Raw genomic sequence first — 72,089 nt, forward strand, 5'->3', positions numbered from 1 at the left:
GCTTATTTCTTGTGGCCAAGCCTTTACTGAAGGTGACGCACAAGAATGTGCCTGATCTGCTTCCATGGGACAATGATTGCTTGAAAGCAATCCTGCAGCTGAGAAAAAGTCTCTGTTGTGCCCCAGTAAAGGGAATGCCTGATTGCAGTAAAATGTTCATTTTGTTTTGCAGTGCGAGGTAGGGCTGTGGCCTCTCAGTGCTTACTCAATTACATGGAAAATCCTGAAGTCCTGTGGCATAGTTTTCAACTACACTTGACCATATAGCCGCAGGACTGCCTGGCTGCCTTAAATCGGTTGCAGCAGTTGGTGTCAGTATTAGGAGGAGTGAGAGCACACTGATGGCACACCGTCTTATAGTGACGGTGCCTCACTCTGTAGAGATATTGCTCACTTGTATTAATTACAGTATTTTACAGACAGCAGACTTACGAAATATGAACAATTGATTTTCGCAGCTGAGAATGTGATTCTAAAAGAGAGTTGAACACACAATCTAGCTACATTGTTAACATTGCCTGAAAATTAAATAGATGGAGTTGAGATTGCACATGGCTGCCTTGATGTTACGGATTTATGCACTAAGCCAAGACCAGACATTGGAAATGAATCTCTCAGTGAGTCCGAATATGTATTTTTGTGGACAGGTCATATTCAAGTGACAATAAAGAGACTTTGAGAGCAGCTTATGCTGTTTGTAAAATTCATGAAATAGTGGAAGCTTCCTGGCTTCGAGCTGTTACCTCTGCATGAGTGGCAGAATTGATAATTCTTACGCAAGCCTGCAATCTTTCTACTCAATTGTGAGTGACTATATTTGCAGATAGTCAGTATGACATTGGTGTGGTCCATGACTATGGGCAGTTGTGGTCACATACAGAATTTATGACATCATCTGGATCACAAATACAAAATGGAGAATCTGTGATGAAACTGTTGGAGCTGTAGTTAAATGTGCATCCCACAGAAGTGGCAATGATTATGGCACACTTGGAAATAGATATGCAGAGAAAGTTGCATGGCATTGTGCCATTGTGGCATGTGCATTTAGCATAGATATACATATGAATCTGATGAGGATACTACCTTTTCAATGCTGTTGTCAAGCAACTGTTAGGAGAACTCATTCCACAGTTCTGATTTCCGGCTTCTCTGGAGTCATATTCAGGAACCCTTTTTAATAACGATGTCCTTAGAATGTGTTGTGTGGTACTTCAAGTGGAATAGAGATTGCACTGCAGCTATCATCTGGAAGCTTCGGGAATAGTTAAATGGCTAAATGTGATGCCGAAACCATGTTTTGGCAAAGTCTTTGCATTTACCTCATTGAAATGGCCAGCTGCTTTATCATTGGTGTTTATGAGTCTTCGAAGCAATCCTGTGAGGAGGACTGGATTATTTCCTCGTGAGATTCTCATGGGACATGCTATGCGACTTCCTCCTATGCCTGCAAATGCACTTGTATTGATCATTGATGACATAATACTCGACTACTGCAAAGGATTAGCTAATGTGGTGCATTCAGTTTGGCGCCACGTCGGAGCTGCCTACTCCCAATCCAAATGAAGAGCAGTGTCACAATCTAAGCCCCACAGACAGGGTTTTGATATAGAAGCGCCGTCAGAAATCTTGTTTGGAGCCGAGGTGGAAAGGCCCCTGCCAGGTGATCATGATCACCAATACTGCTTTAAAGTGTGCAGTAATACCTAATTGGGTGCATGCTTCTCAAATCCAGAAAGTGAGATGTCCATTTGAAGAAGTGGGACCGGTGATGGTAAAGTACAGCAGTACCTCTTGCCTGTACAAGTGTAGAATAGTGATTATTGTCACATTAATATTTGTTGTGCTAGCATATATAGGTCTTGAAGTTGGAATGAGTTTTTCCCCATAAACAAAAACATTTAGATCTACCACTGCATCTCCATTACCTGCACACAAAATAAATGGGAAGAAACTATGGGGCCTATGCATCAACAATGCCATTTGCGATTCCTTATTAGCGAAAAATAAGGAATCGCTAATAAGGAATAGCAAAAGGCTATGCATGTAGGAATCGCTATTCAAATAGCGATTCCTTAATATTCCTTATTACCGAATCGGTAATACCGAATCGGTAATAAGGAATACCTACCCATTCATTCCTATGGGCTTGGAGGCCCATAGGAATGAATGTAAAGCCATTCTGTATTAGCGATTCGGTATTACCGAATCGCTAATAGCGGGATCACTTTCAAGGGTGCCAGGGTGTCAAAAGGACACCCTGTTGCACCCCTGAAAATGATATGTGCACATATGTTGCACACACACATGCTCTAAGGGCATGTGTGTGCGCAACATGAAACTTTGAAAAATGCACAAAAGTGCATTTTTCAAAGTTTTTGCAAATTACCATGCAGTTCATCTTCATGGTAATTTGCTCCCCCTATTAGCGAAATCGCTAATTTTTTAACTTTGATGCATTGCATTTAAGGAATCTCACTTTGGGATTCCTTAAATGCTATCGCTATTTAAGGAATCGGTATTTAAGGAATCCCTATTTAAAGAATCGCTATTTAAGGATTCCTTAAATAGCGATTTCTGCTTTTGGGTTGATGCATTGGGATTGGGTATTTTTTACTTAATACCGGGAGCTAATAAGGAATCGGTATTTTACCGACTGTATTTGGGCTTGATGCATGAGGCTGTAAAAGCTTTATTTATCGGTGCCTCAAAAGAAAATTTCAGAACAAATGGTTATTCAAGATAAGTTCAGGAATACACCTAGACACTAAGGATTGCTATGTTTGCTCACACATACCTTCTTCAGCCAGAGAAGATGTAACATATCACAACATCCCACTTTTAAATATAGTTACATTTAGTATATTGCTTAGTTTTTTCACAGGCAGACATTTTTTGAATATTGTTTTTCCTATTATGACATGATTCTTTCTAAACTTTCCCTTCAGAAAAGAATGAACTGTCATCCACAAGCTAAGGATATGGAAGTTGCATGGTATTTCTTTAGCAACTTTGTTAAGGCATTCAAAAAACTCTAACCTGTTTAATGAGAGTGCTAGATATAAAATGTATTCAAGCATTAGAAAAAAGAAGAACTCACATGTTTCACAAAGCAAATAAGGACAAAGATGTTTTAAAGAATGTTTGGAAGAAAGACCAAGATGAATACAGGAAGAAAATGATATGTCCAAAATTAAAGTTAGATAAATGACAGAAAGGAAAACTATGTGGCATATTTCTGAGAGCCTTGCATCACGTTTGCAAAACGCAAAGTGGTGCATGCATGACGCAAGGCTCTGAGTCAGATTTCTGAAGCCACTCAAAGCCACATTGCATGGCTTTAAGTGGCCTCATAAATCTTGAGTAAGGAATCGCAATGTCTCCTTACTCTGTGCACGAGAGGAGTTCAACAGGCATTGTGGTGGGTGCTCCTACGCAACTCCCAAGGGTTTTGATGCATTCCCAGATTTAAAAGTATTTGTAAACCTGGGGATGTGTCAACATCTTATGCCCCCCCCCCCCCCACCATAGTGCAAGGGTGCCTGTGTTTGCGCTAGGCTGATGATAAGACGCCAGCACAGGGAGAACGTACTGGAATTCATCATATTGGATAAATACAGAGCATTCCTGCCTTTTCATTTTGATGTAGGGCAGCACAGCAAGGTGACATGCTGAGCTGCCCTATGCCAAACCCCTATAAATGAGGCCCTATGTGTTTACAAGAGGAGAAACCAGTTTAGAAAGAGACGCATTGGGATAAGTGGTTGTGAACACACAATGGAAATTCTGGGAGGGCCTGATAAAATATTAATGGGAGAGGAAGCATTTATTCCAGGAGTCTAATTGTCTGCAGACAAGATGTATATTTCCAGTTAACTCCTGATTGGGAGGGTGTTTGCTGTTTAGCTGCATTATTTTCCATGATGTATCATGTAAATAGCATATTTGCTTTGACACTGACTCCATCTCACAGACACACACGTAGTACCACTGATGGGACACAATTGGTGAGAGATATTTTTGGAGCAGTCATTGCACCAGTGAAAGTAGTTTTAGACCTCGAGAAAATTAGAACGTTATCTACTGTAATAGATAACTTAGCTACTAATATATATGATGCTTTGATAGCAGTTAACATGGATATAGTAGCTATGAGATCAATAGTCTTCAAGATCGATTAGCTCTAAGTATATATATGCAGAAAAAGGAGAAGTCTGTAATATGTTGAAGGCTCAACATTGCTATTCATACATATCTAACAAGAGTAAAAAAAGTAGAAGAATTTGTCAAAAACATTTCTGATCGGAAACCTGAATTAGAAACTTTTGAAACTACTAGTGCATTTGGAACTTTAGGTAAAGGAGTTTCTGCCATCAGCAATTGGTTTGCCAACTGTAGGAGGAGGACTTTTTAGAGTAATATTAAAACCTATATTCATCATTGACATTTGTCTGATATGCTTATATACTTTATACAAAGAATTCAGAAGCTATCTAAGAAGGAAGAAGAATAAAAAATGAGAAAGACAACTGAGAGAAGTATTGGAAATGGAAGAGAGAAGGAATAGGGTATACAAGAAATTAAAGGAAGTTGAAACTGAAAAATAAAATTGCCTACATAGCAAGAAATGAAGGTGCATCTTAGACATTCATTTGTGGACATTGCAATGGTTATACAACCATTAGAGGAGGAAACTGACTAAGTGAATTTCTTCTTCTTATAAAATAACAGTTTTCAGCCAAAAAAGTGCAAAAATCTATGTAAAGCAATATGTATATTTGAAAACAGATTTGTAGCAGGCTATCATACTTAGATAATTTGAACATACATAAGAAATAATAATATGCAGTCTTAAGTTACCTTAGTTGTCAATGCCATATTAACTAGCGAGTAATACACTAGCATTGAAAAATCTGTTTTCTACGTTGAGCTGTTTTTCAGATACTGTAACTTTACAGAAGCCTTCTTTTAGTTAGTGAAAAGGCATTTGTTTTATAGTAGACAACTGATAGTTAAGTTCTCACTGGGAGGAGAAGAGACAACAGAAAGGATGCTTCATAGGAAGAACTGTCTGAACTACAAAATGTGGATGAAGGATATTTTCAAGGACTTGTGTCTATAGCCATTTGTCCAGATGTGAGAAACTAGGCAGTATGCCTGTTTCCAAGGGTTTACTGAAATCCTGTTGGATGTTATGAACGAAGAAAATGAAACATATTACCATCTGGAATATTATGTGTTTATATTAGTGTGTGGTCCTAGGGAGAATGGGGGCTTCTCTCACTCACATTTGCTGGAGAATCATCTCTCAGCTTCTTAAGATTATTCCTCTCTTCAAGGGGGATTGCTTAACCTTCTTTCAGTGTTATTAAATGTCTGCTGATTTATAGCTGGGGATACTTTCTAGCTTGATAAGTCCATTTATTTTATGTGCAAAGGCTTTATGCTTATGCATTTTTCTCTCATCAGAACTAATTATTGAGTATCTAATCTGATACCTTAAACTCTAGTCCAACCTTATTTAACTTAGATTAGATAAATTACTTTATGGGATTAGCTCGTTGTATTATTGGATTATATTAATTTGTAATGCTGATGCTTAAAAGGCTAATACTTATTCAATAAAGAATTGAACTAAAGAATGGAAAATACAACCATTTAACTCACACAAATTCTCTTTATTGACTGTACTAAAAGTCTTTACCTATTTTATTGGCTAGATATTTAATGTAGATAATCACTCCTTTTCATTAATCCTTGGCGACAAGCAAAGGTCCTTATAATCAATGGTGGGGGTTATTTAATGATTACACCTGAAGATTAAGATATAGCATGCCCAGATTGAAGAGTGTGGCATTTCTTTCAGTGTTTCTGTGTCTACTGAATTTACACACCTGATATTCTGGAGTGTATCAAAATCTACTTTTTCAGCAAACTACAGTGATAAAACAAACATGTTTGTGACAAAGAGGTGAGGTAAATGGAGGGTCAGAGCACAATGGTCCCTGGTAATAGCTCTTGAATGTTCTTCATACTGCCATATTTTAGAAACATATGGAGGCAGGGAAGTGCGGTATGAGGAGTCTTGCTTGTGAATCAATCAATCCCAAAATGCCTTATACTCAGTTGCCAATTGGAGTCTACCATACACAGCCTGCTTGTGTGTTACAGCAAGACTACTCTAATATGACAGCATGATGCCTGCCAAGAAAAACTTCTGTTTCAAGCACAAAGACAGTAAAATTACTAACATAATTGATTGACAGTTGGAATAAAGTGTTCTTGGCCTTGGAACTATAATGGGGGTGATATAGTTTTGTTCTCATTGCCGTTTATCCAATGTGTTGTAAGGGAGCCCAAAATGTATGGCACTTCAGTAGCTGATCTTGGGCTTGTTAAGTATTTGGGACTGCACATATTTTTGAGTCCTAGTAAGAAACAAGGGGCCATCCTGGAGATGGTACAAAAGATGACTTTGTCTTTGATTACGTGTGATTTCCCATGGGTGGTGTGTTATTTATAGTACTCTTTAAAATAAATACTCGACGATCGGAATTTAGGAGGTGTGATATATAGCACCAATTATATGTTTGCCATTCAAAATGGGCAGATACATTTTCCTCACTAAATTAACTTTTTAATCATAACTAATTTCACTTGCTACATAAATGACAGGTTAATATCAAAGGTAGGTCTTGGGTTGCAGACTTAATGCTTACAGCTGGGCGTGGGATTATGCACGGTGGCCATGTGAAAGAAGAAGAATTTAGATGTATTGGTCCTAGGAGCATGGCCACCACACTGGAAGTGTCATTCATCCAAACTGAAATGTGCGTTAGGCAGACTACAACCCTGATTTGATTGATTTGATTGATTTGATTTTGGGTTTTGTAGAGCGCACAGCTACCCTTAGGCATCCCGGCGCTAGTGAACACAGTCCTGTAGGGTGGGAAGTCATGTGGGGGAGTGCTCAGGGGAAGAGTAGGGTCTTCAGTCTTTTCCTAAATCTGAGGTGGTTTTGTTCCTGCCTCAGGGAGAGTGGGAGGGCATTCCATAGTCTGGGGGCATTGTACGAAAACAGGCGACCACCTGTTCCGGCCTTCCTAATTCTGGTGACTTTTGCCAGGGAGAGGGAGTTGGATCTAAGTTGTCTGCTTGATTGTTGATGGGGCACAAGAGGCCTGAGGATGGGAGGGCCTTCATTGTGCAGTATTCTATGGGCAATGCACAGGGTCTTGAAGTTGACCCTTTGAGAAGTGATTTGCTATCCCAAAGTCTGATATTTACTGGGGTGCTGTCTGCATAGCTATAGAAGTCAGTTTAATTGGTGATGAGAATATGCACCAGCAAATCTATGCAGGTGTTGCAGATGGTCAGAGATGATGCAAATCCATGAGGCAAGAAGGAGTCAAAGGCCTAATGTACAAATGTTTAGCAATTCGGTAACCAGTCACAACCTGGTTACCGACTGCTAAACTAGATAGTTCATATGTGTGAACATCCTCTGAGTATGTCTTTTATGCAAAACAACTGAATTCCAAATCACAAAGATAGTGACTCCAAATACTGAGTCACGATTATTTATTTCCTAATGGCGATTCGGTATTTGTATGCATTAACTGGCACGTGCATCAACAATGCTATTTGCGATTCCTTATTAACGAAAAATAAGGATTCGCTAATGAGGAAAAGCAAGAGGCTATGCATGTAGAAATCGCTTAAAAAATAGCAATTTCTAAACATTCCTTAATTGCGACTCGCAAATTGCGAGTGATTCTCAATTAGAGACTCGCAAATTGAGAATGCAATTTTAAGGGTGCCAGGGTGTCAAAAGGACACCCTGTTGCACCACTGAAATCTGCAGATGAGTACATCTTGCACACACACATGCCCCAAGGGCATGTGTGTGTGTAAAATGGAACTTTGAAAAACGCACTTTAGTGCATTTTCAAAGTTTTTGCAAATTACCATGAAGTTCAACTTCATGGTAATTTGCTCCCCCTATTAGCGAAATCGATAGTTTTTTTACTTTAATGCATTGCATTTAAGGAATCTCAATTTGCGATTCCTTAAATGCAATGGCAATTTAAGTAATCGCAACTTAGAGATTACTTAAATTGCGAGTTTTGCATTTGGTATGATGCATCCCAAATGCAAAAATACCGGTCGCAAAGGGGCAGATTCTGAGAATCTACCCGTTTGCGACCGGTTTTTGCTTTGATGCATGTGGGCCTAAGTGTTTGCTAACTGCGGCTATTCACTGAAGGGGGTTTTTGCATATGCAAAGTACCAACAACTCCATTCAGGTGCAAGCTATATAAAGAGCCCCAAAATGCTTCAGGCCCATTCACAATGGCAGTTTTGTATGTTTTGGTAATGAGGATGAGAATGTTGGCTGGTCTGCAGAGTAGGAGGAAGAGACAGAAGATGATGTTTAAGGTTAGGATAAACACTTTTGAACAGACAGAGGAGGAGATCTAAGACAAGTACAGACTAGAAAATCAGGTCAAATCCTGCTGTGCATGGCCAAAGGCTATTGCTACTGATGTGCAGCAACACTATGGTAAAAACATCAATTTGCAATCAGTACAGAAACAAAGGAAAGAGCTATGAAGACAGCAGTATGGCAGGCATGTGAAGCTTTGGCAAATGTTATGTGTGTTCATAACCATAAATGGTGAATTTCAGTGGCATTATGTGTTTGATCCAGAACAATGCCTCAGTTTTAACTTTGCTTTTTCAATTCTATCTATCTATCTATCTATCTATCTATCTATCTATCTATCTATCTATCTATCTATCTATCTATCTATCTATCTATCTATCTATCTATCTATCTATCTATCTATCTATCTATCTATCTATCTATCTATCTATCTATCTGTCTGTCTGTCTGTCTGTCTGTCTATCTATCTATCTATCTATCTATCTATCTATCTATCTATCTATCTATTTATCTATCTATCCATTCTGCTAGGTATATCTAGCTATCTATTTTTAAAATATTTTATATTTTTTTGAAATGATATAATTTTTTCAGCCAATTCACTGTGAGAAAGCATCATTTTGCCCCACCTAAAACATCAACCGCTGGGTCTGGTGGACCTGAAGCCACTTTGCATTTACCAATGACAGGTAATACCTATATATGTACCCATTCTTTAGGGCTTCCATTTTCCTTAACGTAAGAGAAATTACATAAAATGGTGACTGTTATCATCACAATATATTTGCATATCATCTTATTGCCAATGTATGTAGCATATAGACAAGCACAAATCGTTAGAGTAGTAAATGTGAATATGTGAAATTGTATTTGGAAACCACGCCCCTCAGCAGTGGACATCTCGAATAATAACCTAAGAAAATGCAGACTTGTACAGGATGGGGTAAAGTGTTCCTCAAGAGAATTGGCTAACGGTCAGATTTACTAACGTTTTTTGCGGGTGCAAATGGGTTTGAGACCCATTTCCGAACGCAAATAACGTGTGGCCTATGTAGGAATCGTATTTTGCGAGGTGCAAATCAATTTGCAACTCGCAAAATGGGATTCGTGACTCTTTATTAGGAAGGGGCGTTCCAAGGGCATCCCTTCCTAATAGCAACTCCTGAAGCTATGTGTGACTAAATTGTGGTCTCAAAACAGTCGCAGTTTGGGACCCCTTCCCCTTTGAAAGTGTCTCTCAAAATATTCTTAAGGTCAGGCAGGGGACCACTGCAGGCCCATAAAAAATTAAACTGAAAAGTTTCATTTTTATTTTTTAAATGCATCCCGTTTTCCTCTAAGGAAAATGGGCTGCATTTTAAAAAAATGCTTTATTTAAAAGCAGTCCTAGACATGGTGGTCTGCTGACCCCAGCAGACCACCATCCCTGGGAGTGTCAGTCATTACCAATGGGGTCACAAATCTCAACAGTCTCATTAATATGCAATTTGTGACCCCATTGGGTATCGCAAACAGTGTCTCAGACACTGTTGTGCATCCCAATTTGTGAGTCGCAAATGCGACGCAATTTATGACTCGCAAATTGGTGGGTAGTACATCTGACCCCAAATCACTTCTCATACTGCACCTGCAAATAGCATAATGATATCACTTTCTATTTAAATGTGTCTGGTAAAACCTATGTTTGTTACGATGCCAAATGTGAAAATGTAAATGTGTATGTTGATGCCACAACGTCTCTATCTGCTGCCATGCTGAATACAGAGCAACAGGAATCGCTGTGTATTGTTCGGTCACAATTTCAGCATTGGGAGATATTGAAGGGAATGTTTTCTCTTAATAAATGTCTTTCAACTGAAGATTGAAGGAGCAGTAGTGAATGCATGTGGAACCTCTAGTAAGTGTTTAACTTGGTGCTGCAAGCATTAGCATAAAATACATGGGGAGCATCCAGTAACAGCTTGCTCTCTTCTTTGTGAAACACTTTTGAAGCACTTACATCTCACTTGAGAAGGAATTCCAGTAAAGTCATTGACACTGCAGCTTTGTGAAAGGCTTTTCAAGCACTTACATATGACTCAGCAGGGACATTTAGTCATCTTTTCTATACGTCTGCTTCGGAAAAGACTTTTCAAGCAGTTGCATCTCACTTGAGAGGTACATCTAGTAAAATCATTGGTGCTGCTGTTCTCACTTGAGAGGTACATCTAGTAAAATCATTATTGCTGCTGTGAAATATATTTCAGGCACCTGCAACTGACTCAAACGGGACTTCTCGTGACATCTTGCACAAAAATACCTTTGTGAAAGACTTTTCAAGTACTTGCATCTCACTCACTGCATCTAACATCAGAAGGACAATTGGTAATATTTTGTGAAAGTGCTACTTTTCAAAAGCCTTTTCAAGCACTAGTATCTTACTTCAGAGTGACATCTAATAACAGCTTGTGCTACTTCAACTTTACAAAAGGACAGAACTAGTGTCTCTGTGTTGCTTGTTTTCTCTTGTTGCTCATCCAGTAAAATAATACCCTGTAAATGCCACCAACTGTTTCTCCCTCCGTATCTCTTTTCCTTTTCCACTCCCTCTTTCTTGCCCCACTTTACATGCATCTTCTCTCCTCATATCTTTTATGTCCCTTAAATCATCTTTCAAACTGTTTTCTTAAAGTGGACTCACCTAATCAACCATGGGCAGAGCAGGCGAAATTGCCTGAGTTGGAAAACATATCCATGGAAATTTGCTCCCTTCCCCGCCCTCCCCCCTCCCAAAGCAATTAAAAGTAATTAAAAAGGCACTTACATGTCCCGTGGCTGCCTCCTCCTCTACATGGCCGCCAACCGCGGTCGGTAGTAGGAGTAATCCCCAAATGCGATGCTGTGCAGGCAACAAAATTTGTTTTATTAATTTATATGTTAACTTACCTGTAAACCTCCGTAATCCATAGTTTACTACCCCCACCCTGCCCCTCCCCCTCCCCACATCACCGCACTGCAGTTACTCCTACTACCGACCGCGGCTCTCCTGCCTCCTCCTTGCCGTCCTTCTTCACTAATAACCCCTAAGTTGTTCATCTTGCGCATGCGCACTTGTAAGACGTACAATTTAGGGGGTTATCAATGAAGAAGGACAGCAAGGAGGAGGCAGGAGAGCGGCCATATGGAGGAGGTGGAAGCCACGGGGCAGGTAAGTGCCTTTTTAATTACTTTTAATTCCTTTGGGAGGGTGGAGGGGCCGGCTAACTAAGCTCTGCCACGGAGTCGTAGTTTTGCATGAACTCCGCGTTCAGAAAGGTACGTGGAGTAGGCAAAACTACATAAACTACACTGGCGGAGCATTGTTACCTGCCCGGGCTTACTTCTAACGACCTTCTGCCCTTAATGCTTTTGATGTCTGAGTTTAGTTGATCATAAAAGTAAACATTCAATGGAATTTATTTCGATATGACTCACTATGTTGATTGTGGAGGTAGGTGAAATTTTAATTATGCCTACATAGCTGGATCATTCGAGAAACGTCAGAGTTCAATGTTTCTTGTATCTGCTTGGGGCTGGTATAGTAGCACCCCTTTGTCCACCGCAACGTATCCTCCAGCCGATGAAGGCGGCATCAGACTACAGAAAATGGTGCCTCCGTGCGGTTACCGCAGCAGTGAAACGCCACAGCAGCTGCGTGTCTCTATCGTCATCTCCAGTCCACGTTGCTTCAGTAAAGAAACAGAAGCAGTGGCAGAGGCCGCTTCACAGTCCTGTGCAACCGAGCTCACCCACCAGGTATATTATGATACTATTCACAGATATCAATTTCAGAAAAGTTGCATAATCTGTGGGTTTCTGAGCCGAACCTTTGGGGTTGAATCTGCATAGCCTTTCAGTTCAAAGGACACCGCATAATGTGAATTTATAAATAGACTCGGTCATCTATTAGTACAAGAGAATGATCGCAATTAAAAACAAACCTTCTAGCTTGGAAAATGCATACACATTAATTGGTTTATGACTTAATGGAGAGACTAAGGGTCTAAAGTACAAAGGGTTTTAGCGTCCCCAAATGTGATTCTAAAAATCTGAGGGTTTGGAATGCTTAAAACCTTTTCGTAAAGTACTAAACGCTTTTAATGATCCGGAAAAATGTTTTCTTAATCATTAAATAGGTTTAGGAAATCCTTAGGAATCTCTGTTTGAAGGGGATGCATTAAGGGAGTACCTTCAATACGATTCCTTATGGTATGTTTAATGTTTTGCAAAAGACATTGGGGCAGATTTACAAGGCCCTTGCGCCCCTTTTGCGTCACTTTTCCCATGTTACAAATGACGCAAAAGTGGCGCAAGGGCCTTGTAAATAAGTCCCATTAACATTTCACCACCAACTCCAACACGGTGGTATCTCATTTACAATGGAAAGGAATCTTAAAGGAACCACTGCTTACTAATAAAATATGTTTGTTAAATGTTTTATTTTTGGGGGTGGAGGGGAATGGGTTGCATTTTAAAAAAAGAGATTGCTTTCCTGAAAAGCAATAACAAACATAATGGTCTGCTGCCCATAACAGGTCACCATCCCTGGGATTGTAGACAATCCTAGTGGGTTGCAATTTGCAACCTACCTGATGCATAATAATGAGGTAGGTTGAATTACGATCCACTACAACTCTTCATGTTGTGAACCAACTCTGGGGCATATTATCAAGACAGGCGATAAAATTATCGCCGCTATAGCGGCAGAAAACTGCCGCTAAAACGGCGATAATGGGCTTGATAATATGCTCTATGGAATTTCAATTGAAGCCCATGTTAGATGTAAAGGACAATATGCCCCATAATTACTACATAGGCCAGTTCGCAAATATAAATGCATTCTTTAAAATTCGGAATGCATATTGCAACCCCTTGTACCAAATGCATCCATCGCAATAAGGCCTTGTATTCTTAAACAGCATTGTTAAGAAATTACTATTTAAGACGCTGGTCTCATAAAATATAATCTTTTCAGCCAGATGTACATAGACTTCCATTTGCGATTTCCTAATAGTGAATTTTTGTGATTCGCAATTAGGAAATCGCAAACAGCTATGTTTTACACTGTTTGCAATTCCCAATGGATCGCAAGAGACCTGCCTCATTAATAGTCATGAGGCAGGTCGCAATTTCGACCCATTGGGGATGGCTAGCACTCACATAGATGTGGCCTCCTGGGGTCAGCAGACCACCATGTCTGTGACTGCTTTTGAAATAAAGCCATTTTTTTATTTTTAAATGCAGCACATTTTCTCTGCATTTAAAAAAAAACATATGAAAAGTTTCCTGTTCGTTTTTTAAGAGTAGTCAGTGGTCCGTGGCACCCACATTTACAATGGGACCCCCTACCATTTGTGAATGGATTATCACCCCCTTCCCAGAGTCAGTAAAATGTTATTGTTTTGTGACCACATTCCAGTCTCAAAACATTCATACATGCCCATGCGACTCTTTATTAGGAAGGGATGTCCTTCCTAATAGAGATTTGCAAACCCAACTTGCGATTCGGTAATAACTTAATGAATCGCAAATAGGGCTTTGTACATTTAAAAATGCTTTTTTCAGGTTGCAAATGGCCCGAATATGCAAATCGGGCCATTTGCGAGCAGAAAAAACTTGATACAACTGGCCCTTTGTGATTTCTAAATCGGGAACCAAAATTGTTCTCTATTTATAATTCGGAAAATGTACTTTGTGTACATGAGGCCCTAAGACATATTGAAGCTGGTACATCGGCAACTCCTTTTGGGGCGTATCAGCAACAACCGGCGATAATTATCGCTAAGCGCACTTAGCGCTAGGATAATTATCGCTGGCTAGCGTGGATATTTATCGCTGAGATAGCGTGCTATTAGCAACGCTTATCTCAAAAGCGATAAAAATCCTAGCGCTAACTGCCAAACGTGAGATTATCGCTGGAAACCCAGCGATAATCCCACGAAGTTTGGCGATAGCTTGCTGATAGGGCCTCACATACTTAGCCATGATATCCACCTTACATAGGATAATATGGCTAAGTCAGTTTCAAAGCAGGCGTAAGAAAAGTAGAGATAACAGAGGTTATCGCTACTTTTCTTGTCGCTATGCTGCTTTCCGTGAGGCTTGATTATAGGAGAAATGTCGCATAGCGACATTTCTCCCGTTATCCTGGGGAGGAATGCCCACTTTGCATCTCATTAGAGATGCAAAGATGGGCGTTAGGAATTCAGGCGCTAAGGCAAGGTTTCACGTGATAGCGTGACCTTGCTAATATAGCGATAAAAATTATTATTGCCACTTTTCGGCCGAAAACGGCCGAAAAAGAGGCGATAATTTTATATCGCCGCCTTGTAGATATGCCCCCAAATTCGGTAGTCAGCGTTAGGGCTACCTAGTCAGGGTCACATCATTTTCTGACCTGGAAACCAGGAAAAAGCGTGCACAGTGCAAATGAGGAAGATTTAATGGCAGGCAATCCTCGCTATTCGAATCCACAGTATGTGCACACAAGCCTTAAAAACACCTATACGTGTGCAAGATGGTAGCGACAAGCAGTGCACATGACTATATTCACAATATTTACTATTCAGTGTCATGTCTAGTAAAGGTGAAGCTTTGGAGTTAACTGACGAGCAATTATCAGTTCAGAATCCAAATCGAGTTAGTTTGTTTGGGCATTGAGTGATTTATGTGCTATTAGGAAGCATGTACTAGATTTTCTAAAAACTTGCGCGATTGAATTGTGCTTCATATCTTTCATGCCCTTTAAAACTGAAGGTGATTTTGACCCCACGCTTCCCTGCTTTCGTCAGAACAGATGAGCTTCTGTACACGTTGACACCTAACATTTCCACAATGTGTTATTTAAAGGAAAGGCCTATAGAAGTGGACCAAATGTCTTGTTTTGAATGTTTTTTAAACAGAAAATTATCGAGTCATATAATCTAAAATGACTTGGCGCAGTTTTTGAATTGGTTTTAAGGTACTAAATACAGATTGCCTACACTATCATTTATGTTTTCTTTTCTTCTTCTTTTTGCTGCGGGTTTATTTTATTTTATGTTTATATTCTGCATTCTTTAGTGTTGGAACGTTTCAGTGCTGTGAAGAGACTGGTGGGGTTAGGAACGCTGCTTTTTCTCAGTAGAATGCCACATCTCTGCATAGTCATGTTTCCAATCCAATTGACTCGGTGCTCTTGGCTGTGATCCACATCAATTTCAGTAATAGTGCAGTTCATCCTACTTAAATTGCTAAAAGCATCAATTCCAACATCCAATCTTGGCTTCCACCCAACAAACTGACAGTGCTATTTTTTTGTGAACAAAATCTATTCAGGCTTCTGACCCAGAAGAGCATGAATGTGGTATGTGGTCTTTATTTCAGGATAGTTGTGCTCGGTGATGATTCTTTTCTCCACTATTGTCAGGGATTCGCAGCGCTTAAATGCAAACTCTAAGAAAAGTCTATGGGTGGACAGGCGACGAATAAAGAGAATTCTGTTTGAATAACCTTTAAGATGGCTGATGAAACCCCAGTCATGTTGATAGGGTCTTTGGAAAAGGCCATGTTGTGAGACAGGATAAACCAGAGAGGTCTAGAAGGTTTAGGTCATATTTTCCAGATAACCACTTCCTATTTCAAAGAGCTCACCTTAGATTGATGTATGGAAAGGTATCTGAAGAGGACATCCTCATGGCAAGCATCCTTCACTGCTGGACCTGCACCAGACACTCATAGACTAAAGAATGTAATGCTACTTTTGCTCTCAGGTTCTCAAATTTCTTTATTTTGCAAGCCTTGATTTGAATTTTTTTTTTTGTTTCTTCCATAGTTTAAACCTGGAGGATTTGTTAAGGGTATACTTCTTTTTCAGTTGAAACTCCTCTCGGTCACAACATTCTTCACATCTATGTCCCAAGCTGATGCTCTAGCATGTTTTCTGCAGGTCTTCTGAAATCTGATTACACATCTCAGTTTCACTCATTTCAACATCACACAAAATGCATTGCATGAGCAGCTGGGCGTGGGGTTTTCCAGCATGACAATGACAAGCGATGCATGCCAGATGATAGCAGCCGAGTGAAACTTCAAGAGAACTGAAGAGGAGTCGAGAGTGAGAGTCCGTCCATGCTTAAATATACATTAAGCGATGTCATCTGTCGCAATCCCAAATGCCTCAATTGCTAAGGCTGAAAGTAAACCAGCTCTGGCAATGACCCAAGATCAGTCTAAATTGTTTATTTAAAATCTGAATCAGAAATAAAGCAAAGACACCTTAAAGTCTCCTTTACCCTATATTTACATCATGCATAAACCTTGCTTAGTTCGCTCTATCGTTCAAACCACATGAAGAACAGTATTGCAAACATTGTACATTGCAAGCTGTCTGTCATAATGCCATCATTATAGACACTGCACTCTTCCTACGCCTCATGGCAATGAAACATGTTTCCCTCCAGCAGGAGTGGATCGATTGGCATAGAAAATAAGAGTAATTCTTCTCACTATCTTCTATCAGCATCTCTAAATCTTAGCCTTACTTTTATTGTGAGTGTTTTTTTTTCTACAATCCTCCCTTTCGAAACAGCGATTCCATCCAGGAACCTTCGTTACTGAAACATCTGAATGGGTGCCGCTCGGAGTCAGTCTTTTGTTCGTGGGCTGTGCGAGGTTTCCTTACACACCAGAGGTGATTGCTGCTTGGAACAGGTGTGGGAGCACTGAGGACGGACTAACAGCCTATCCGGGACTGCGAGTACCAGCGGCCCCTCTGCTTGCTGGACATTGGCCGCAGCTGGTGACTCTTCCCGGACCCTCCCCCCCACTCCATAGCGCCTCGCGGCCCCCGCTTCGCGGGAGCCGCTCAGAGTCAGTCTTTTGTTCGTGGGCTGTGCGAGGTTTCCTTACACACCGGAGGTGATTGCTGCTTGGAACAGGTGTGGGAGCACTGAGGACAGACTAACAGCCTATCCGGGACTGCGAGTACCAGCGGCCCCTCTGCTTGCTGGACATTGGCCGCAGCTGGTGACTCTTCCCGGACCCTCCCCCCCCCACTTCATAGCGCCTCGCGGCCCCCGCTTCGCGGGAGCCGCTCGGAGTCAGTCTTTTGTTCGTGGGCTGTGCGAGGTTTCCTTACACACCGGAGGTGATTGCTGCTTGGAACAGGTGTGGGAGCACTGAGGACGGACTAACAGCCTATCCGGGACTGCGAGTACCAGCGGCCCCTCTGCTTGCTGGACATTGGCCGCAGCTGGTGACTCTTCCCGGACCCTCCCCCCCCCCACTTCATAGCGCCTCACGGCCCCCGCTTCGCAGGAGCCGCTCGGAGTCAGTCTTTTGTTCGTGGGCTGTGCGAGGTTTCCTTACACACCGGAGGTGATTGCTGCTTGGAACAGGTGTGGGAGCACTGAGGACGGACTAACAGCCTATCCGGGACTGCGAGTACCAGCGGCCCCTCTGCTTGCTGGACATTGGCCGCAGCTGGTGACTCTTCCCGGACCCTCCCCCCCCCACTTCATAGCGCCTCGCGGCCCCCGCTTCGCGGGAGCCGCTCGGAGTCAGTCTTTTGTTCGTGGGCTGTGCGAGGTTTCCTTACACAACGGAGGTGATTGCTGCTTGGAACAGGTGTGGGAGCACTGAGGACGGACTAACAGCCTATCCGGGACTGCGAGTACCAGCGGCCCCTCTGCTTGCTGGACATTGGCCGCAGCTGGTGACTCTTCCCGGACCCTCCCCCCTTTATTTTTTTTTCCACTATAACTACTACCTCACATACGCGTATGCGGGACGCGTCCGGGGCATGTCCCGGGCGAAGCCCGGGCCAAGGGCGGGCCCGTTGTAGCCCGTTAGAGACCGGACCGGGCCCACCCTCCAGAATTGATGGACCAAATTGTATGTGTACCTTTTACTGTTATCCTATTGTTATTAGATAACGTATGCTGGTTACAGCTACACATAGGCTGATTTCTGCAACTATAGGTGTGCAATTTTTACGACTTTAGTATTTTCGTTATCTAGTTGACTGGCTACCAAAGAGGGCAAGAATTATGTTCCCAATGGCAACCTTACGGGTACCTTAGATCATTTCATAGTGAGAGCAAATTCTGTGATTGACCAGGGCATTGTCCTCATGGAACGTAGAGTCTCGCAGGACCTTGCCCTGGCCAGGCGATCTTCGTTGGGCCTCTTCGCTACTGCCCGTACCCCTAAAGCTCTAGAGGGTGCCCCTAATTGCACTGGTGCTAAAACAACTACCTTGCCCCTCACTTAATTCATAGATGACACATCCCACAGCGACCTCCTGAGTTGTGACGATCTGCCAATTACCCTGAGAGACTCATCGCCCCCGGTGACTAGACATGGACCGACTTTGTGAAACAAAAAGGGGAAAACACTAGGGACGATTCCAAAAATAACGCCCAAAGCCTCCAATGCAACTAGAGCTAATCCTGGGGGAGTCAAACTAGCAAAACGTCGAAATAATATTGTACTCGAGGACCCCAATATGCTAAAGGCATTGGCAACTGTATCCCGCCCCCAGAGTCTACTCACCTAATGCCCCCCGGGGAATTCTCAGATCAGGTATATGCTTCTCTTACCTCATTGCCACAAGTAGATGGGGTCTCATTAATCCCGCAACTGGATACATTGTTGCGCACCCTTCTCGACCCTTTGGAAAAAAGGTTAGATAGTATAGTGATCCACCTTACAAAGCTTGAACAACAAATCAAGGGCATCTCTGGTAGTGCCATGAATAAAGTATGCCCACAATGTTCCTGTGACTGTATTCCCAATAGTAGGACGGAGGGGGCAGCGACAGATGTTTTCTCTCTACGTTTAGACACCCGGCCACCTATCAACCCACATGTTGTATCACAGGTAGTGCCTGCTAATACACTTAACCCCCCTCCTTCACAACATGACTCTAGGCCTACTGATAACCAGCACTCAGTTCACAATACCACAGGAACGGCCTTACCTGCCAAATATAGTGACAACGGGAGAATGGAACGAAAGGGAGGTAAGGAAGAGGCACTTAGGCTTATTCCGAGACTCGATCTGCCCCCGGAAGCAAGCCCCTATCTGGTAGTTCTTACGGAGGTACCTGAAATTAGCGACTCAAGCAGCGAGGATTTTATTTCCCTGAAAAATAAGACAATACAATGGCTTAGTATTCATAGGCCCCTGCCTTCTCACACCAGAAGTGAGATCATTATGGTTAGAAGGGTGGGTTGGGTGGGGCCCACTCCTAAAACTCTAAATGGCGACTGTGTCATAGTCAACTTCAGGGATCCTAGGACAGCAGACTATATCTGTAAGTGGGGATTTCCCCGCTCAGATACTAAAATAGGAGTACGTCCCCTTATCTTCTTTTACCCTAGCGAATTTTTGAGGCCACAGGAAAATGGCTGGACTTATGTCCCATACTCACGTTGGGGAGGAGGCGGGAAGTCAAGGTGTGATCCCTACACTCTGACACGGCCCTATACCCCCTGTTCAAACAGATATAGTTACTTGGATCAGGTTGATTGACTGGCCAGGTTTAACCAAGTAACCCAGGAGAAATATGAGAGTGAGACCATGGCTCACGAGCCAAGTGAGGCATTAAGGGAAAGTAATCTCTCCTCTCGTAAAGGAGGGACCTCCTCTTATTCTGTAGGGATTAGTATTGGTTCCCCCTTAGAGGATATTTGCTGCACCATCAGTGAGCAGCACCCCCCAGCCAACCCAGACAGCACTAGCGTTGTTTTATCGCGGTCTATTGAAATTCATCAGCAGGGCTGTTCACCCCACCCGTTAGACCCCCTACCACATACCCTGAGTCACCCTGAGCATATGATCATCACATCATGGAATGTGGCGGGTTTAAAAAGTAAGTTAGCCTGCACAGAATGGGGTATCTTTGTTGACACTTCCGATGTGATCCTATTCCAGGAGACCTGGGCCAGGGAGGATGCTTATAGATTAGGGTTTGTGGCCTTCGATATCATGGCTCGTCGGGGAGGTAAAGGCCGCCCTTCTGGTGGTCTGTCAACGTGGGTCGGTATACACCTAGGTTGTAAGGTGGAATCAATCCAGACCAACTCGGACGATATTCTATGCATCCTCATGACATGGCCCAACTTCATATAAGTTAGCAGTAGTTAATGTATATTCTCGACCAACTGCTCTGGCAAAGGAATCCAGCACCATTGGGGAATTATCAGCTTTTCTTGATTCTCTAAACTGTGATATCCAGTTTGTGATTGCAGGTGATTTCAACTGCCATTATGAGCCCCTGCAAGGGCTGAATGAGGGGGCACTGATGGGAGAGGATGAGTTTTGGGGAATCCCCCCTTCCAAGTCCCCTCCCGCAAAGGCATGGTCTCCATTGGCCATGCAGATTATGACCTTAACTCTTCACAATTCGGTCAGGGCGGTTAATGGCAGGAAGCCATCTGATATTCCCTCTAAGTGTACTTTCAATAAAAAAAGATCATGAATACCACTTAGATTATGTTATGGTCGAGACTAGGATGTGGGCAAAGATAGTGGATTTTGAGGTATTGAATAGAACGGATAGCGATCACAACGCCTTGATGCTGAAGATGGAATTCCCCCACACTCTAAAAAGCCATGTTGAATTGTCCGATGACCCTGGCCTCGTCATCACCAATAACAGGAGGCGGGTTAAGTGGGGGAACTTGTGTGAGAGGAGGGACGCACTTTCCAACTTATACTCATTGATCCTCCCCCTCCTTACAATGGCAAGTGATATCTGGGCTCAAGGGTTGCACCCAGGTGCATATGAGAACCTCCTTACTGTTCACCAGGATCTGGTGGACACCTTAGCAGGCATTTTTAATCCAATTGCCCCATCTAACAAGACTAGGGTGCCCTGCCCCTCTACCTGGTACAATGGCACTTGTAGGAGGTCAAAAACCGATCTGATAAATGCCATTAAAGATGGCACTGATAGATCAATTATCCGCGCTCTCAGGTATTCTTACAAAGAAGTATTGAAACAGGCAAAGATAGATTGGGATTGGGAGAGATGGCAGAACTTAGCCTCCGCGCTTGCCAATAAGGAAGTGCGGAGATTCTGGGCCATCGTGAACTCAGGGTGTGCTGAACCCCGCAATGCGATTGAAGCCAACCTAGATGCGGGGGTGTGGGAATCCCATTTTAAATCCCTATAAGCAGCAACTTCTGACTTAGACAATTTGCCCCTCCATACACCTATATCTGGGGACGCCGAGGTTTTGGAATTCTCCTCTGAGGATGTTAATTTTGCCCTTGGAAATTGATGAGTGGCAAAGCACCAGGTATTGATAAACTCCCTGGGGATATGTTCAAAGAACAACCGAAGATATGGGCGCCGTATTTATGTGCTCTATTTAATACTATATTGCGTGGTGCAGTGGTCCCGGGCACATGGTTGGGAGCTGAGATTATACCAATCTATAAAAAGGGCTCCCCTTTGCTCCCCGCTAACTACAGGCCCATCAGCCTCATTGATGTCCCCCCAAAAATATTTGCACGACTTATTTTAGATGGTCTGCAGGAGTGGATCAATGAGAATGAAATTCTTTCCCCATATCAGGCTGGTTTCAGGAGCAAAACATCCACCATGGACCAGATCTTCCGTTTAGTTATGCTGTATTGGAAGACTGTGCTAGTAGAGGGTGGCGGCCTCTACATGGTGTTTGTAGACCTCCGTTCAGCTTTCGACACTGTGCCCAGGGGGAAACTTTGGGCTGTCCTTCGGGATTTGGGAGTTCCTAATACATTACTGGGGATACTGGTGAGGTTGCACACCCAGAATTTTGCACAGGTTAGGTGTGCGAGAGGAGGAGTATTGCCTGCTAGGTTTCCGGTGAACAAGGGAGTAAGGCAAGGGTGTGTCCTAGCCCCTACCTTGTTCTGTTAATATGTAAATGGGATGATATCTTACTTGGATGCAGTGCCAAACAATGATGCACCTAGGTTGGCAGGCAAGAAAGTCGTGGCTATAATGTTTGCCGACAACACTCTTTTATTATCCAAGTCACCCATGGGGATACAGCGCATATTGAACAGCTTCAACAATTTTTGCTGTGATCATGGCTTACAGATCAACGTAGACAAATCCAAATTTATGATATTTAATCCCTCATCACACACCAGACCATCACCTATCCTGGATTCAGTTTCTTTAGAGAGAGTCCAGACATTCCAATATTTAGGTGTTACACTAAGCGAAAATCTCTCCTGGGGCCCTCACCTTGCCAAATCCCAACTTAAACTGACCCAAATAGCGGGGGAATATTAAAAATGACCAATGCCTCAACATTTAGGCCCATAAGTCCAGGGTTTGAAATATACAAAACTAGGGCAAGAGCAGCTGCATTGTACGGAGGGGAACTATGGGGGCATGCCGCTAGATCTGAAATGACCAAAGTAGAGAACAGATTTCTGCGGCAATTGCTGTTGCTTCCTCAAAGCACACCCCTTCTACCGCTAAGGCTCGATCTGGGCTTATTCCCCATCCAGGAGGAATTATCCATTAAACCCCTCAGGTTCTGGAGGAGGTTATGGATAACTCCCGAACTCTTGCAGTACAGAAATGAATTACAAGAAATTCTGAGCTCAAGTAAGGCAGTGCATATTCCCTGGCTCATCTATGTCAAACAAGAACTATTGACAATGGGCCTTGCAGACATGTGGCATAATCCGGCAACCGCCTGCAGAGAGATTTCAGGGAAATTACTCACAGAGTGCTATAGATCACGCTGTTGCAGTGTATGGCTGCACGATTCGCAGAATGGCACCATGGTAAAATCATTCCTAGAGATTAAATCAGCATATTCTTTTGAAAACTATCTAAATGTGATTTTCCCTGTATTGGCTAGGAAGCTTTATATTCAATGGAGGTTTGGTTCCCTTCTAATAGCGAGCCTTACCAGTAAATGGTCCATATCCAGGGCCTCCCAGTGTCCAGGCTGTGGTGCTGACAAAGAGAATGAATGCCACATCCTATTTTTATGCCCTCTATACAGCAGAGCCCGGAAGCACTGGATTGTACCAATTTGTAGAAACTTGGGCTTTCGGAAATGCTCAGACGCACTAAGAATTTTTAAATCTGACACTGCAGGACATATTGTGTTTGCCCTATCCAAGTATCTGCATGCCATTTGGATCAAAAGGAGTTTTTTTAATTTCAAATAGTGGCTAGCAACACTGGTTTTTATTGGTCCATGCAATTGTAGATAATGTTAAAAATGCTGTATGCTTTTATTGTACTCATGATTTTATCTGCATCTTTTATGACTGAAATATTGCCGAAATAAAGAATTATTGTATTGTATTGTATTGAATGGCTTTAAAACGTCTCTTTCAGCAACCACTTTGGGATGCCAAACGCAGTCTCTCTATCCTAAACATTTTATAAAAGGGCCAAAGTAGGCACAGCCACACCTACAGGCCGCAACGGATGGGCTCTGAAAAAAATCCCCCTTTCTTCGATTTTTGTTCTAAAATTAAAAAAGGCAAAAAAGTTCAGATTTGGCACTAGGGGATAATCCCTGACACCTATAATGCTTTCCCGGGACTGCAGTACCTGTCCCGGTACCATGCTACTTGGCGCTACTATAGGTGTCAGGGTTTAGTGAGACAGATAATGCGCTCACGATTTATAGAAAAGCTTCAGGGTATGAAGCTTGCGTCAGATTAATAAATCTTATTCAAGATTTGCAACTCTGAAAAATAAAATAATTAAAGACCAGGTCAAAGAATCAGCACTGTGGGTTCAGCAGTTATATGAAGTAGAGATTGGGCACCCAATCCCCTATGCGCAAAGCTAAAGGCTTACCCAAAGCAGGGGGTATGGACAAACTGTTATATGAAGTCAGCTGAAGGCCTGGCAGAGTAGGGTTGGCTGTCCATGGTTAAACAAAAGCAGTGGCAAGCTGCAAGCCAGGACCTGCGCCCCAAAATCACATTGGTATGGTTGAAGGTCATGCACCGTGGGGGGTGGCTGCCCATGACTCCTTGTGGGCCTAGTAAGGGCATCAGGCCTTGCACTTGAGCCGGACACTGCTGCGCACATCCATGGGTTCTGCACCACAGAGTCGGCTGCTAGCTGCAAGAAAAACAAAAATTTGACCTCATGAAAGCAATACGGTGGGTGATGTGAGTGATGGTGTACTTTGTGTAACAGGCAAATTTCGGTGGTTGTACAGTTTGACATATATGTGTGTCTGTATATATAAGGACCTCAAATACGTAGACCAATGTCAGCGGCATTTGAAAAAGGCTTTTAAACCAAAACGCGTCATGCCAATTTTAATAAATGAAGTCCTGTGAATCCGAAATGCGCTTGGTTTGTGTTCCTGGAAAGGATCATTCCTTTTGTGGATTTATACAGGTGGCCAGAAGCATATTGGAGCACCTGTCCTCAAGATGTTTAGTGCCTTAGTGGAAAAGTCCAAGTATACTCCAAGGCACTGGAAGGCTCTGAACCGCTGCTGTTTTGGAAAAATGGAAAACCTGTTGTCACAGGTCAGGCCGTGACTTCACGGGGAGATGCAGGTTACTCAACAATGCACTTTCAGGTGTGTTACTTTGAAGGAAAACATAAAAATGGATGAAGGTGTTCGCAAGGGTGAATTTTATTAAAAACAGGACATTGGGAAGGACTGGCTCCCGATCAACAAAAGCATCACTTTCAAGCTCGTACCGCACACCTACAAAGCCCTCCACAACACCAGACCTGCATACCTCAACCACCGCCTCTCCTTTTTCAGACGCACCAGACATCTCTGTTCCACCCAACTGGCCCTGGCCACTATCTCATGGATCAGCAACACCTCAGCTGGAAGAAAATCTTTCTCTTATGCCCCTGCGAAGACCTGGTACTCTCTACCTCCATATCACAGGCAATCACCTTCACTGCCTCAATTCAGGAAGGACCTCAAGACCTGGCTCTTCAACTGAACACTAGAATCCCGCCCCCAGCACCTTTAGACCCTAACGGGTGATTGCAGCACTCTATAAGAAGCCCAATGGATATAGTAAGGTAAATAACATTTCCACATTGTGGGTTTAGGTTGCTAGTATCCCAAAGCCTAAATGTGAATGATACAAGGAGGAATTACTTCTATCCTGCACAATTTAGATACGTTGCACCATATGGGGAACAATATATATTCTAAGGTAGATGTGTGCAAACAGAGGAAGGGTATAGGTAGAATTATGTTTACCACTAATTCTATTTCCATTCAGGACTCATGTGTTCCTCTCCTATATTGAAAGGCTATGCAAGAGAAGTGAGAAGCATAAGCTGTTGCCAAATACACCTTTGAAGAATTGACTCAACTTGGACAATACATTCAACATTTGTTTCTCATCTGCAAAGGTTTGGGGGTGATGCAGAAGCTCCACTATGCTTATCATCCACCAGTATTGGGTGCAGGGGAAAGGTGATGAAAAAGCAAGTGTTAAGAGAACAAACTGTGTATGAACTGACTGTGCATCTGCTGAACTTCATAACCGTTTTTAAATTCATGCACTTCCTATGACTTTGCTGGCAATAAGACATACCCTGACTAAATTATTAAACTGAACCTCCATTATCATGACTGATGATTGAAGCTCTGCTACTATTAATAGCACAAGAAACTAACTAACTAAGGGCCTGATTACGATGGCGGCAAGACTGCCACCGACAGCCGGTCGGTGGCCCAAACCATTTTTACCGTCCGCCACATTAGGATGGCGGGCGATGTGATGGCGGGCGTAAACATCGACCACCACACATTCGACGGGCTATTTGAGCCGGCCATTCTGCGGACGGCCTCGCAAACTCTGCAATGGTGGTGATGTGTACGAGGCACAGCCGTAGGGATCACAATGTCCCTCCCCACAAGCTGTTTAATGGCAGTTCGCCGCCATGGAAAGGCTGTCAGAAAGGGACATTGGGGGCCGTAGTGGGCCGTAGTGGGCACCCCATCCACCTTGGCCCTTGAGTTTAGGTTTATAGGTGCCCCCCTATATATCCCTGCATCAAGTGGCAGGCACGACATGGTGCCTGTCACATAGTGCAGGGATATGTTCCCTGTCTATTTCTTGTACTGTGGTGTGTGCTGCAGCATGCAGCACCCGCTGCAATACAGGAGATAGCCAGTGCAATCACCTTGGAGGCGGTCGCATCATAATGAGGTTAATGGGGTCACCAACAGCATTTCGGGCAATACCGTTGTCCGATAGGGTGGCTGGCGGACTTGAGACTGCCTGCCATCCTAATCGGGCACTTAGTACTGGATTGTCTTCCTCACCAAGTGCTCTGCGCCCTTCCAGGCCACTTGGGATTGGAACTATAACAACCGACCGATAACAAGAAAGGAAATATTACCTACTCCTTTTACCACAACACAAGCTACAAATTAAGGTCTAGGAAGCCTCAGTGTGTGCCACTACCAGTCCAGGAACAACACGGCAAGGGCCCATGACTTACTTGTGACGTCTCCATGCTTAATGACTGAGACCTTATTAAGACATCAAGAAAGTGGCTCTGTGCATTGGAAGTATTGTGCAATCGTTTACACTCTTTTGCCAGCTATAATAACAATATTTGCCAGCAATAATACTATTGCCAGTAATAATAATGAGTACTACTCATCGTGTTCAAGCATCATATAAAGGATCCAGGGATTGGTGACAGTGATGGAACTTTGAAGGACTTTGACATATCCTATGACATTTTGCAGGAATGGGCTCAGTTGAGACAGACATATGATAGAAATAAATATGATAGATTGTTGGAAAAGTATGTTACAGTCCTAAATTATCCTAAATGTTATGTTTGCACACATCTCCCTTTCAGCACTGAAGATGGGATGACATAGTGTTGTGCCTTTAATAGAGCTGTGGGTTGTGTTACAGGAAATGCTTTCTGGTCCAGACCAATATAACTTATGAATGAATGAATGAATGAATGAATATAAATTTTATAAAGCGCAAACTTAGCCCAGGGGCATCGAGGTGCTGCGGAACAGGATCAAGGAAGGAGATTTCAGACAGTGTAAGCACTAAAGATTCACATTAGACACAACAATCGGACAGGTGAAAAGCCAGGTTTTCAAGGACTTCCGAAAGACCAGCTGGGACTCCGAGGAGGAAACAGTGGAAGGGTGGGAATTCCACAAATTGGCCCCTAACAGAGAGAAGGCCCCCCCCCCACCTGGCTCTTCTGGCCCTAGGAACAATAACCTGGTTCTTATTTGCAGATCTAAGGCCCCTGCCAGGACAGTATCGTAGGAACATTTTATTGATGTCTTCTGACCCCTTTTTATGCACAGCCTTGTGGACAAGACATAGGGCTTTAAACGCAATTCTCATCCTCAACGGAAGCCAATGCAGGCTTCTAATAGTGGCAGCAACTGAATGGAATTTAGGGAGGTCCATCACCAGCCTGGCGGCAGCATTCTGCACTAGTTGGAGTCGATGCAGGAGTCCTTTATTAATCCCCAAATAAAGAGCATTGCAGTAGTCCAACCTGGACACCACAAGGGCCAGCACTACCTGTTTGCGGACAGGCAGGGACAAAAAACGGAAAATCTTCTTAAGAATCCGTATCACCCCAAAGCAGGTAGCAACTGTCCTATTTATTTGAGAACCCAGGGAGAGCATGGAGTCCATAATAATGCCTAAATTCTTGGCAGTGGCACAGGGGCTGCGGCAGGAACACAGCGAATCAGGCCACCAGGCCTCTGACCATATATCAGTCTTGCCACCGAATATAAGGACCTCCGTTTTATCCCCATTGAGTCTCAAATAGTTCTCAACCATCCACGCAGCCACCGCTTGCATGCAGTTTTTAAAATTGAGTGCTGAGGCAGAGACACTCTCGGTGATCGAAATCAAAATCTGTGTGTCATCGGCATATGAAAGCACTTCCAGGCCGAAGGACCTTACCACAGCAGCGAGCGGTGCTACATAGATATTGAAAAGAGTGGGACTCAATGAGGATCCCTGGGGAACTCCACAAGACAGTTGTATTGGGGCAGAGAGATATTGGCCCATCTAAACTATTTGTGATCGGTTCAGAAGAAACGAGGAGAGCAAATTAAATGCAACATCCTCTATCCCGATTTCCTGAAGCCTTCCCAGCAATCTGCCAGGAGAGATGGTGTCAAAGGCTGCCGTCAGATCCAGGAGGATCAGTAGGGTGGAATGGCCAGCATCAACCTGTTGTCGGATGTTGTTAAAGACAATGGTTAAGGCCGTCTCCGTACTGTGTTCACTCCTGAACTCATGCTGTGACCCATCAAGTAATTGATGTTTCTTCAGGTAGGAGCTAAGATGACAATTGAGGTGTTTTTCCAGTATCTTGGCTGGAACAGGCAATAGAGAAATGGGCCAAAAGTTTTTTAGTTCTGTTGGTTCCAGAGAGGCCTTTTTAAGCAAGGGTTTTACCACCGCCGTTCTCCATATGGCAGGGACCTGGCCAGAGGAAATAGCAGTATTGATGACAGAAGTCAAGGGGGGTACAGTGGCCTCCCTCCCTAGTTTTAAAATCTTGAGAGGACAAGATTTTATCATTGAAAAAACACCAGGGAGAGGCTAAAAGGGGACCACATAAGCAAATAAATATCACCTCTTGCATGATAAGGGATACCAAACCAGAATAAGTATCACTAATAAAACAACATGACAGAATCCCTAGGATAGGATTGAGGAATAGTAGCCTGGGGTGTTACATTCAATTCCAAAATAAAGAACGGAACAGGAAGAATTACAGGCACTGTGCATCAGAGTCACTTCATTAATCACTCATCTCTGTTGCAAGTTCTTCCTAAAATTGTCAGAGAAGGAAGAGGAGAAATTCCATCTTTTTGTTCACTTCATGCCTCTAACCTGATAGATACCTCTGGATAAAAAGAAATATATGAGACATCGCACCTGTCAACATTACATACATTTACACACCTCATGTGGGAAGAAAAAGGAGAGGTTGGAGGGTTGTCCCCAGAGGTAATTGGATATAAAGGGATATACTTCGTATGTGCAAAATCACCTTAGTTTTATCTGCCCCGAGACTGGTATTGAAGTTACCCCCAGGATGTTCTATGTTCAATGTTTGCCTGAGGTAAGGCCTGGAGCATGCAAGGGAATGATAAGGCATGAGAGCATGGCCCATTGGATTGGTAGAGTGCACACAGGCCCAGCAATACTAATACCACCACTAGAGATGTTTCCTAATAATCATAGGATACATGAGGTGGAAACGTTGATTGAGGGCTTGCCAGATGATGTCTCAGCTGCCGTAGGAAATATCACAGATGAAATTACTGCAATGAGAATAGTTGTTATACACAACAAGACGTCATTAGATATTTTGTTTGCTAAGGAAGGCAGAATATGTCAGGTATTGAGACAACAGTGGCAACATTAGACAGGTGATAAAAAAGATCTATCATGTTAATATTGATAAAATCGATGCCAATGTTTATAATGATACATTCATAAGTAAGAATGAAATTGCATCTCTATTATCAAACTCACCCACCATTAACACTCCATCAACCCGATTCAGAAAGGCGTGGTCAGGCAGGCACTGGGACCTAGGCCTGAGCTAAATAGGTCACAGGTGTGGTGGCACGTAGCCAGCAGACAAATGCTTGAACAGGAAACACAGTTCAATCCCTCAGATAAGCATAGCGACATCACAATGGTCCACGGAGACTGGTCCTAATATAGCACATATGGCCGGAAGGGAGTACACCTTCTGAAAAACACCATAAATTCAGTCAGCTGCCACATGAAGTTAATAAAACACACATCCAATCAGGAGGCAGCATACACAGCACATGCAGTGATCATGCGCCACTCGTGCCGGACATCTGGACAAGTTACCCACTGGCCCCCATTGAGTCTAAGCAAGGTCAAGGCCCATTTGCATTTGCTATCAGGTGGTTTGTTTATGACTCCAAAGACAAGGTCCGCATTCTTTTACCAACCAAAGATTGATGGGAGCACATTATGATAACCAAAGAATAAAACCTTGTTCAGATTGATGTAACTTGGAGACAGTCCTCAGACCCGCTTCCGTAACTATACTCCCAGCCAAAGTGTTTAATTAAACCAACTTTTCCTGTTTTGCCAATCACCTCTTGTCTTTTGCTTTTTAAGGTATATTCATATTCGAGCAACTATCACATAAGTGAGGAAGCAGAAATTATACAGAAAGAAGGATTATGGGATTCCATGGCTGCCTGACAGGGCGAATGGGGCACATGGATATTGGACGCAATATTGATGAGACTTGATATCTTGGAACTTCTCTAGATAATAATGGCAGTTGTATCACAATGTATCCCAACTAAAATGTGTAGGCCCAGGAGGCACAGAGCACAGCTTGCCTTTAAGCAGGAAACTAGGAAAATGATGGCCATTGAACTTGAATAAATGACACAACTGTGAGTCAGAGGATGGAAGGTGGAATCCAGTTTATTTCAGGTTCCATCTTGTGACATTCAGTAGAAGTAGGCCTACAGACGATGCACAGGCCTGTCGGCCTTTAAGTGAATTTGAAATGTCTGTACTTTTGCTGTAACCACAAGACCTTGAGAAATGACCAAGTCACAAGTGTATGCTGCAAGCTGTTGCTCTGCTTCTCTTTCTGAGTTCATAAATCAATGCCTATATATAGATAAGGATCTTATTTTGATTAATTGGATAAATGTGTAGAAAACCCCTATTTTTTCGCAGAGCAACTAGCTCTCATTGACTGTATGTCATGTATGCAATATGTGCAATATGAATTGTAATCTATAAAAACCCACGTTAACTTCTGTAAAATTAGCGGGTCCACACTGGTACCTGGCTTCTCACAACTGTTCAATAATAAGGTACCTTACAATCTTACTGCCTTGTCTCCTTTCTAATTTCAGACTTCCACACTTATACACGCCACAGTGACACATGCATTAACATGCCACAAGGGAATCACGGCAAGATCATCCCAGAGAAACATGAACGAGTTCACCTGTTAAAAGGTAGGGGCAGTTGCAGTCGATAACCTTTCAAGTATTGCCCGGCAGTAATCGCCTCTTATACCATTCGAAAATTAACCAACAAAGAGGCAGGCGCCGGAGACTGGAAGGCAGGAAAACAAAGTTTTATTCCGTCGGAGTAGAACACATCAGATCAGACAGCAAGGTATCGTCACAAGGTGCTCTAACCACATCTCTGAGGCCTGGCCTCTTATACACAGGTTTATGACTTTATTGCAGGTTTATCATACATGGCACATTCTTGAGATCGCTTTGATACATGAAAGAACATTCTCAGAATCCCCCCTTCAAGCTCGTTCCCACACATATCTACAGTGGAAGTCCCCACCCCACACACAGTAGGAGATGGCTATCACACAGCTGGACATTCCGCCAATTCCCGGGGGTGTGTGCGACTGGTCGGGTCTCAGGGGGTGGGGGGCCTTGATCTACTGTAATCCCTTTGATGTGGGGTGTTTCCTTTACAGTAGGGGCAATAAAACTGCGTCCGCAGGGCTAGGTGATGGCCTGGGATCAGTTCGGACGATCAGGCGTGGAGGAAGGGGTTACCGAAAGGATGTATGACCACGTAAGGGATGTCGGTCAGGCGTGGGATGTGGTTCCATGGCAGGGTCGCGCAGAAGGAGAGGGTTTATGGCCCGTGTATGAGAGAGCGGGGGTGGCCGGCGCACGGGGGGATGTTCGCAGCGCCAGAGGGACGCGTTGGCGATCGACAATGAGCAGGGAGAGAGACCAGGATGCCTAAAATGGCTGCCGTGCGTTTTTCTGTGTGTCGCGCTGGGGAGAGACAAGATGGCGCAGATACTGTTCAGTTACGAGCTACATTTCCACAGTCCTCCCTTTTAACATATCTCGCCAGCTTGTTTAGTTCGGATCTATCCCCATAATGCCACGCACCTCTATGTCGTACAGAGCTTTCATTCTCTCTGCTTCGAAGTTCAGAGTCTTAGGGCAGATGCAGTTTATGAAAAGTGAACATAAGGGTGGCAAACACTGAATCCCCAGGCAACATCCACATAGGATCACAATTGGTATTAGGATAAACGTAAACAACCTCCACCCCCAACTTTTAATAGTGTCCCAAAACCAACTCCCAAGCGACCATCCTTCTTTCTCCTGATGAACCTTGCGGAAAGTCTGTGGAGGTGTTCAATCGCCTTGCAGACTGAGGGTGAGTTATCCGGTACGTAGGTACAACAGCTGGACCCAATGATGCGGCATGCTCCTCCACGATCGGCCAGAACTACGTCTAGAACGAGGCGGTTCTGAAGAGCTACCAGGCGGACGGCCTGAAGCTCAGCGGTGTTGTTGGTGAGGATGCCGGCTGTAATGTTCATTGTGGTTTCGACTGCCTGGGTCAGGTGCCGGATGGCACGGCTGTTTGCCATTGGACCCCACAGTGGAACAAGTCCCTTTACTGCATCCATGAACTGTGCTCCAGTGGAGTCGGCTTGTACAATGTCCTTTGCACGTTTCTGCCGGTGATGGTTTGCTGGAGCCACATATGTTGGAGGAAGGATAAAAGCGATGTAGCAGGTGCCCTACCCACCCTTTCAGAAGCCAGGTGTAGGCCTTAGTACCACAGACGAAGTACATATTTGGGGAGGTAACAAAGGAGGGTGGGTCAACTGAGTCCAATGTTCGGGTGATGAGACAGGAACTGTGGCCCACCAGCTGCGTTCCCAGACCTTCGATGCACACAAGACCTGTGATGTTGATGACGGATAGGGCCTCTGTTAGGGTGGCGGCCGTTCGTTTCCGGAGGTAAGAGAAGGTGGGTCTGGCTGGGTTGTTAAACACCTGCATTTCGACTCGCTCTTTGGCAGGGATGTCCATATGAAAGGAAGTGTTTGATCTCAGAGGACAGAAGGGAGCAGAAGTTTTTCCAGTTCTGTTCAGCCAGAACCCATGGTAGAAGTGTGACATAGTTTTGTCGGAAGTGGCATTGTCCTTGTAGCGTTCTTGCAGGAGGATTAGCCAAGCGAGGCAAGAGCCATGGACAGAGAAGGGCGAAGGGATGAAAGGGATAGAATGTCCAGTGGCATGTGGCAGCAATCCACAGATCCAGCAGTTGGTTGCATTGGCGGCAAGATTGTGTTGGTGGAGCAACTGTACAAAAGAGTTATTCCAGAACTCCTTACGCCTTTCTCGGAGTTGGGGTGAAAGTGAGATCAGATGGTGTTCTTTCATGGTGGTAGGTTGGACAGTGGTCAACAATGTCTCATGAGCGGGTGCACTCTCTTCCACGATCCAGAAGGTGATCATGAGGAGAAGGCAAAAGAGTAGGGTAATAAAAAGCGCGATAGTCTTTGAGCTGTGCATTTTGTCAGTCTTTGGGTTTTTGTAGTGGATATTCGGACGTCCGGTTGCTTCCATCATCTTCATGTCGGGCGCTTCCATCACCTTCAAGGGACTCGGTAGCGGGCAGAAACACAGACTTTGTCTAATTTCTCTTCTGGAGGCCTTTGAGGTGATTAAGCTACCGGTTCGAGATTTCAACTTAGTTCGTGGACTGCTTAGTCGAAGTTCCCTCCTTTCTTCGCAGGTTATACCCTTCTTTGGACGGCACAGTGGGATCGGGATATTTAATTAATTCAAGTGTCTTTGTGTCTGGGTAGCAGCTCAGGGATGGTCGGCCTTCGTCCAGGAGTTCTTCTTGGCCGGCGATGTTGTTGGTCGTCGTCAGGGTCGGTGATACCTTTTTGCAATGATGTGCGTGCAGCCAATTGCGCTTCCCCTCCACTCGAAGAGCTGTTCGGGTAGTGATCAGGACTTGCAGGGGGCCCGTCCACCGGGGCTCCAGACTCCTTGCACGCTGGAAATTACGCACTAGGACGAAATCTCCGGGTTGGATATCGTGCCCGGGGCCCCTGGAAGCATCGGGAATGGCTTGCAGCGCCTGCTGATGGATAACAGACAACGTTTTAGTTAGGTTGTACAAATAGTCAGACATGAGGACGTCCGGGACGTCGTGAATGGATGTTGGTTTTGGTGCGGTCCAAAGGTTCATGGGCCGCCCGAAGACGACCTCGTAGGGGGTTAAGTGGTGTTTTGTGGGAGTGGAACGCATTGATAGCAATGCTAGCGGGAGAGCGTCTGGCCATTTCAGTCCTGTGGTGGCAACTATTTTGGCTATTTTGAGCTTCAGTGTGGCATTATGTCGCTCAACCAAGCCTGCAGATTGGGGATGGAAGACCGCATGGAACTTCTGCTTTACACCCAACCCTTTTAAGATGAGTTGGATAACTTCGGCTACAAAGTGTGGGCCGTTGTCGCTCCACAAAATTCGACAAAGGCCATAACGGGGGAAGAATTCTTTCAGCAATACCTTAGCGGTAGTCATAGCAGTGTTGTCGCAGGTCGGGTAAGCTTCTACCCACTTGCTGAAAGCACACACAACGACAAGCACGTACTTCAAGCTTTGGCACCTTTCTAACTGGATGTAGTCCATCTGTAGGACCTCAAAGGGATGATTAGGAACCCCAAACCCTCCCCGGGGTACAGCAGTTCCTTTACCAGGGTTGTGTTGGAGGCATACCAGGCATTGTTGGACCAGACGTTTGGCTGAGTCTGGGATCTTGTCGTTGTGCCAAACCTTGGAGATGAGTTCGATCATGGGGGCAGACCCTATGTGCGTGGGGGAGTGTGTCATGGTTAGCATGGGAATCAGGAATGAGTCAGGTAGCAACCATTTGTTCGTGTCTTTAGTTCGCCAGCAACCGTCATCGTCCTTCAATCCCACCCGTGCCCATTCAGTCAATTTGTGTGGTGAGCTGGCTAATTGGGTGTCCCTAATCGTTTCCCTAGCATCCTTCCATTTCTCAGTTTGTGACCTGGTCACGTACATGCGTGTTGTTGACCTATTCTCGGCTGTGGTTCGGGCAGTGACGTCAGCCAGCGCATTTCCCTGTCCTATAATGTCCGTCACCTTTTTGTGTGCCTGGCATTTGATCACAGCTAGCCGTGTGGGGAGGAGGACTGCTTCGGTCAGAGCGGAGACTAGATCTCCGTGTAGGATGGGTGTGCCATGGGAAGTCAGGAATCCCCTCTCCTTCCATAGGAGCCCAAAGTGGTGAACCACCCCGAAGGCATACTGGCTGTCGGTGTAAATGTTTGCGGTTGTCCCCGCTGCTAGGATGCATGCTCGTGTGAGAGCAATCAGTTTAGCCGCCTGTGCCGATCGCTGTGTGATTCGGGCTGTCTCAACAACTGTTCGGGCCGTGGTAACTGCATAGGCGGCTGAGGTGGTGCCGTCGGGGAGCTTGATGCATGAGCCATCTACCCACAGTTCTCTGTCAGGATCTGGGAAGGCAGTATCTCAGAGGTCAACCCTACTCTTGGTCTGTTCATCAGTGAGGGTCACACAGTCATGTATAGGGGACGCATTGGGGTCAGGGAGAGGTAGCAGAGTAGCTGGATTCAGAGTGGTGCATCGTTTCAGTGTGATGTGGGGTGCAAGCAGAGTCAGTTCATAACCAGTCAGTCGTGCGCTAGTCAGGTGTTGAGTCTTGGTCTGGTTCAGGAGGGTGTCAACCGCATGGGGTACTAACACAGTGAGGGGGTTCGAGAGCACGATACCCTCACTTTGCCGGATAGAGACAGCAGCGGCGGCTACTGCTCGAAGGCAGGTGGGCAAAGCTCTGGCTACAGGGTCAAGAGTGGCAGAGAAGTAGGCACAAGGGCGTTGTTTAGGACCTATGGACTGGGTTAGGACAGACAACGCGCATCCCTCTCTTTCGTGGGTGTAGAGGGAGAAAGGTTTAGTGTAGTCTGGGGTTCCTAGGACTGGTGCTGAACAAAGGGCATTTCGCAATTCTTTGAAGGAAGACTGGCATTCGGGTGTCCAGGGGAGGGGGAAGGGGGCGTCTTTAGCTAGCAAGGAAAGCAGAGGTTTTACAATAAGGCTGAAGTTTGGTAACCACTGTCGACAGAAGGAGGTGAGGCCGACCAGAGACCGCACTTGCTTCTGAGTTTTGGGGACAGGGGTTTCTAAGATGGTCTGAATTCGGTCAGGTGTAAGTTTCCTCCCGTCTTTGGATAGGAGGCGGCCTAGGTATGTCACTTGGGGTTGGCAGAATTGTAACTTCTTCCTGGAGACCTTGTGACCGTTCTCCGCAAGGAAGTGGAGGAGGTGAATGGTGGCTGTGACTGCAAGTGGAGTCGGCCGCCAAAAGAATATCATCAACGTACTGTATTAACACCACTCCATCTGGTAGTTGGACTGCATCTAGTTGTCTCTTGAGGGCTTGGCTATAAATGCTGGGGCTCTCAGTGTAGCCTTGGGGTGCCCTACAGAATCTGTACGAACGGGCTTTTAAGGTGAAGCCGAACAGGTAGCGGCTGTCTGGGTGGATGGGGATGGAAAAGAATGCGTTCTTGAGATCAATAACGGTAAAGGTGGTGGCAGTGGACGGAATTAGGGTGAGGATGGTGGTGATGTCCGAGACCACGGGGTACTGAGGTATGACTACTTTGTTAACCTCTCGCAAGTCAACAATGAAGCGGTATGCTTTCTCATCTCCCTCACCTTGCCTCTTTACAATGGGTAGGATAGGGCTGTTGCAAACATTACTGACTACTTCTTCTACCACTCCTGCATCGACTAGGGACTGGATGATTTCCACCAATGCCTTCTCGCCTTCGGGCGATATCCGATACTGTGGAAGTTTTGGGAGCACCGCGTCCGGTCGGACAGTTATGTGTACGGGGTCGATCACCATGCGTCCTACGTCCGAGTCGGTTTTTGCCCACAGGTGTGAGAGTAACGTGTCGAGTAGGGACAAGTCAGCATTGGTTATGCAGAACATACGTCGTGTGAGACAAGACCTGAACAGATCCGGGTTATCGTGCAGGATGACTCGCACTCCGTCTGGGGAACATCTGATGGTAGCTCGGAAATGTTTTAGCAAATCAAGTCCCATGATAGCATCGGGGGTGTTGGAGGAGAGCAGGAATGTCGTGTCAGTGGTGTTATCTTCTAAGTCAAAGGAGATTGGTGCTGACAAGGGGTTAGTGGAGGGCGTCCCATCGAAGCCGATTGAGGTTACGTGTGAGCCAGACAAGGGTGCCCTAGGAATCAGTCATTTAGATAACGCAGTACGTGTCGCCCCAGTATCTACCAGAAATGGAGACTTTGTGCCCAGGACCTTAGCAGTGACGTAAGGACCTTGCTGGTCAACACGGAGTTCGACTGGATCCCTCCCTTGCCTCTGGCGGTCCTATGCAAAGTCATGGGTGTTTTCGTAGTCGGACTGCTGGCACTGGTTCTGTCGGGGGCGATCAAAGGTGTTTGGTCTGCCTGACCTGTCGTTGGTGGTGTCGTTCATGTACCCTCGTCCCTGTCCTCTACTTCTGGGGTCATATGCTATGTCTCTGGTGTCTCTATTTTTGTTCATCTCCAGAAGGACCGGGCACTGGGATTTCCAGTGTCCGAACCCTCTACAGAACGCACTTTGGTTCCCGTCTAAGTCTCTTCGTCCAGTGTAAGGTGTAGATGTATGGTCTCTAGGGGGTAGCTTTCTAGGGGCGGTTGGTTGGTAATTTCCTTTAGGGGGCTCCCTTCCTATGGTCACCCCTTGCAACTGTGCTATCATTACCCTCTCCTTCAGTTCCTTTTTCTTTTTCTCGGATGCCCTATCGTTCTCATTCTTTTGATGTTCGTAGTATTGGGCCATCTGGAGGATAGCAGCGGGTTTGGAGGCTGCCCAACTACTCTCGCTGGTCTGTAGCTTCTGGGAGACTTCTTGTGACAGACCCTTCACATAATTCTGGACAAAGAGGTGATGTCCGGTTGCAGTGGTCATGTCCTGGCCACTATAATCGGAAAACACTGTCTCGAATCGAGAGAAGTATTCAGACACATCCTCCTGGGGTTTCTGGCGACAAGCCGTCACTATTGACCAGTCTACCTTTCTTTCTGGGATTAAAGTCTTCAATTTCTGTACGATCTTGTCTGGGAGCTCCAATATGGCTTTTAGGGGTTTTTGTCCAGGTTCTCGCTGCTTATCTATGGTATCGAGTTGTACCCAGGTATATCCGAACGGCTCAGCGTGGTCGACTTTCCGGATTTGCTTCCACACATCAGCCGGCAGACATAACCCGAAGAACAAATCGATATCCGCTAAGGTCATTATGGTTGAACCTAAGGCCGTACCTAGTTCGGTGTAGAAGGCAGTCGGGTTCTTTCTTAAGTCGGGTAGGGTTTTCCTAAAGGTCAAGATGTCTTGTCGGTCCCATGGCTGGTAAACCCAGTTATATACAACCCTCCCCTTCGCATCCTGGTGGTTGATGTCGTCGTGTGTTCCCTGACCTCGTGGGGGGACCCAGTAGGGGGCGGCTTCTTTGATGGGCATCATGGTATCAGCCTTCCCTGTCTGGGGTTCAGTCACTATGGGGTTCTCTGCTTTGGTTGTCTGTCTGTGTTCTCTAAGATGCCGGAAGACTTCGAGTGTACGAGTGAAGAGGTTCGTCACATCACCCTCTCCTCCCTCCCCAATGTCTACCTTCCTATACAAGGTCGCTAAGCCTTCGGGACCTCTATCTTGGTACCTATCCTCATAGGCATTCAGGGTGTGATAACAAAGTCGTACGACAAAGTGCCGTCTGCGGTTGTCAGTGTACGAGTTATACATGTCTGTTACATATTCCTCACTTTCTTTTCGTTCTACTAATGTCCTTACTACCTTATCGATTCCGGCTTGTTCATCCTTTGTTAGTCGATTCATTCTGGCGGAATCTTTCTTTCTCATCTCAGGGTCATCTAACGTTATTGCTAACGTTGTGTTCAGTACGAGAGGCTCGGCCGGCGCAGAGGCCGTGAGGCCCGAGGCCCTGGTACTGCTTTCACTTGCGTTTGGGGGTTGCGGGTGCTGTACTACAGGTTGGGAGAGGCGTATGGAGGGGGCATGTAGATGATCGGGGGACCTAATAGCAATTCGTCATTCGCTCGTTGCTTGGAAGGTAACTCAGGGTAGAGCGTAGAGGAGGTCCTAACAGGGCACTGGCCTGATGTTTCAGACTCTTGTTTTAGTTTAGCTTCCTTTCTCTCCTTTATCTCTTCCTCTAACTTTCTAGCGGCAAGGTGAGCTGCCTTTCGTAATTCCCTTTCTGTTTTTACTTCTTCCCTCTTTTTCCGTTGCATTGCTTCTTTGCGCCACATGCCGATACTGTCAAGCATAGTAGGCGTCATTTTATTACTCCGTAGAGCTATTTCTAATGCTTCTATTTTATGATCATCGAAGGATCCCATCAGTGGCCACTGACTCTCGGGGTCCCTTTTTGTATATTTATGCCATAGTTTGCTATAAGCTACGGCGACTAGTCCATATTTAGTGAACATGTCCTTCTTAGGGGTGCCTTCCCGTGGAGCCGGATGGTTCACCTCTAATAAGGGGTCCGGGCAGAACCAACTACCAATCAGTGGGGAGAAGACAGGCATGACGGGTTACAACGGGGACAAAAGTCTGCACTACCTATCTTTTCACTGCTTGCAAAGACTAGACAGAATATCTCTGTTCCACGTTATTTGTAAGCAGAGAATACCTCCAAAGAACCAATATCGAACAACCAGTGTTCGGACAATCAATCAGTGGGGAGATAAAAATAGGCACGACGGGTAACAATGGGGACAAAAGTCTGCGTTACCTACCCTTCACTATTTGCAAAGACTAGACAGAATATTTCTATTCTACGTTATTTGCAAACAGATAATATCTCAAAGAGCACTATTCTTCAAAACAATCAATGTTCTGACAATCAATCAGTGGGGAGATAAAAATAGGCACGACGGGTTACAATGGGGACAAAAGTCTGCGTTACCTACCCTTCACTATCTGCAAAGGAAGAGAGAGTATTTCTACTCCTCCCCGTTTGTAGACAGCGAATATCTCAAAGAGAACAATCAATAAGCAATACTAGTATTTTCAATCAATCAATCAATCGTTTCGCAATTTGTCGTGTTTCACGACCTTACCCGGACCGCATGGACAGTTTCTCGTCTTCCGCCTCCAGCGCCCGATCGTCCTCTACTCTCCGTATTTGCCGCGGCACTCCTGATGGTTCCCAGTCAGGACCGTAGATCACTCGAGAGAGGTCGGTTCGGAACCAGTGAAGTTCAGATGATCGGCTGCCAGACGAGGGTCTATCGGGCAGGAGCTCTTTCCGATCATTGCAGTCGTTCACTCTGTCGTCGGGACCTCTCCCCCTGGATCCACGTGTCGCTGATGGGCCCCACGCTTGGGACGCCAATTGTTAAAAGGTAAGGGCAGTTGCAGTCGATAACCTTTCAAGTATTGCCCGGCGGTAATCGCCTCTTATACCATTCGAAAATTAACCAACAAAGAGGCAGGCGCCGGAGACTGGAAGGCAGGAAAACAAAGTTTTATTCCGTCGGAGTAGAACACATCAGATCAGACAGCAAGGTATCGTCACGAGGTGCTCTAACCACATCTCTGAGGCCTGGCCTCTTATACACAGGTTTATGACTTTATTGCATGTTTATCATACATGGCACATTCTTGAGATCGCTTTGATACATGAAAGAACATCCTCAGAATCCCCACTTCAAGCTCATTCCCACACATATCATCAGTGGAAGTCCCCACCCCACACACAGTAGGAGATGGCTATCACACAGCTGGACATTCCGCCAATTCCCGGGGGTGTGTGCGACTGGTCGGGTCTCAGGGGGTGGGGGGCCTTGATCTACTGTAATCCCTTTGATGTGGGGTGTTTCCTTTACAGTAGGGGCAATAAAACTGCGTCCGCAGGGCTAGGTGATGGCCTGGGATCAGTTCGGACGATCAGGCGTGGAGGAAGGGGTTACCGAAAGGATGTATGACCATGTAAGGGATGTCGGTCAGGCGTGGGATGTGGTTCCATGGCAGGGTCGCGCAGAAGGAGAGGGTTTATGGCCCGTGTATGAGAGAGCGGGGGTGGCCGGCGTGCGGGGGGATGTTCGCAGCGCCAGAGGGACGCGTTGGCGATCGGCAATGAGCAGGGAGAGAGACCAGGATGCCTAAAATGGCTGCCGTGCGTTTTTCTGTGTGTCGCGCTGGGGAGAGACAAGATGGCGCAGATACTGTTCAGTTACGAGCTACATTTCCACACACCCACAAAAGACAGAGCATCTCTCCAAAGGGCATGCAGGCAAAGGATAGGAGTAAACAGGTGCAGTTGACCATACCATCCAGCTGAGGTAAACCTCTTACTTTACTCTACAAAGAGTACTGTGAACTCCAGCAGTCACGCAGAATGACATTGACGTCCGCTGCTGATAGTTCTCGTCCCAACCACCACATTACAGTCCATTACTTGCTCACCTGCAGCGCCTTTTCAGAAGGGTTTGGAGGCCAGTTTTAAGTCATGAGCGACTTACTCATGTGGTGCCTTCTCAATCATCCTCCACGTTTTGGAGAACTTAAATTGTCCATTGGACAGACAAAAAACAAGATGCGATTGGATATGTCCTCTGCCATTGTAGTCACTCGTCAGGGGGAGAGACCTAGGAGCATATTTACAAGCGGGCGATAAAAAATTATCGCCTAATTAGCAAGGCCACGCTAACGCGTGAAACCTTGCTTTAGCGTGGGGATTCCTAACGCCCAGCTTTGCATCTCTAATGAGATGCAAAGTGCGCATTCCTGACCTGAAATGACAGGAAAAATGTCGCTAAGCAACATTTCTCCTATCATCAAGCCCCACGCTATGAAGCATAGCGTCAGGAAAAGTAGCGATAACCCCTGTTATCGCTACCTTCCTTACGCCTGCTTCAGGCCTGACTTAGCCATGATATCCTATGGAAGGTGGATATCATGGCTAAGTTTGTGAGTTCCTATCAACAAGCTAACGCCACATTGCGTGAGATTATCGCTGGGTTACCAGCGATAATCTCACGTTAGGCAGTTAGCGTGAGGATTTTTATCGCTGAGGAGATAAGCGTTGCTAATAGCATGCTATCTCAGCGATAGACATCCACGTTACCCGGCGATAATTATCCTCACGCTAAGAGCGCTGAGCGATAATTATCGCCGGGTGTTGCTGATATGCCCGCTAGTATTGATGCCACGCGGGCAGGGAAGTGACACATGCGGATTCTGAAGCTTGGGGCTTCAAAGTGGTCTCTGGGTATCGAGAATGCGTCACTGATGATGAATGTAACGAGGAAGAGGAGAGGGTGAGGTTATTTACTGTTTTTAATCTGGCTTTCGCTCATTTGGTCGCAAATGTTTGCTGTCAGGATTCCTCACTTCTTTAAATATAGAACAGACATTATTGAAATCGAAATGAAGAGTGGCTGTGGAAGCATTTTGTTTTTCATGCTGTCGATTTTAGTTGATACTCATAGCCTGGGCACTCGCATTGGGCAGCATCCATGAGAATACACACGCACGTAAAATGCGTTCTAAGTTAAACAATAGCTATCGTGCACAAACTATTGCTGCGCGCCTTTCCTGCGGGAATGGTTGTCAAGGCGCATGCTTAATTTCCAAGAAATTGCACCACAGCTTTTCTTGGGATACCCAGCGACCGATTTTGCATATCACACAATAGAATGCGGTTACAGATGTTATGAATACAAAATAGAATGATATCGAGGAAGCTAACATGTTCAGTCAAAGTGTTTCGCGTTGCATTTGGCTGAATAATGGTTTAAAAAGCAGCTTAATATTTCTAGGCGTTTTCATTTATTTATTCTTTTATTGTTTTTCTATTTTATTTTTGGCCTGCGTAAGAAATCAAAATTCCAGCTGTTGCTCGCGCGATGAGCGCCGGCGTGTAAACTGATTACTTTTTTCTGCTCTCATTTGGGTTTAGCATTCCGTTTCACACTTGCCTAAACCTCAGTACTCACTCTTCATTATACACTGCAGTTCACCTGCTGAATTATTCAGCATGTGTTCCCTGGCTGCGCGCGGCTGCGGTTGTCAGACAAAACTGAAAAGCTACAATTTATTTTTGACTCCAGCGTGAAAAGGCTGCGGAGGGTAAAGCTATTTTTCTCGGTGCTTAATAAACAGGCTAATGAGTGAAAAGGGTCGTGCTGCGCTTTTAATGAAACAATGATAGTGTAGCTGGGACCAGGTGGCAACCCATCATGGTTCAAGAATATCAATGGCAGTTGTTCTCAACTATGACATAGAAGGGATGGCTTGAAATTCTCCAGAGATTGCCAACATTATCCTACATAGAAGCACATTTTTCACTCTAATTTTTTGCCATTTTTCATTTTTGGAAGAATTATATAAACATTCGTATGTCCATCTTTGTGTAATACTTCACATCTTAATGTAATTCTGATAAAAATGGAAGAAGCACCAAGCGCAACTTGCACATTTAGGTCCAGATTTACAAAGTTGTCTTGCAAAGCAGTGCCGAGAGGGAGCAAGACGAACAGCGCCATACCAACGTAACTGTAGCACTGTCATGTTCCCTCCCTAGCGCTGTCGCACAATGAGCCTTCCTAGAGCCACATCACACTTTGTACCATAGGGCAAAGGTGTCTGCATCATGTCTAGCATAGGTTTCAGAGGCGTAGTTAGAGCTTGTGGCGCCCAGGGCTATCCCTCAGATTGGCGCCCCTGGGGAGGGGGGTTGCTGGGGAAATAGGACGGCGAGCACTTGAAAGAGGTCCGAGAGACACGTAGTATCGCCGCTAATAGTTACCTCGATCATGCAGGTTATATACCCATACATGACACGGTCCAAGGCTACACAGTTGAATACACCGGTGACTGGCAGTGACTGGCAGTACAAAAGAGAACACACAGACTGTATGATCTATCTGGGGACTCCGAAAAATCGCATGTGACATCCATCAGACAGCTGCGTGAATAATTACCTGGTAATCCCCTCAGCACAATGCAAACCTGCACATACATGACACTGTTCAGGGATCCATCATCTACAGCTGACATTAAATGACCATTCATCATGGTCCCCCCATTAAAGCAGTGCACTTTGTGATCTGCTTGGTACATGTTCTTTGCAGCAGGCACATTAACCCTCTGTGCTACCTTTCCAGGAGTCAACCCTTCCACTAGACAAAACTCTGATCTCTCTCTAGGAAGAACATTAATCACCGAAGTTATCATGACATTTTTATTGTTTCTGAAAATTGCTGGAGGCCAGGAAGGAGGCAGCAAGTTTTTTTAAACCATAATATACTTGTAAACACTACGCACCCACCCGAAATAGGTGCCGCTCGAGGACCGTTTCCTGGCTGCTGGACCTTGGGGCTCGTCTACCACAACGGACGCTGCATCTCGGAGGACACAACGCTGCCTGAACTCACTTGCTACAGGGGAGAGTCTACCATTTGAGATCCACGCACTCGGGACTGCGAGGACCAGGGAGCTGTGCGCGCTGCACACCGGCTGCACCTGGCCCTCTTCCCGACTCCTCCCCCGCAAAGCTTATCACGACTCGCGGCCCCCGCTTCGCGGGTGCCGCTCGAGGACCGTTTCCTGGCTGCTGGACCTTGGGGCTCGTCTACCACAACGGACGCTGCATCTCGGAGGACACAACGCTGCCTGAACTCACTTGCTACAGGGGAGAGTCTGCCATTTGAGATCCACGCACTCGGTACTGCGAGGACCAGGGAGCTGTGCGCGCTGCACACCGGCTGCACCTGGCCCTCTTCCCGACTCCTCCCCCGCAAAGCTTATCACGACTCGCGGCCCCCGCTTCGCGGGAGCCGCTCGAGGACCGTTTCCTGGCTGCTGGACCTTGGGGCTCGTCTACCACAACGGACGCTGCATCTCGGAGGACACAACGCTGCCTGAACTCACTTGCTACAGGGGAGAGTCTGCCATTTGAGATCCACGCACTCGGGACTGCGAGGACCAGGGAGCTGTGCGCGCTGCACACCGGCTGCACCTGGCTCTCTTCCCGACTCCTCCCCTATCTCCGCCCCCCTCTTCTATATTATCACACTACAGCTCTCGCGCGCTAGCGGGACGAGAGCCGGAGCGAAGACCGGGCAAAGAGCGGGCCGTTTGAGGCCGTTCGAGTACGGTCGAGGGAGGGCGAGTGGCACCTCAGGCTGTCCGCAATCCACTATATACCAGGTGCTGCTGGAGACATTATGACTACGAGAGAGACCAGGAGCAAGAGTGCCATGGCGACGGGAAGACCAACAGGTACATTGGACACATATTTTGCTAAAGCTGGGTCTCTACTTGTGGATGAGATCTCCATTCTCGAAAGACGTATCTCCCAAGAAATAGATTGGGTGAGGAGATCCTCCCTGGGACCTATTGCAAATGCTACTACTCCCGCCAAGTCATTAAATCCTATGACACTTCCGATAGGGGGGGTTGCCGGGGTAACTGTTCTCCCAGATCCGTCTGATATTAACTGCTCCATTACCTCCTCTATTGATTGTGATAATTCCGAGCATGCAGAGCTCAGTATACTATCTCTTCCAAACTGTAAGGGCCCCGCACCTTGCACTACTGCTGAGGTAGCGGTTACTGATTTGCCTACAAGTAAAACCAAGGACCAGACCATGCTCTCTCAGGGGGATAAGGAGGGAGCAATTCCTAAAACGGATAAAAGGGCCCATAAAACTAAGGGGGGAAAATCCAAAGCCCCAAAAGCCATCTCTAGGGTTAAGGGAACTAAACTGGACATAGTTGGCAAAGGGTCGGTCTTATCCCGTAAACATGAATCCCCGCAACATCACATCACGGCAAAAAACCCACCCAGTCAACAAAGTGTTGCCGGAATGGATGATAGTATGTATAATGGCCTACGTACCCTACTGAGGGAAATCCTCACTCCTCTAGAAGACCGTTTGGCCAACATAGAAATTTGTCTAATAGACCTGCGTAAGGGATTGTTAGGCTTAGCCTCAGACCATAGAGCAGGCACACACGCAGTAGTTGGACACCCCTCAGGGATTTCTAATTTACCTAATTTACCATCTAATCCTAACACCCTGTCAAATGTACCTCCAACAGTTATTCTAACGGACAATGTGCAGCCAGCTTCTTTGCTAAAATCTGTTCCCGTCCTATCCTGTAACCACCAACCTGTCACAGGAGTTACCTGTAGGCCGAATTTATCTGGTCCGGCCTCTGGATCCGATCAGGAAAAATTATCACACGACGCAAGGAACCATATAGATAGGCAAGATAGCCAACAAAACAGGCGCAAAGCGATAAATCTGCCTCCCGAGGCTGCTGCCTATTCTGTTGTCCTGAAGGGAGTACCCACGTTTGAGGGAACTGTGGTGGAACCTTATGATTCTTTACACAATAAGGTTACTAGTTGGTTAAATACCCATAGGCCATTACCACCTAATACTAAGGGAGAAATTCTTATGGTAAGAAGAGTCCCATGGATCGGTTATACAGATAAGAAATGTGTTGGTGACTGCATAATTGTGAACTTTAGGAATCCTAAAATTGTGCCATATATTTGCAATTGGACTGGGAACATAGGGTCTACATCTATTGAAGTGGTCCACCTGTCATTCTTTTACCCCAATATTTATAACCCAATTTTGAACAATGAATATGGTTGGACCCTGGTCGGACCTGCTGCTGACGGCCGCAGAGTCTGGCCCATCCGTAATGCACCCAGTAACAACCTTGGTAACTTTTGGCACCCTAATAGATACAGCTGCCTTGAACAGATAGATTGACTTTTCAAGGGTCAGGGACAGGCCGGATGCGAAATAGATAGCGCCATTCAAGAACATGGTGCCCCTCGTAGGGAGAACTTGACATCTATTAACTCCCCTGGTCAAGTAACTGATTTATTTAAAATTAAAACTCCACCGGGCTGTACTAGTAATAAGTTCAAATTGCAAATCTCAACACATTATGTAGTAGACCAGATGGAACCACCAACTCTGGAAATACCATTGCCCAGTCCTACGACTCTATCAACGGATGTCGCTCCGCTTAAAAGTGGTGGAAGCGATTCAGATCCGTTTGACGACTCCCTAAAGGTTCTCTCCTGGAATGTTGCTGGTATTGTCAATAAACTTAACACGAGTGACTGGGACTCCTTGATAGCAAATAGCGATATCTGTCTCTTCCAAGAGACATGGGCTAGGGAACCACTATCTAGAGTGGGGTATGCTGTGTTTGAAATTAATGCGACCTGGTCAGGTAGAGGGAGGCCCTCTGGAGGACTGGCGATCTGGGTCGCTAGTCACATTGGGTGTAATGCGGAGAGTCTACCGACTCACTCCCAGGATATTCAGTGTGTTATACTCAGGTGGCCCAACGCTTTAAGTCTAGCAATAATTAACGTATACTCCCGACCCACCAAGTTGGCCATGGAATCTCCCACACTTGATGATCTTACTGGCTTTCTGGCTAGCCTCCCGAATGACCTTAAGATAGTCTTGGGAGGAGACTTAAATTGTCACTTCGAGCCTTTAGAAGGCCTCAAGGAAGGAGCCCTTGCAGTGGAAGATGACTTCTGGGGAGTTGCGTGTTGCCAATCCCCATATGTTAAAATCTGGTCTCCCCTAGTAGTACAAATACTCTCCTTAACGCTGAACTTTTCCTTAAGGGCATGCAATGGCTGCAGTATTTCAGATACCCCCTCCGTATGCACTTTTAACAGGACGAATAACGAATCCAGGTTAGACTACATTTTGGTAGACATTAGTCTCTGGCCCAAGATCCAGGACTTTAGAATAATTGTAAGAACGGATAGTGATCATAATGCACTTGTAATGTATATGGTGCACCCTAAAGGTACAGCTCGATCACTCGCCGATGAGCCCAGACACGATCCTGGGAACCTGTTAATTAGTTCCAATAGACGTAGGATCAAATGGGGGAAACTGGCGAGCTCAGATGAGTCCATAAGCAAAATTTTTCGCCTAGCACTCCCGAAGCTTATGGAAACGGATAATCTAATCTCGCAGCCAAGAATCCCAGAATTCAATAAGAAATTAGCTCATATTCATGAAGAACTGGTGGCCCTTTTAGGCGATGTTTTTTACCCAGTGTTACCTCAAAGGAAAAAAATAACCCGTACCTCTAACTGGTACAATGCATCCTGTAAAAAGGCCAAGTCCGAACTCCTGAAGTGTGTTAAAATGGGATCTGACAAGTGCAAACTTGCTGAGCTTAGACGGATTTACAAGAAAACTATGGCAGTGGCGCGAGCTGATTGGGACTGGAATAAATGGCAGGATTTAACATCAGCACTGGAAGCGAAAGATCTGAGGAAATTCTGGTCCCTGGTGAATACTGGCATGCCAGAACATAAAGCTGCAATAGAGCCAAACATTGCAGCTTCCGCTTGGGAGGCCCATTTTGGCCAACTATACCAGGAACCACCTCAGATCGATGGCGTAAGGGACAGGGCCTTTACTGTCGCTCCTGCAACTGCACCAGCCCTGGAATTTACTCTTTCCGAGGTGGTCAGTGTTATTCTAGCCCTGTCGAGGGAGAAGGCCCCAGGACTTGACAGGTTGCCCGGCGATCTTTTTCGCTCCTATCTAGATATATGGGGTCCGTATCTTCTCACACTCTTTAACGCCATTCTGGGTAGGATGGAGATTCCTTGTACTTGGCTGGGGGCTGAGATAGTGCCCATTTTTAAAAAGGGCTCTCCTCTAGTCCCAGCCAACTACAGGCCAATAAGTCTTATAGATGTCCCCCAGAAAATTTACTCCCGTCTACTCCTAAACCACCTCATGGAGTGGATGGAGGAAAATAACATTCTCAGCCCCTTACAAGCTGGCTTCAGAAAAAACACGTCCACCATGGATCAGATCTTCCGCCTCGTACTCCTATATTGGAAAACTGTGATCATTGAGAGGGGAAGGCTGTACATGGTGTTCGTGGACCTGAGGTCAGCTTTTGACTTGGTCCCCAGGAAGAAACTTTGGGAGACACTAACGGGGCTGGGAGTTCCACGCCACCTATTAAACGCCATCATTAGGCTCCACGAAAACAACTTTGCACAGGTCAGGTATGGAAGGACGGGTGAGCTGACATCTAAATTCCCAGTTCATAGAGGGGTGAGACAGGGTTGTGTCCTTGCCCGACCCTCTTCTGCCTTTATGTTAACAACGTAATTGCGCATCTTGACAACGTTCATGACAATGATGCCCCGTCCCTGGCCGGCAGGAGGGTACCGGCCATTATGTTTGCGGACGATACCCTCCTGCTGTCCAAATCTCCGATGGGGATCCAACGGATTTTAGATGGCTTTGGTCTTTTCTGTAGCCAATATGGCTTGGAAATAAATACAGGGAAGACCAAGTTCATGATATTTAATCCCACAGCCAAAACTAGACCAAACCCTTCCCTGAGTTCAGTAACACTGGAGAGAGTAAAAACCTTTCAGTATTTAGGGGTAACGCTGCATGAGAACCTATCATGGGAACCTCACGTAGCAATAAGCCGCCTGAAACTTGCACAAATGTCGGGGGGAATTCTGAAGGTGGCAAATTCTTCCACCTATAAACCAATTAGCCCGGCAGTGGTAATGTACAAGTCCCAAGTTAAAGCTGCTGCATCCTATGGTGGAGAATTATGGGGACACAAGGCGGGCACAGGAATTATCAATGCAGAAAATAATTTCTTAAGGCGTCTCCTGGCCCTCCCCCGCGGTACACCCCTTCTTCCCCTAAGACTTGATATGGGCCTACCCTCTATAAAAGAGGACCTGGAACTTATGCCATTAAGGTTTTGCCATAGGCTCTGGTCTACTGCTGAGCTTTCACATTATAGGCAAGAGCTTGTACATGTCATGAATCTGAATGTTTGCGATAAAATCCCTTGGTTAGAATTCATTAAGAAAGAACTTCATCGGATGGGACTCCCGGAACTATGGGAGTCGCCTGAGCAAGGCTGTCTGGGGGTTTCTCGCAAACGTCTTGTGGGTATATATAGGGAGCAACGCTATGCCTCCCTGGTCTCTGCATCAAATAAAGGGTCCTTGACTGATCGATTTCTGACTTTTAAGGACTCTTATCAGTTTGAGGGATTTATGGATATTATTTTTCCCATATTATCCAGAAAATTGTTTATACAATGGAGGCTAGGGACTCTCCCTATTAAAATTTTCACCCACAACTGGTCAAAAAATAACGACAAAACTTGTCCAGGCTGTTGTATTCATGATGAGGAAGAAACCCACATTGTTTTCTTTTGCCCAGCTTACAATAGACCAAGAAGATACTGGTTAATCCCGCTATGCAGAAACCTGGGCATTAGGAGTCATCTCCAGGTCTATAGAATTTTGAAAACAAATACTAGTCCGCACATAGTCTTTGCAGTTGCAAAATTTTTAATGGCTATGTGGCAGATAAGGTCCAAACTAATTAACAACCGGTCTGTCTAATGAATTTCTTGGTTTCAGACGCCCGCAATCCTTCGTGTATTGATTTTACTGATTTTATTAACTACTTTTATTCTCTGTGATTCTTTTTAATGTATTGTGTGATTGTATCTTTTATGGCCTAATTGGCCGAAATAAAGAAATTTTGGATGGATGGATGGTACCCAGCGCGGTCACACCGTTCGCATCGCCCTAACCTGCTCAAGGTTCATGTGACCTCAGTGACAGAGTGACAGCGACTGGATCACTGTTGCTCTAGGGTGTGCTGCTTCGTAGGCCTGCCCGCAAGACTGGAGATGAACTTCAGTATAGATTTTGGTGGACAGGCCTTCAAGGTTAACCCACAATTGATACCACTAGGGTACACCTGCTTGTGCTAATACATCAAGCCTTCTAAGGTCTAGTGGGGCCTTCTAAGGTCTAGCAAGGCCTTCTAAGGTCTAGCATGGGAATGTGCTCCCTCAGTGGAGTGGTCTGGTGCACTGGTCATGAAGGCTGAACCCGATTCCCCAGTTCGAAATTCGACAGCTCTGACCATAGTGCCACATCCTCTCCCCCACTGAACACCATACTTCCCCACTTAGAGAAACTCGCACTGCCTTCAGCTATAACCTAATTGTGCCCGCTATAAACACTTGGATGTGGCTCAATTTAAATTATGCACTTGATAAGAGTAATATGCTGCCTAAAAAAAAAAGTAAAAGCAACCACTCATAGGGAATGCAAGATTAAGTAAAGCATGTGAAATGTAAGCAGAAACAACATGGTTACCTTAACGATCTCTCACTCACTATTCAGAAATCAGCAAGCGGTTTTACCTGAAAAGTTAAGGACATGACTAGAGGGCCCTGAAGGGAACCGATTCAACGTCCATTGCTTATATCCTTACAAAACATAAGCGATATGTTTTAAAAAGACGACATCCATAAACACAGAGCCACGGTACACATTTTGTTTTCCAATCCACGCATCAACCAGGTATTGCAGTCCCTCCAGGAATGGTGCACTTACCCACCTGGGGACAACAATGCTGTTCAAAGAAAGACGAGAGAACAAAAGTAGCGCTTCACTGCAAAGTCTGTAAAGTGAGGCTGATGTGTTTGGATGTGAATAAAACCAATCTGGGACTTTGCAACCACTCTATCTTGCTTTATTTAGTTATGTATTTATTTTTCATATTTAAAACCTTGTTTTTCTCCATCCCACTGCACTTTGGAATACAAAAATGTCAGAAAAAGGGCATTTCCCGTAAGAGTGTTCTTCTTTTTTGGATCCATTTCACAGGGAAGCAACTAAATGAAAGAAGGAAAGAGAGAGTTTGTGAACCGTTTCTTCAAGTCACGGTTTTCAGTAAGTGAGGAGCAAGACAGAAAGAGAGGGAATAATAGGAAGAGAGTGGGGGACAGCTGTCAGCACAAAAAATAAGAGGACATTGCCGGAGTCCTAGTCCTTCTCTGCCCGTCCCCGAACGTCCACGAAAGCAAGCCGAGCCTTATCTGAATGCCTTTGTCCTCCCCCAAAATAGAGCCGCCCGGGGCGGACCGCCCCCACCGCCCCACCCTAGCTACGCCACTGATAGGTTTGATACCGTAAGGGTACCCTGCTGGTACAAAATACTATGCCTAGACAAACTATAAAAGCTTCCCCAGTTTAGATGTGTGGTGTACAGTGCAGCAGTCATGAGGAGTAAGAAAAACTAGGAGAAATAAAAACAATTCTACAATTCTCCATTTTAAGCCTGCCTCAAACAGACCATAACTTTTCTGCAAAATCTACCCTAGTACTGTTAGTTAGGTTTTTGAGTCAGAAACCACAGGGGGCTGTGTGCTCTTGTGGAATGCCCCTTGATGCACAGTAACGGAAAGGAGTTCCAAGCGCAGTTTTGCATCACCTTCAGGAAACTGTCCAGCTAAATTCCTACTGACTTAAAAAAAAAGTTTACATCAATTTGTAGTTGTAACACTATAAAAAACACTACTTATAGAACTAGTTGATGGTGTATTCAATTCAAACTCACATATTTAATGAACAATATAGAGAGCTGATGTAGGAAACCGTATTATTATTATATAGTGGCTCAGAGAGGCTCTTGAGTCTTCATGTCAACTGTGAATGAGCTGCCACAAAGCCCAATCAATCTCTTTCCTGTAGGCAAACAGACCTTTTTTTTTTGTATAATGCCTGGATCACCATTTTCCGCTTCGCACAAATATCAAGACCTTCCTCTATGAAGATTGCGTTGCGATGCATGCGCAACAACATCCAAGTAAATTTACGATTCAGAAATAAATGACTGAAAATTGCCAAACAAGTTTAGATAAAAGAGCATTTAATTATTAAAATAACTTAAGAGCTTCAAAAAGCTGGGTGTTTCTTCCTGCTCTCAACAGTATCAAGCTTCACCTTTAAAATCTGTAAACACTACAAACCTCCAACATGTTTGTATTTATTGACTTTATAGAACAGGCACCACATACAAACTGAGGGGCTTATTTACAAACCCATTGCCCCGCTGGTGCATCATTTTTGATATATAAAAAGTGATGCACCCGTGGCGCAAGAGGATTGTAATTAAGCCCCTGAGTTTTCTCTATGTGCTGATAACTTCAAAAACAAAGGGGCTTATGTACCAGCCCCTTGATCTGCCAGTGCGTCACTTTTTGTGATGCACCGGCTGCTCATCTTGCTGCCCCATATTTACAAGGACACGTAAAGCCACCCTGCATGGCTTTTTGTGTCCTTGTAAATACGGCCTCTTCACATGTAGCACGTTGCGTGAAAGGGCGTGCCATGGGTGTTGCTGCGGGTGTTCGTATTCAACACTCATGGCTTCTGCTGCATTTCCAGGTTTATGAGAAAATTGTAAACCAGGAAATGCATCAGAATGCTCCCCAGGGCAGGCACAGAGAGGCTCAACAAGGGGAAATGTTTTCACTTCTTGCTGCTTTTTGCTCCTCTCGTGATTTTTTTTGTGCAGGAAGGGACACCTTCCTGCACAAAAACAATCTTCCTACAACACAGGTATCTTTGCACCATGGTGCAAGGGTGCCTGCGTCAGAGCCTGGCAGCCAATTGTGCACCAGCGTAGGGGGGAGCACAGGGATCTATCATATCACTGTAGATATAACGCATCCCTGTGCTTTGCAAGTTACTCAGTGCGGCTCAACAAAATGGCTTGCAGCATCACACTGATTCACTTTGTTGTAAATAAGGAGATAAATCAGCTAGTCAGCTAGTTATTGTGAATATTTTCAATGAATTCGTCCCTTGTCTGTTTCTGTAAGTTGAATAGGAATGTTTTCAGTGATTATTTAAAACTAATAGAAATGAGCCTGTATTTAATTTCCTCTGGTAGTGAATTACAGATGAATGGCTCCCGAATGGAGAAACATTGACAAATCTTCCAATGCAATGTAGTTATGTAAATGTTTATAAGTAATTTAGTCAATAGACGCCTTGGTATATAGAGTGAGCTTTTGTCATAGACTGATACATTGCTTTTAAGACATTTGTAAACTAAGCAGACCAGTATTTGCACACTTCAAAACTCAGTGCAGATTACAGCTATTTGCACGTTATTTGGATTAGCACATCTAATACTTTCTACTGGGAGTTAAAGCAGAGTTTTCAGTGCACTGGCATTGCAATGCAGTAATCTCTGGTGTGCACCCTCCAGTCTAAACTGAGATTCCGGCTTGCACATTACTTTTTGGTAGTATTTTGGCTTGTGTGACATTACCTGTCTTTGGATCTCTTCTTCCAATCCTGTGAGCTTTGTTTCAGTTCTGCTGCATCACATTTCTATTCCTGTTGTGGAGTCAGCCGATATGATTTCCTATGGCCGTTCCCATGGGGATTTGACACTGCCTTCTACTGGCCAGAAATTGGTAGTGTTCAGGGATCAGTACGCCACAGTAAATTCATGGGAGTAAAATAAAATGAAAATAATTTAAAGCAAGAGCAATTCATTTAATAGCAATTTTATTTGTCGTCAATTGGAGATACTTACATCTCGATCTGCTGGGTTATTGGCATCCAAGATCTGTGATCAGAGACAAGTAGAGAATTCCCCCCTGCTTTGGTAGCAGTAAGACAGATTGCTGTTTAGGCTATAACCTGATCATTTCCTGCGATTGTGCGGCGAAGGCCACAAAATAAGTAATTGTAGACTGCGCAATAAGTAACTGTTATTTTTGTGCTTGGTGCTGTTGTGCTATCTAGATCCTGCTTATTTTGTTTCCCCCTCAAAGTGTGCCCTGACCTACCTAAAGACTGAGACCTCCTGTCTTGTCCTGTCTGAAGAACATAATTATATTGAAGTGCGGTGAGATGCTTGGGTGAGGCACTCACTTGAGATCTCCCTTTGGGCTGAGGGGTCCTTACCATGAAAAAAAGAAACATTAAAGCCTGACCCTTCTTTGATATTGGGCTCTCGTGTACAGGACAAAATATCCCCTGTTGAGGGGAGCCTAAATGAAGAACACACTTGCCCTTACTCTGGATACAGTTCTGCAGGCTATTGCTGCCTCAAGAGAGGCAATTGAGCTTAAGATTGATTCCTTGGTAGCAGACATAGGTCTGTTTCGAGACAATCAGAGGTGGTTGACTCAGCGTGTTTCCACTGCTGAGCGTGGCATTGATGATTTCATGCCTGATATGGCATCCGTGAAATCGAAGATATCTGGTATGGAAAACAAGAGGATGCAGGGATAGAACTTGCCAAAATAATATAAGAATTATTGGTATGCCGGAACATATTGAGGGAACGGCTGTAAATTTGATTGACTTTTTAGAGGCATGGATTAAAGAAAAGTTGGCCCTTGAGGGCCTCTCTTTGTACTATGCGTTAGAGTGTGCCCATCGTGTTCCCTCGAGGCCCCCGCTACCTGGTGTGGCTCCTCGTCCAATAGCAGTAAAGCTATTACATTATAGAGACCGTGAACACATTCTGTCACAAGCCAGACTGTGTGGAAATATTATGTTTGGAAACCATAAAGTCTTGTAATTCCCAGACTTCTCGTGTGAAGTCCAAAACCAGAGGGCTTCCTTCATAGATGCCAAAAAACGTCTTTGCCTACTTGGCATATCATTTGTGATGTTATTCCCTGCCAAACCGAGGGTAACCTTTGGTGAGGAGATGCAATTTTTCATTACTCCACAATCTCTTTGGGAATGGGTTGATAGCCTTCCTCAACAAAAAGATGATTTCAAACTGAAGAAAAGTCAACGTAGCAGGAGAGCATCAAAAAAGAGCACCAGGGGTGTCCAAGGAACTGCTCCATCTCAGTTACAGGTGCACATTGGATGTAGGCAAGTTGTAGAGGTGATAGCTGCTATGAGTATTGGGAAGGCAGCTTTACCGGCACTCAATAGAGAAATTGATAAATGTGACTCAGACTCTGATCAAACATTGGTCTCATCTCAGGATACTTTAATGTTAAAATCACTACAGGCCCACCAGATGAGATAATCTGAAAACTAGTGAATACTATAATGTGAGGTTTTGGAGTAGGGCTTAGCATGAGGTGAATATTCTGTATGTAATTTTCAGATGGTGTGCTGTGAAGACGGCGCTTCACCGCCCCTTTTCTCTGTTGTTGTGCTTGTTATGCTTGCACATGAGTTGGATGATGTCCAACTGGTTTGGATGAGAAGTTGCCTGCTTCTGGTCCTGGGGATAGGGAGTTGGGTTAGTTATATTAGGTTTTGGGTTTCAGGTACAGTTACCCCTGTCTGCTGCTTAATGTAGCATTGAAACAAGTAAGTGTCACTGTCATGTGGGCTACAGTGACAACCATCTCTGGCTTATAATTTTATATTCTGAAATGTCTGGGGTCTAATCAGTATGTCTAAAAGGTATAACAAGCATTCTTATCTTAAGAGAGTGGGAATTCACTTTGCCCTCCTGTAGGAAACCCATCTTAATGACCCTGAGGTTTGGCTCTTTACAAGAGATGGCGGGACCACGTATGTGCCACCACTTATTCGGCATTTGCTAGAGAATTATTGATTGGTGAGACCTAGGCTACCCTTTCAAAAACCTAATGAACTTCTGGATCCTGAGGGTAGATTTGTGGTTGTCTCTGGGAGGTTAGCAGGATGTGATCTTACTGTTGTCGGAATTTATGCACCTAACACAAACCAGAGTGGATTTCTTGCGGACCTGTCTAGGGCCTTGTCACCTTATTTGACTCAACCCATTTTATTCGGTGGGAATTTTAACTGTGTTGCAGATCTGGCATTTGACCGTTCACACCCACCGTGATTCTCCTGTAAATCTGACGGATCAGAATTTTAGGGCCTTGCAGCAACAGTGGGGGATTGTTGACTCTCAGAAGCGAATTTACCCTGTGACACGTGACTATTTTACTCAGGACTACATGAACTTCATGTTCATCTGGATACCTTTTTAATCTTTCCGACTGTCCATGGTGTGGTTCACAGTATTGAATATCTATGCCAAACTATTTATGATCACAACCCTGTGGTAGTCTCTTTAAATTGACGGCGTGAGCGACCGTGCATTCTGATTCGGCATTCAATGGTAGAGGCCCTAGATGATTCTGTTTTTCTAAAAATAATATTGGAAATGCTATAACTTTAATAAAAAATACTGGACCAGCTACATCCTCTTTGATTGAATGCGGTGCATTTAAGACTGTGACCAGGGCTCAATGAATCACAGAGGTGGCTGGGGTGCGTAAAACCTTAGTTGGTGACGTGGAAACTCAGGAAAGAGCACTTAAAAGCCTTGAACAACATAGGCCTGGTAATCCAGCTCTTAAATATCTCCTGCTTGAGGAAAAGGAATTACTGGCAGCTCACGTTGAAAAATTATGTCGTGATTATAAGGAATATTTGATTCGTGCTTATGCTGAGCATGATAAAGCCAAATACCTTTTCAAATGGCTTATTAATCCGGGAATCTTTGACTCTGCTGCAGGTGAAGCAGTATATAATCAAGCTGCTACTAATGCTCGCTTCCGTAAATATTTTACACTTATCTATATGCTCAAGCGCCTAGAAAACCACCTCAGGATATTGAGGATTATTTATTGATAAGCCAACTGTGGATCCTCACGCGTGAGGATGCAGATGATTTGGGAAGGGATATAACTATACAAGAAATTAGAGCTGCCATAAAAAATATGCCCCGTGGTAAGGTTTCTGGAGAAGATGGCTTACCTGTTGAGTTCTTTGCTACATACAAGAATGATTTGGCTCCTAGTTGGGTAGAAATTCATTTTACAGCTTTGGAAGACAGGACACCTGCCGGTGTCTACATGTGGGGCATAGTCAATCCTCTTTTGAAACCTGGATGTCCTTCAATGGAGGTTAGATCGTATTATCCTTTGTCTATGGTCAATGTAGATTATACAATTCTGAACTGTGTTCTGGTGAGCAGACTGTTACCACATATGCCCTTTTTAATTCATACTGATCGAGCTGGCTTTATTCCTGGGCGTAATACAATGTATAATATTCGGAGGCTCATCTCTCTCTTAAGTGATGATTTTGTAGATGAGGAAAGGGCAGCTGTCATGGAAATGGGTATTGAGAAGGAGTTTGACAGTTTAAACTGGGATTATTTATATTCTGTAATGGCTCAAATGGGTTTGAGTGTTAGATTTACTCGCTGGATCAAACTTCTCTATACAGGTCTGTTAGAACTGGGGGTCTCTAGTTGGCTGAGGTAGGTACTTTAGTCCAAATAGAGACCCTTGCTTCTAAGTCAGGGAAAGGAAGGACACCTTCTCAGATAGCGCCTGCTCACCCCCTCGGTAGCTTGGCATGAGCAGTCAGGCTTATCTTCAAGGCAAATGTGTAAAGTATTTGCAACCACACTCTCAGTAACCCAATGGTAACATCACAAATGGACTTCACACGAGTTTCATAAAACAATTATATGTTTATATAAAAAGATATACGATGGGACAACACGATAAAAATCCATCAAATGCGTATTTTTAATATTTCACCTAGCTGGTTATTAGGCCAGCAAGCCCAGGTAGGATCTTGCAGTAATAATGAGCAATTCTCAATGATCCAATGCAGTCCTAATGCAATGTTATGCAGTTCATAATGCAAGAATCAGGCACTTTGTCATGTCCAAATAATGCAATTCATAACGCAACTATCAAACAGTTCGTTATGCAAAAAATAATGCAATGAGTAATGCAACAATCTGCAGTTCGTAATGCAAAAATAATGCAATGCGTAATGCAACAATAATGTACTCCGGCACCGATCACGGTGCTCTGGACGGTCTCTATGCCACTCTTACTGACTCACGGTCAGCTTCTGCCAAAATATGCCCCCAACATGGGTATGATATAAACCAAAGTGCTGCTCCACACTCCGGCCCTGGCACTGCCACTCCTCAGCAATGTACGGACCATGATACGATCTTGAGCGGAGGCTCGCGCTGCGAGAATGGGGAAGGCAGAGAGCGTTTCTCTCGGAGCCTGCACCCCGCCCCAGGCGGTGACACACGCACGCTCGCTGAGCAGTACCTGGGGGTGTGACCTCTCCCTCCTCTCCTCGCGACTTGGCCTCCGATCTGACTTTGTTGATTTTGGGCAGTGGAACTTGGGCCCCCCGACGAGAGTGGTTCGAGGTCCCTCCTTGGCAAAGGCAGGCTCGGGCCGGCGGCACAGCTTCTCTGGGGATGCCGGTCCAAGCCGATGGCAATGATGAACATCTCAGGCTGCTAAAGGGCACACACACTCAGCGTCGCTGAGACTCACTTGAGTTCCGTCTATGGACGGTCACAGGGCAATCCTCACGAAGGTCTCAGGCTGCACAAAGCACACGCACACTGCGTCGCTGAGACTCACTTGGACTCCAGGTGCCCACGATCACAGGGCAATCCTTACCAGGGTCTTAGGCAGCAAACGGCACACGCACACAGCGTTGCTGAGGCACACTTGAATTCCGGGTGTGCACTGTCACAGATCAATCCTCACGAAGGTCTCAGGCTGCACAAAGCACACGCACACAGTGTTGCTGAGACTCAGTTGGACTCCAGGTGCACACAATCACAGGGCAGTTCTCACGAAGCTCTCAGGCTCCAACAAGCACATGCACGCAGCGTTGCTGAGACACTTCTAGAAATGTTTATGTTCCTCAGTTTCCACAACAGGGAGCCAGCTCTCCTTGGGCCCTTGGGGATAAGTTACTTCAGGACTCAGCACACAGCAACGTCCTTTTAAGCAGGGGGACATAGCACACAGCAAAGTCCATTTAGCCTCTCCTTGGTTAAATCAGCAAACTGCAGGCCAGCCCCGGAACAGACAGCAAGGGTCAGTCCTTTCCTTCAGTCTCTTCGGCTGTTTCTTCCTTGGCAGAGGTTCCTCTTGACGATGAAGTAGTTTCAATCCTTTTCAGTCTGATCAGTTCCATTCCAACGTTCGCGGGTTTCAGCTCTCATAGTTATACCCCTAAATGTCTTTGAAGTCTTCGTGTTCAGGGGGACTGACCCCTGTCGAAACCAGTTCTGGGTGTCTCTCTGCCAGTGACACCTTCTTCCTTTGATAATGGTGGTCTGGATCCTCAATTACTCAGCAGGAGATGGAGCCATTGTTTTATGGCGGCAGCATGGGACTCTTCACCTCCAGGCGCTACTCCTCCCCCCTACACTCCAGATGCAGGTCAGCCTGTTGCTGTCTCACCTCCTCCCCAGGGCCAAGACATTTCCCAGATCCTATCACTTTAAGATCCAGACAGTCAATCCACAACCTGGCAGAGACACACAGAATTGTTAGAACACAAAAAAAACAGCCACTTCTAAAAGAGTGGTTTCTAAACACACAATGCAAAAAACCCCTTCAGAAAAAGATGTATTGTTAAATTGTGTGTTCAGGCATACTAAACTTCACTTCTCCTTCATAAGCCTATGGGAAGATAGGCTGGAAACATATTATACAGCCTCCCCATTCTGTCCTATGGGCAAGATGGCCTTTCAACAGTGAAAAACAAAATGGAGAGTATTTCACTGTTAGGACATTGTACACACCTCAGTACATGTCCTACCTTTCACATACACTGCACCCTGCCCAGGGGGGGACCTAGTACCTACCATAGGGCTGTCTGATGTGCATACAAAGGGAAGGGTAAGGCCTGGCAAGTGGATGCACTTTTCAGGACAACATGGCAGTTTAACAAACTGCACGCAGGCACTGCAGTGGCAGGCCTGAGTTCTCTCTTTAGGGCTACTGGTGTGGGTGGCACAATTAGTGCTGCAGGCCCACTAGTAGCATGTGCATTACCAGCCCTGGCACACATAGTGCACTTTACTAGGGAATTTACTAGTAAGGCAAACATACCAATCATGGACAACCAATTACCATTACACTTTACACAGGGAGCACTTGCACTTTGACACTGATCAGTAGTGGCAAAGTGCCTAAAGCATCGAAGTTGGCAACACCATGTCAGAAAAAAGGTCTAGAGGGAAGGCAAAAGGTTTAGGGAACTTTAGCCAATAAGGGCCAAGACCAACAAGGTCCTATGGCATGGTTTCATAATGGAGGGTGGTATCTGAACCTATGACGTGGGATGCTGGACTAGACAGGGGTATCCAATGCCCCCTTATTATTTGCTATCACAAAGGAGCCTCTGGCCAGTTGTGCCTGTACCAGAAACTTTTATCATGGGATGGAGGTCCGTGGGAAAACCCATTTTACAGCAGTATATGCTGAGGATATGCTGCTGTTTCTCTGAGATGTTGGGATGGTTTTGCTTCGTAGTATAGACATATTTAACCTCTTTGTTAGAGTATCTGGGCTACATATCAATTTGCAAAAATTTCACTTGTTTTCACTTTACAGAGATGTTGCGCAGTCCAGCCGCGGCCCGTGGAGGGAGTTCCGTGGGGCGGTAAGGCGGGGTGGGGGAGTGGCAAGGTGTGGGGTTCTAAAAACCGGAATATGGATAATTACAGGTAAGTAAACAATTAAATAAATAAAACAAATTTCATATCGAGCGCTGCATCGCATTTTGCGATGCAGCGCGCGCTACGAAATTAGTTTTATTTATTTAATTGTTTACTTACCTGCAATTATCCATATTCCGGTTTTTAGAGCCCCCCAACCGGCCCCTCCCCCGCCCCGCTTTACCGCCCCACGGAACTCCCTCCACGGGCCACGGCTGGCGCAGTCCCTAAATTTACATGGCCTCAATTGGAACCCACACTGTATTCAATATTTAGGTGTAAAAATATATCATAACCTTCAAGATTTATAAGTTGGGAATATTGGGGCAGCTGTTAGAACACTTAGAACTATTAATTTTTGGATGAGCTTACCATTATCTGTGGCTAGCAGAATAGCAGTAGTTAAGATGGTATCGCGGCCAAGATTGCTCTATTTCTTCAACACGTTGCTGTTGGTGGTGACTCACCAATTATTTATGGAATTGGAATCGCTACTTCTGAAATTGTTTTGGTGAACAGGTAGGTGTAGAGTAGCACTAACAAAACTACAGCGCCCTGTAACAGAGGGTTGGTTAACTGCTACTGATCTTAAATCTTATTATCTGGTGGCTCAACTTCAATGGTTAAATAGGTGGGTTTACTGTCAAATGAACCCTGGGGTGGGTGGTACTGGCTCACTGCCTGATTTGCAGGACTTTATTGAAAGTCTTATTGCTTCCTTGGCAGAGACTGTCTGCAATTTCCCAAGAGCTGCTAGTGATACAGCAGTACTGGCGACGTTGCCTGCAGCAAACCCTAGTCCAGTTACCTATTCACATGATATACCATTAAAGTGGATGCAGATAGTGGCCCAGGTAGGAGCATTAGCAGGCAGGGGTTAGCCTTGTTGGAGACCTATATCAGGATGAAGTATTGCTTAGGTTTGAAGACTTGGCTGAATAATGTAATATACCTAGAGGACAAGTTTTAGCACACAGGGCATTGGCTGCAACAGTAAGAAATTATTGGAGAAATGGAGATGCTGAACCTGCCACACATCAGGCATTTCAACAGCTCTGTACAACAACAGGCTGTGTAAGAGCTGTCTCGCATCTATATCATGCGATTCACGCAAATATCCTTTCTCCACTTGCTGAGTTAAAATTAAAATGCAAGAGAGAGTTAGAGCACCAAATTAATGATTCAGACTGCGATAGGATTGTAGCGCATATACCAGCAGTTTCTAGAAATGGTAGGTTCAAATTAATGTCTATATCCTGCAGAGAGCTCATCTTACAACTGGCAGGATTAACAATTTCTATGCAACTGCTGCTGAAAAATGCCCTAGATGTGGGAGCTGAGGGAAGAACTGTCCCACATGGTATGGTCCTGTCCTTCATTAGTGGGGTTTTGGGAGGAAGAAATAGAATATACTAATGGAATAACCTTGCAGGATATTCCTTGTTCACCCTTGGTCTGCCTCCTAGGGGGATACCATTGTCCTAAAAATAAGAAAACTACTACTAGATTCACTGACTTAGGTTTGATTTTGGCTAAACAAGAATTGACTATGCACTGGAAATAAGCCCATGGTCCTCAAATTACTAGTTGGTGTAAAGAAATGATTAAATGGTTAGGTTTGGAGAGTTTTGTGTTGTTTCATGAGATTAGAAGAGGATGAGTAAAAATAGACAGGGTTAAAGCGTGAGAACACGTGGTGGATAGTTTGTTGGCCTCGGAAACACGACACAGATTCATCAAATAGCTCCGTGAGTCCTTGCGGGTAAGGGAAGGGAAATCTATTTTAATACTGCTCAATTGGGTGATAATGGGTACTACTGTGATATACTTGTGCATGTGGAATATTTTGACACTTTATTTCTGAAGGCTTTTCTTGATTAGGGGTAACTGTGGGTGGAGTATTGATGTTATAGTTTTATTGTACTCATTTTTAGTAGACTTTAGATATGTATGAAATATACAGTAGTCGGAAGATGGTTGAATGCTTGTGGATGTCACATGAGATATATTGATAACACTTTTAACCTGTGAATTATAGTTATATGGGTATTTCTCCTTTGTAACCTATATTTGAATCTCTTTATTACAATGAACTGTGTACCTTTTAAAAGCAAATTACTGTGTATGTAGTGCACATCATTTATGATCTGTATTATATGCCTGGCAATATTGCACTAAGGTCTAGTTGATGAAACAAATAACAATTATTTAAACTGAACTAAGCAAACCAGTATCACATAATGCTTTTCTAAAACAGAAGAGGGTCCAGGCCTGCATTAATACTGTTGGATTTTCAGAAACTAGGCACATGGCTTGCTGATGTATTTTGAACTGATTGGAGCAGCTTAATGTGACCTTTAATGTAGATCTCCTAAAGGGTTATTAGCTTAGTTCACATTAGAATTTACAAACAAGCCTACAATTGTTTTTTGGTGTTTTTGGTTGTCTAGATAGAGCAGTGTTGTATTCCACTGCTCTAGGCAAAGGAAGGTTGAACAAACTTGTAATCCAGTGTGCGAATCAAAGATAAGTTGACAGCTACACATTGCATTAGACACATTGTGCTACTACATTCATTTCTTCCTTTAAATTGACAAAATCGCCATCAGAGTCCTTGATACACGGGTAAATCTGTGTATTGTCAGCATAAGTGTTCGAACCCTCTGAAGTAACGTGAACTTTCCTTAACAACGGGATAAACCACAGTGAATGCAATTTGCACCTGCAAGATATTTCACATCTCATTACCATAAAAATATAATCCAAACCATGGTGTACTGATTTCAAGCCACAACTTTTATATAATTCTTTTTTTGTCCTTTAATATAGTACATAAAATATATAGCTATTACTCAAGCAATATTTGTGAATCCTTGGGCGCACATATTTAGCACATACACTTCCACAACTTGGGGTAAGTCATTAGTGTGGAACTTATCCACCGATGTTAAAAATAAAAACAACAATATCATGTAATTGCTTTGTATGAAATATTAATGAGATACGGATATTTAGAGGAGTATAAGGGCCATGCTATGAGACATAAAATAATAAGGGTATGGTTTTTTCAGATCCCAGTCCTTGAGTTTAATTAATATTATACTCAGAATGAAGTTCACTATAGATTGGGGTGCAATACATCTGAAACAATTTTACATGTTACATGAATTAGTAGGCACTTGCTTTTGGAGAGACAATTACGGCTTAGGCCACCTTATTAATGCAGTAATAGGACCGCTTGTCAACAATCATGTTCCGTTAAGCATTTTGTGATGTGTTTTCATTTGTATCTAATGTAATGTAGTTTTTCCAAGGCTGAAAAGAAATGACAAGAGTTAAGAGCAGACAAGGATAGAAACTCATAGAAAGATAGTGGTTGCAGTTTTATGTAGTTTGTATAATTATAATTGTAATTATTGTCAACTTCTACACTGGAAACCTGATTAAACTGCTTTCTATACATGGCTAGGTCAGAAAACATTGGAGTGGAATGAGGAATTTGCATTGGTTTTATTTATCAAACAGTAATCTTTTACTTAGATCAGACATGTCTTTCTAACATAAAAAATGCTAGAGTTAACTTTTGTAGACAGTATCAAAGTGCACTTAAGATGAGGATGTTGTAATAACCTGCTGTATTGTATGAATATCTTGTCAGATGAGTACATTTTTTGCTATCATTTTGTAGTTTGGCAATCTTAGTTTGTGTCAGAAACTCCTTAAAGTCATTGAGCTCTTTTGTGAGTTCTTCAAGCCTTGTTTTGAAAGTTGTTACCAGTAAAGGTGTCTTTAGATGACTCTCAGCCATGACTACCTACCAAGGGGTCAAGGTAGATACTGCACCCCACAAATAACTTATAAGGTACTGAATTAACTTTGAGCACTTGCACCAACCGGTGGTTGTCAACTAGGCTGGTGCTGGAACGCTGTTACCTCCTCGCTGCACCTCTTATGTTACATACTGTTACAGGCTAGGCATGACATACTGAACATTGACCACTGACCCAATATTATGAACATGGCCATAGGCTCACCACCACTCTGTCAACAGTGCACTAGTCTCACCACCTACTTTGATCGCTCAGAGTTACGAGATTAGTCTCTGCAAAACCACTAGAAACGGTTCTCTCCTACGATTAGGTTCACCCTGGTACCCGTTCCAAGATGGCTGCCACCTTTTCGGCCCTTAGACCAGTCCCTCTTCGGTTTCAGTCCCGTTCCCGGAACCACCTATCCTTCACAGTATATAAAGCCCCACCCCACCTCTCAGTGTTACCGGCGACTCTGGAGGCACCCTAGGTTACCGTATCGGAACTTCCGGGGCAGATGTAAGTACACTAGACGCTTATGCGATATTTCCTTCAGCAGTGATCATGAAAATATCCGTTTTCTTCCCCCTCTCATGTTATACTGCTTGGTTTCATTAACTAGCCGTGTGTGTGAGTTTCCTTATCCTCTTGGCTCTTTTTGCTCATGTAGACTTTATTCCCCGCAATTTGATTCTCTGCAGCTGTAGCCCCCGCCCCGGATGGTCATTACGCGGCACAGCTTGGACCCAGACTTTTGCGGGTAGGATATTGTAATTATGTTTGACCGGCATGTGTGTTCTCCCACGTATACGTCACAGTCGATGTTTACACCCTGGATACTTGTGGCATGTTTTTGAACGTACACGTTACAGTCGACAGTTATGCCTTAAGTACTCACTCGACATACAGTAGGCTCAGACTAGGTGCTGGCAGTGAGAGAATCATGGGCAGCTATGCACCCACTCCTATCCTACGCCATCTGTGTAGCAGACCGGGCAGCCTACGTTCACCAGCGAGTTCGCTGTTGTTGCCTGGCACATTGACCTTTCATAGTCTCACGTCACATCGAGCATGTGTAGCCTCACACATCCAGTGGGGCTTTTCACACTTGGATGGATATCTGTTATTTACACATTATTAATTAAGCTTTTTTGTGTCTTGTCCCGACCCCCCATTTTGGGCACGGTTGTCCCCTTACCCCGCCTCCGACCTGACACTGGGCACAACCACTCACCCCAGCACGATTCTGGCTGGAATGCTCTCCCCACTGGTGTACGATATTTTAGTCCCAGTTCGAGAGAAGCCCCTCATGCTTTGTAACCTTTTTGTTCTCTCCCTCTCCCTGCAGGTTCGACGTCAAGGACACGAATAACCCGTGTTCCTTTTTTCTATGTTTTGGGATTATAGGTGACCCCCCTCTTTTTCCTAAATCCCTCTCCCTTACGTTTTAATCACCACTTAGGTCCTGACAAAGCGCTAGGATCCACTAGGGACCGCGGGCAGCGCGAAACATGTTGACCACCCTTTCCACACCCTCTCTCTCATTTTTACCCTCACTCCAACGGGTCGAGAGCAGTGGGACTTATTTACATCCAGTTTCCCCTACTCAGAGTGTCAATCTGACACTATCCCCCGTTATTTTTTAGTAGATCCTCTGGACCCACCAATAAATCATTAGGGTACCACAAGGTCTTTTTAGCTCCATCACGACACTGTCTTCCCCCATCCCCACACACACGCACGCACAACTTCGGCGACTCCATCAAAAGATCTCCGACAGAGAGCCCTCCAGAGGGCCCGTGAGGGACTGCAGCGCCACCCCCACGATGATGCTTTACACCCGCAAGTGTGTGTGAGGGCACTTTAAGTACCATCCAGGAGTATCTGGTCTCCATTACATTGTCATTCTCGAACCTCATCCACAACTTTCCCCCTGCCCTATCTCTCCCTCTTCCCACAGTAGACCATATTGGCACTGTTTTGTTTAGGAACTGTTACCTTATTTGTACGTGTATTCACTGAATAAAACTCCCACCCCCATTTTTTCCAACCACCATTTCCCAATCTTTTTCCCTAATGGCACAATCAATATGGACATTTACTATCACCACAGAGGCAACCTTTTCTTAACATACCACATTTTTTAGAACACAGCTGAGCCGAGTCCATAGGAAGGAAGAAAAGAGAACAATAAGCACAGTGGGAGAACAATCTCCCATAAATGCACACCAGGAGAATGAAAACGGTTCAGGCACCAGCAACGAGTAACAAAATAGAATAGTGGTGAACCTCTTCAAAAAACTTTACGGCATATCTACAACGCGGCGATAGAAAATTATTGCCGCGATAATGTTATCGCCTAATTAGCAAGCTCACGCTAACGCGTGAAACCTTGCGTTAGCGCAGGAATTCCGAACGCCCATCTTTGCATCTCTAATGAGATGCAAAGTGGGCGTTCCTGACCTGACATGACAGGAGAAATGTCGCTAAGTGACATTTCTTCTATCATCAAGCCCCACGCCATGAAGCATAGCGGCAAGAAAAGTAGAGATAACCCCTGTTATTGCTACTTTCCTTACGCCTGCTTCAGGACTGACTTAGCCATGATATCCTATGGAAGGTGGATATCATGGCTAAGTTTGTGAGGCCCTATCAACAAGCTAACGCCACATTTCGTGAGATTATCGCTGGGTTTCCAGCGATAATCTCACGTTAGGCAGCAGTTAGCGCCAGGAATTGTATTGCTTTTGAGATAAGCGTTGCTAATAGCACGCTATCTGAGCGATAAAAATCCAACCTAGCCGGCGATAATTATCCTAGCGCTAAGTGCGCTTAGCGATAATTATCGCCGGTTGTTGCTGATATGCCCCTATGACAGATATACAAATAACTACATTAAACAAGGGTCTGGGGCTTGTTTCTACCATTAACCTTGATAATTGTATGTTGCACTGTGAATTGGCTGATAGTCTCCTTATAATTAGGTTAAATGCCTACCTGAAAAAGAAAAATGTTAATGACAAAATCAGTATTAATTCAGTAGATAACCAAAAATCCCTTTTCTCACCTCCCCTTCTGCTATACCAGCAGAGATACTGACTTTTGAACAAGCAGTTTCAAATGAGATTTAAACAAAAATCAATGTAACTGAGGTATCCACTTTTCACAACTGGACAATAGAGAAAAGGCGAGCTATGGATGAATTATGAAATGACAATGATTGAATCATAAAGCCTGCAGACAAAGGTGAACCATTGTGCTACAAGACAAGGATGATTGCATTAATAAATATCTGAGGCTATTTAATGGCACCATAAATTACTGAATCACAGACCATGACCCACATAGTCAGTAGCATCAGAAATAAAGAACCTCATAGAGGAAGGAGAGGTTGGAAAATAGATAACAACCCGGAAATCTGGCTTTCTAGAAGCTGCAGAACCTCGAGTTCCATACTTTTACATTTTACCAAAGATCTACAAGGATACCCCAACCCTCATTTGCCCCATTGTGTCGGACATAGGTTCTCTCCTGGAACTACTTTCTATGTATTGTGGATATTACTTGAGACCCATTGTACAGAATACCCCGGCATATTTCAAAGATGCAAAAAATCACCTCAATGTATTGAAGGACCTAACCTTTGACCCCAGTACACAACTTGGAATCAAATTGGACATTGAAGCACTCAGCATACCACAAGAGGAGACATTGCTCATCTTAGAGGTAATCATGTACAAAAGGGACTGAGACCACATGACACCAATACATTTTGTCTTGGAATGTGCTCTTTACCCCTACTGAGAATTTTTTTGGAGTCTGATAGGGTCCTCTACCTAGTACAACAAACTAGGTATGCAGTTCCTATAAAGGGGGGAGGAGAGGAAGCAGGATCCCAAGAAGGAGGTTAAAGGTATGTTACAAAAGGAGGTGGGGAATCCTTCCTTTAGGAATGAGGGCCCTCACACACTCCGCCCACTGGCTGTCATGCTTCCTCATCGGGCATGCTCCTCATTGGGTCGGTGCTGCAATACCTGACGGGCACCCTATGCAGGGGCTCTTTGGCGGAGATCTTTTATTCCTTGCTGTTTGGTGCAGTGGGTGTAAGGGGCCGAAGAGGTGTGGAAAACTGTGGGTGCTCTGGTCAACTAGACCAAGTGGGTTAAAACAGGGAACTGGAAGAGTCAGGCAAAACAACTTTAATGACCCTGCCTTTCGCCCTGATTAAAAAAGTGAAGTGGCGACACTCTGCAAATGATGTTGCAGGATGTTGTGCTCAATCTCATGCGGTCGACATGTTTCTTGCCTAATAGTCAGGTGGTTCTAGCGGCAATTCCTCAGGACCTTGTGAAAATGTGGTGAATCTACACTAAAGAAAAGGTAATGTGGTGTCCTAACCTCATATTATCATATAGAGGTGTAGTGCCTGTTGATACGGCAGCCAATCTATACAAGAAATGAACAATTATTGCATCAAAGCATGGAAAGACTGCTTTACTTCTGGGATCGCAACGTCATACTCTCCTATGTATCACCATTATGTGCACACATGCAACTATGGTGAGCTATACATGGTGAAGGTGGCTGCAAAGGTCAAAGGTCAGCCATTCTCATATCACATTGGTCAGACACACGTTGTGAAACTGAAAAACCAAGTGGAACATGAACATAGTGAGGAGTGGTAAAGGAATGGTAATGGAAGTAGCAGAGTGGTGAGATCGATCAACTCACCTAAAAACTACTAACAAATGGCCCCATCAAATCACGGCATGTGAAAGACACGTTAAGATAACATGTGACCTGAAAGAGGACCAAAAGATGTAAAGGGTAAATGCGAGCGAGTGAAGGCGTAAGTCCCCACTAAATGTAGAATGAAAATGCACCCTCTGTTGCATCAAGTATAAGTAGTGAGGCAGCTATTAATCAGGACCTCGCGTAGGGACCCGTAACTCACGGTCTCCATGGATGTTATCTGCTCGGACCCGCTACCCGAAGGCAAACCGGCCCCGAACAGCCAGCTACGCCATGGGGGCAGCAGGGGGATGAACCATGAGGTACTCTTGTTAGGAAAAACTCGTCGAGTAGGTGCCCTATGTGGGAGGAATGCTGATGATATCCGAAGTGATATCTTTCACCAGGGACCTCACAAACTCACCTTGTGCAAATAGAACACTGCAAGGCATCCTGTAAGGAAGAGAATCTGGGATACTCACTGTAGTACAACACCAAGGTGATGGTAGACCTACCCTGCACAGCCGGATCTGGGAGGTAAATGCCGGCTGCGGTTCTGCGGCTAAGTACTCGCGGAGATAGCGTGCTGGGTGGGGCAATACCGGCCATTTTGGTAGAATACGTTATGTAGCAGCCACTGGGAGCACCATGTTGGAAGATGCGAGAGGTGTGGGATGCCGGTCAGGAAACCGGATTACAGTAAAAGACAATAAGGTGGGGTATTTCAGAACACCATGATAGTCGGTGTATCAAGATTACCAAATAAGAACGCAGCTCCAAATACACACATAATAATGGTGATAAGCCATGTTTGGAGGGGCCAAGGTCAGCCTGTGATTTGAAGTAATCTAGACTCAATACTGCCTGCAGTGAAGTTAGGATCTATTCAGGGCAGACCAGGGGATGTCTTCATTGAGACCATGTTTATCAGAAGCCTGCTGATAAACCTACTTCTGTTTAATCCTGAACATGGCCCCTGGTGTTATCGTAGGGTGTGCCTCCAAAATTACCCATCTCAGGGTGTCCCAGGTGTGTTTGGCAGTCTTAAAGTGTGTATATAGTTTTGTGGTAACTCTGTGGCATCTGATGTTACTTTTGTGTTCAGTAATACGTGTTTTGACAGCCCTTGTGGTCATACCCATGTACCGATGATTGCATGGGCAAGAAATCATGTAAATGCAGTTGGAAGTGTTACAGTTGGTGTGTTTGTTCATTTTCCAGTTGAAATTATTGAAAAAAGGTTATCTCTTTGGTTGGGGCAGTCAAAGGACATACTGCATACGTGCCACATGGATAGTGGCCATTGACAGATGGGAGGTCCCACAAAGGTCTCTGTGTCATGGAAGTTTTGGTCTTAGGTCTTGTGTGGATTAACAACATGTCCTTAAGGTTACTGGTACGTTTAAACGCAAACCTTGGTGTGGGGAGTTGTAAGTCTCCCGTGTTTAGGATACCCCAATGTTTCCTTATTATGTTCCTGATCCTGTTTGAATCTGAGGTAAATGAGGTAACACATTTTAGTGCCTCTGCAGGTTCCTTCTGGTTTGTTTCTAGCAAGGCCTCCCTGTTGTTGTTCCTTGCCCTTATCATTGTGTGCGCTATTGTATGTCATAGGTATTCTTGTTTGGACAGGTTTTCTGCCAAGTTGTTAGCTTCTTTTTTGTAATCTTCCGTGGAGCTACAATTTCTCCTAATGCAGAGAAATTGACCGAAGGGCAAGTTCTCTTTGAGGGCTCTAGGGTGGTGGCTGCTAAATAGTTAAAGACTGTTACTGTCTGTAGGTTTTTTGAATAGTGTAGTGCTAAATTGCCCCCCTGCGA

This window comes from Triturus cristatus, chromosome 4_2 (assembly GCF_964204655.1).
Source record: "Triturus cristatus chromosome 4_2, aTriCri1.1, whole genome shotgun sequence".
Classification (NCBI taxonomy): domain Eukaryota; kingdom Metazoa; phylum Chordata; class Amphibia; order Caudata; family Salamandridae; genus Triturus; species Triturus cristatus.